The sequence below is a fragment of the Calidris pugnax genome, unplaced genomic scaffold (genome assembly GCF_001431845.1).
Source record: "Calidris pugnax isolate Ruff unplaced genomic scaffold, ASM143184v1 scaffold34, whole genome shotgun sequence".
In the NCBI taxonomy this organism is placed as follows: Eukaryota; Metazoa; Chordata; class Aves; order Charadriiformes; family Scolopacidae; genus Calidris; species Calidris pugnax.
Genome location: NW_015090771.1, coordinates 3,845,557 through 3,906,504, shown reverse-complemented (window position 1 = coordinate 3,906,504; position 60,948 = coordinate 3,845,557). Strand labels below are relative to the sequence as shown.

Here is a 60,948-nt window from a genome sequence, read left to right as displayed (position 1 = left end):
TGAAAAATTTCACTCCCACAAGTCCAGTTGAGGAGGTTACCCCTGAAAACCTTGCATTTGGTGAACTCAGTGAAGAAAGACATCAACTCCTCTGGTGAAATGCCAACTACTATTCTGCAGCTTCTGCGGAGGTGGACAATGGGTCTGCAAAAATGGCCTCTCTGTTCTCCTGGAGATAAGTCTGTTGTAACAGATACAGCAAGCAATGGCACAAATCAGAGGAGTCATGGCTTTGGTTTTTTGTCCCCAGAGCCTTCATTGTCATGGAGAATCCACACACTAGAATCCAGCTCCCATCAAGATCCAGAGCAGCAACTACCAACATTTCAGAAGACCACCTGGAGGAACAGTGACTGCAGCCATCACAAAAATCTCCCACTGGTGTAAAATAATGCTGGGTCCTTACTGCACACACCAAACGGACAATCCTGGCGCTTTTGAAGCCTGATCTACCAAAGAGTAGAGGGGAAAAATAAAAGGAAGAAGTTGTTGTTTAAATCTGATGGAAGAGATTGACTTAGCCTTTCTGCTGCAAATAAATCATTCCCAGTAACCTTTAAAATAGTGTATAAAATAATCAGGGTAATATGGAGTTACCCGGCAGAAATCTTTCAGGGTAATTCAGATCAGAGTTAAAACTCGAAGCTAAAATTCACCACCTCTAGAGGTGAATACACAAGATGATTGGCTTGGGATTTAAGAGTGACGACAGCAACCAAAGTTGTTCTGCCTCAGTTTCTCCAGCAATGAAATGCAAACTGTGGTATCTGCCCCTTTTGGGGAATTTTTGAAAGATCCACGAATAAGAAGCACTACTCCAAGAACTGCCCCCTGTACTGACAGATGAAATTAATTTGAAATTGTCTTCAAGGATCAAGAAAAAGAGAATTCAAGGGAATCAGATCATATGGAGGGGTAATAAACTGTAAAACCAGCACAATGTGAATACGGATGAGAATCCAAATTAAGTATCAGCGGGATTCAACATAAAAACACATCTACCATTGGGAATGCAGGCAAACAGCCCACCTATAAGCAGTGCAGACAGACTGGCTTGGGGGACATAAAACTGCGTGCCAAGAAGAAGTGAACACTTTCCTCTGTAGGGAGCAGCAGGGCAGGGTCTTCACACCCCCCTCGGCCTCAGGTAAGAAAACCACCCTGTCACTATCACCCCAAATTTTGCCTCCACGCTTTTTGGCAGTGCTGGTGGCCTGAATGCACCTCAGCGTGGGTACAGCCGGGCCACCACCTGCCCAGGCTGGCCTGGCTCCCTCTGGGGGGGGGCCACACACCTGCCACCTCAAGTGGGCTTTATTTCCGTTATTTCCAATATGCCTATTTCCCTACAGCCTCCATATTCCTCCCAGGTGCTCGCCCTGGCCTCAGCAGTGGCGAGCAGCCACCTCCCGGGCCTCGCGGGGAAAACGGGGCAGCACCCAGGCCGGGCAGCGGCCATCCCCTCAGGGAAAACCTCCTCCAGGCCCCCGCGGGCCCGCACCGCCATGTTGGGCCTTCAGGGGGTAACGGTCGCGTGCTCCCTCAGGCAGCAGCCGCGGCGGGCGGCGAGGTTGCTGCTCCCCTTTCCGCCTCACCGGCGAGGAGGGGGACAAAGGAGCAGCTCCCGGCGGCCGGTAGCGCCATTCGCCGCCCTGCCGGAGGTTTGCTAGGCGCGGCTAGGGGGCCGGCACGGCACGGCACGGCGCGGCGCAGGAAGGGGGAGGGAAGGCGGCGACGGCCGCCGCCATCATGCGTGCGCCGGCGGGGCTGGTGCGGCTGCTGGCGGCGCGGGGAGGGGGGCGGCCGCCGCGCCGCTGCCTCGGCGCCATGGCCCGCTACGGCACGGAGCAGCGGGGGCGGCCCAACTCTCCCGATTACCGCCTCTACTTTAGTAAGTAGCAGCCCCCGGGTTCCATAAAAACCTTTCCTCCCCCCGCGCCTGGCGGGGGTGCACTGTTGGGGAGACGCGGCGGCGGTGGTTCCCCGCTCCCGCTGAGGCCCCTCCGGCTGGCTGATGTCTCTGTGTCTTCCCCCCGACTCCAAGGGAGTTTTTTTGTGGAAAATGAGAGGGTTTTCTGGCAGATAAGGTTGTGGAGGAGATGCTGGGCCTGCTAATTTCTGGGGGCTGGTGTCTCTTCACCTTGGAGGGTGAAGAGGTTGTTGGGGGCTGGTGGGGGGTGCAGTGTTGGGGCAGCCTGGCTGCTCTGGGACCCTAAAGACAGCCTTGACCATGGGAGCCTTACCTCACCTCACCTCTGCAGTATGACAGCTCCAGTGGGAGCATGGCCTGTCCCCTGTGGCCAGGCCAGCCCTCCCTCCAGAAACGTCATGCCGAGGGGAGGCTGGCAGCCCAAACATGGGGCTCCAGCCCCGAGGGGCCTGTGGGGCCAGCAGCGGCAAGTGGCACTAGGAGGGCATGGGCAGCGCTCCAGGAGGCTTCCCAAAACCCAGTGAGAGCTGGGGTTGCGCAGTCTTGAGTATTACGCATTTTAGTAACAGTGTTTTCTATTTGTATGCCACATCTCCAGCAGCAGCTTTGTACGGTTTTGGTGACTTCCAGGCAGTTAATGCTGACGTCCACTGGTGTGAGAGAAGCGGTGGCGTCATATACCCCGTCGGCAGTACCCTGCCAAGGCTCCCTTGTGCTCCGTCCCCAGGGGGCTGCCAGCGCAGGAGCTCATCTAGAGAAAGTCACTTCAGTCAGTGGGAATAGGCAGCTTACCACTAACCTTTGTTTCATTTGGGAGGAGTATCTGGGAGGCTTCCAGGAGTTGCAAAAAAGAACGACCATTTACTACTCTTTACTGAGGTGGTCAAAGTACAGACCAAAGCTAAATGGAAGTCCCTTGTCTGCTTTTCCCTTTACTGTGAATAGGGGTGCTAGCAGAGAAGAAATTCTCTGGGATTTGTGTGTTGGCACCTTATACTGTTGTTGATGTTTCTGTTTTAATGCAATACTTGGGCTTTTAGTCTGTTGAAAAAGTTCTGAGTAGTTTGAAAAGCTTAAGCATCCGCTCCAGTGAATTTTGTCCCTTTCTACAGTGGGAGCAATGCAATGCTGAGGTGCAGATTGTGCACCCGTTAGTTCAATGTCAATTTCTGCTGATTTTAAGGCATGGTGTCTCATGTCTAGGGCCAGAGCAATTATCCCATCCCTCACTTATTCTTTTGGTCAGACTTTAGCCTACTATGTTGGGAGATTTTCTGTTTGTGGTCATGAACTAATTTTATTGGAAATACAGTGAAATCACAAGGGCAGCATTGCTAGAAACCCAGATGAATTCACTGGTAGCTCGTGGAAGTGAGCTTCCCTTGGTATTATTTTCTCTATTAATGGTTATATATTTCCAGATGAATTCACTGGTAGCTCGTGGAAGTGATCTTCCCTTGGTATTATTTTCTGTTAATGGTTATATATTTCTGGGGAGGAGGAGAAAACAGAATGTAAGGATCCATCTCATCTTTACATGGCTTGTGTTCCCAGGTAGACAGAAGATAAATGGTGAATACTAAAGCAATTAAATTCCTTGTCCTGTGTGTAGGTTAATTTTTAGTCCTTGGAATTAAACTCCAGAAAAAGTTTAGCTTATCCATAGTTGTAGCATATCATGCGTTTCTGTAATGCATAATAGCAATACCAACTTATGGCATACTTATGGCATATCTTTAGATTTTTAATGCTACATCTTGTTTTGTTTTGCAGAGAATGCAGATGGTAAATATATTTCCCCATTTCATGACATTCCACTCTTTGCTGGATCTAAAGAGGTATGTCTTTATGCCTTGAAACACAATTAATTTCAAAATGCTACGAGTTTTGTTGGTGCTCTGTAGGTGAAAGTGCAGTTCTTAAAATAGGGTGGTTGGTTTGTTTGTTTTTTAGCAATTAAAAGATAAATACATAGCACCAGAAAGGACCACTTTAACCCAGGCTCGTTCCTTATGTAATACAGGCACGATAACTCCACCAAATTTTCTCTGCTAGAGTTCAATAGCTTTCAGTGAAACATAATGATTACTGTGTAGACGAGCCTAGGTGTGTCTTTAAGTCTCCAGGTGACTGAGGGTGGGGGGAACCCTCTCTGAATCTTGTGTTAATTCTCTTCAGTGTTTAGCATTTGTGTTTGTGTGCACTTGAATTAATTGCTCTTTTTAAATTGGTATTTTTCTACATCTGCAATTAAAAGTGTACGTTTCCTTGCAGTAGGAGATGTAAAGCACACGCTTACATAACTTAGGGTGTATTTCTTTAATTCCCAAAAGGAGTATTATAATTGGAAGCAAACAATAATGCCCAAGAGAGAAGTGGTAATCGCACCTTTGGAGAATTACAAGGCGTGAGGTGCAGCTGAGCACTTTCACGTCTTGTTAGCCACACTCCCTGGAGTTTCATTATAGCCATAATGAAACGCCTCTTTTATGTGTCACTGGTGGGAACTGCCAGTCTTTGGTTTAGACTTAACGTTTGCTTGTTATGGTATGCTTGTTACACAAACAGGTTGGGAGGGTTTGGGCCGTTTTCTTGATTTGTTGCTGGGTCTCTATGGATTATACGAATGGTGAGAAAGGTCAGCAGTTGTAACGTGTTCAGATTGAGACTTCTGAACTAATGAGCCAATCTCTTTAATTATTTAAACTGGAAGATTAAAAATATGCATGAAGCTTTTTTGATCAGCAGACCCTAAGCGTGCTAGTCAATGGAAGAGGTAAGTCTCCTTTAGAGAGTCATCACTAAGATGCTGTTTGGTGGGTGCTATTGCTGGAAAAGCAGTGGGCGTTCTCATCACACGTTCCCTGGGAGCCTTGCTGTCCCTACATCTAGAGTTCAGGTTTTGGAGGGGTGGATTGTAGTCTGTGATTTTTCTGTGGGTTAAGTTATAGTACAGCGAATGTCTGATCAATGTAGAGAGGCTTTCATTTTGGTATGTGAGCGAGGAAAGGGTCTTCCATAGGATATAGACACCTGAGGGGGTAGCAAGAAAGGGAGTCACTGTGAAGATCTCTGTTAATTTTGCCTTCTTTGCAAGAGGAGGATGTAAGGAGTTGTATGTTATGTTTTTTCCCCTCTCCTGGTCTAAGATTTGTGGACTTTGTTATATGATGGATAACTCCAGTCTTATTTTCCATTCTGGCTTAGTTTATTTATTTTGTTTTTAATCTTTTAAAACTAAACAGAAGGATGACTATGTTTTTAATTAGTTGACGACAGGCCTAAAATTGCTGCTTAAATCTTTTAGTAGCTGGGAGAAAGTGGAAGTGTCCTTGTACATTTTTATCTTCCTCTGTTAACATCTGGAAGGTTATAATTTCAGAATGAAACAGAACTGAGTAGTTACGTTTAAATGTTAAGTTCAGGTCTTTGTGAACATAAAGGTGTGTTTCAATTGCATTGAAAACTACTGTAGCCTGTATTTATGTGAATACGGTATTGTGCTTTAATGTTCTTTATACACTTTTTTACTTCACTCTTTCCCTATAGGAGAAAGAGATTCCTGCAAAGAGGTCAAAGACTACTGGAACTGAGGTACTGCTAAGCTGCTTTTGGGGTTTTTTTTGTTTGTTTTTTTTTTTAACTGTTCCTATTTCCTTTCCAAAGTCACTTCACTATTCTGCTCTCACTGAATATAGTTGACATATCTTTAAATGCAAGTCTTTTAGGAGGAGAAGGCTTAAAGGGATTTAATATTCTCTTCTTTGAATGGGCCAGAAATGTCACCATTCTTTTATTCATCAAGATGTTCTCAAAGGCAAACACTTTTATACCACTCTGAAAGGTTCATTACGACTGTTGCAGCGTAGATATGTTACCTTTTTTGCTATTGCATTCAGAAACATTTGCAATAAAACCTCCATTAATGAAATATTCATTATGCTCTGACTGTGGGTAATCTTTGGTGTGTATACAAAACTTAAGAAATCCTAAGTGCGCTAGGGCAGAAATTAGACTTAGCATCTGCTTTTTAGAACTGAGGATCTGTTGTTTTCTATACTCCTCTGGGAAGTCCAAAGAGAGAAAAATCACATCTGCTCATGGTCTGCATTAACCAGCACTAAAGTTAAGCCTAACAGAAAGCCCAAAAACAGAAGCCCAAAAAAACATGGAAGGTCTGCTCAGGCTTTTTTCTGTGAAACAGGATTTGTTTATGCAGGTGCCTTTTCCAAAATGTAGCATTTTTTGCAGTGCTTTCTCTGGCATTGGAGTAACTAAAACTTAGTAAAAGAAAGTGAAAGAAAAAAATGAAATACATCATGGCCTTAAAGCATAGTTTATTGTGGTAGGAGGGGTGTGTGTGTGTTCCTCCGTGCGTCCCCTAATCTTTATCTTATTGCATCTGTTTGGCCAGTAATATTCCAAAACTGTAACTACCCATCTGATGTGGAAGAACTGCCCTAACTTTCATAGTTTTGCAACTAGTGGGTGTTGCACTGGTTCTACTGTACAACAGTCCCCACACAATCCTGCACTGTATATTTCATCTCCCTTTGCCCTTTGATTCATTCAAGCTGCAATGCCCAGGTAATGCTTTTTAGATCTCCTGTTGCTTGGTGCCCATTTAGCTACTATTTAGTAGATGTAGAATCACGCCTGAGAGATGAATTGTTGAGGAGAAAGGCTAATGGCACATATTCTTTCTCAAGAATTGTTGTCTTGCAATGTGGATTCTTAATTACTCTTCTGGCTGGAAGTCAGATGTTCTGTTTCTTACCTGCTTATGAATATTGTGATAATACCTGCTGGTTGCAAAGATGCAAAGCCTTTTTCATGCAGTGTCTAAAACTGTTCAAAACTGCATTTAGCTGTGTAGTGGGAAGCATGATAGTTTGTTGAAACCCACCTTTCTCCTACCCTTTTTCTGATGTCTGGATCAGCCTATGGAGCAGGGGAAAAGAATGCCATTGAGGCTGGGCAGCTCTTGCTTCCTGAGCCATAGACTCCAGAGCTGCTTCACGTTAACTCCTGCTATGAGAGAGCTCTGGACTGTGGTTTAATAGAACTACAGAAAATGAGCAAATGTACATTCCAGTCGTTGTGGGCTTGTGATGCAAGTAAGCAAACAAACATGCAGGCTGTAGGCTTTCCAGACATGCTTGGGCTTTATTTAGATGGTGAAATGCGAGAATGCAAATGATTTAGAAGACCATTTTTCATCACTATCTTTGGGAGTTGGAGAGAAGGGAGAAAATAGAGAGATCTTTGTGTTCAAGAAAGCGGTTTCTTCTTATGGCGGACTCTTCAGCAGCTCTCCTTACCTTGGCCTGATGAGAAATGCATCTGTGTGTACTTGTATGCAAGGAAAGCATAGCTTAATCAGAGGATAAAGGGAAAATGAGGAATTTAATGCAAAGTACTGATTTCTGGAGACCTTTGAAGCAGTGTACTCCTTATTCTTGTCTAGGGATGCAAAAGCTGCTATTGATACCTGGTGTTTGGTTGATCCTTGAAATGAATTTGGCCAGAATTCAAAGCTGATGGTTCCTCTTGCCCTGGAAACACAGTGGCATCTTTGAAACTTGTGTATTTAGGGTGGCAGTTACTTGTTATTCTTGACAGGGGCAGGTCCTCTTAAGAGTGTGTGTTAAATTATGCTGAATTGGTGTTCATCAGATGGCAGTTTAGCTATGGAAAATGAAGATTATTCTGCATGAGTCTCTTCAGTCTGTCTAATCTACTTTAAATTGTTCTTGGCATTCCTGGTACCAGAAAAGAGGGTCTCAAAATAGAGGAGTTTCAGCTTTCAACATTCATGGCATAGGGGAACGCACATCGTACAAGTCTCGGTTAGCTCTTTTGCAGTCTCAGCTTGGAGTTCTAAGGGAAATGCTGTGGTGTTTCCATATGAACTGTTCTCACTAGTGCAGCCATTTCTTGCAACATTTTAGACCTTCACAAATCTCAATTAAATTTAGCTTTGCAGCCACTGTTGACAACTGATCTTTTTGCTTTCACAGATATTTTTTTGGCTGTTTGAAGACTAGAGAGAAGTTATTTTGAGGGAGAAACTATGCTGAAAGAAATAATATTCAGCTCCAGTCTCAAAATTATTACCAGCTTGCAATCTGAACCTCTGCTTTGTCTTAAGCATTGCAAGCTCTCAAAATTCACTCCTGCCCAAGTAAATCTCTATGAAAGGTATCAAAAGTTTCACAGCTCTGTCTGGTAGAGTGGATTTTACCACTGTGGTTACAGTCGGAACTGTCAGAGGCTGATCGTTGAATATGGTCTACCATGTCTAGCGGGAAGAAGGTTTGAAGAGGTCATCGTTTTCTTTTCAAGACAAATGTGACATGTTGCTTCCCTGCTGTAGTGGAAGGGTTTCTAATCTACTTGTCATTGTATGTCTTTGGTAAAGTATTCACATGTCATCTCATTCAGAGGACCCAGGTGTTCTGGAATACAGTTTTGTTTAAAACGTTTGCCTTGGTAAGGAACCTGTTCAAGCATTTGGAGATTATAGTCCTCTAACTTGCAGGTACCTACAAGAACATTTGAAAAAAAAATAGAAAGAAACAAGACAGCTGGTCTTTTTGTTGTTGTATCCTGTGGGTTGCATAGTACTGGAATGCCCTTGTGGGCTTCAGTTCAATTGCTTCTGTCAGGGCCAAAACTTCTGATAAATTAACTAGTCAGGTGAGACATAAGGGGTCATCAGAATGGTCATGCAGTCTGAACAGGTGATCTGATACAGGGCCTCATGCCATATTCTATCCATGTGTCCAATAGCTGCAAGCCTTGCTATGTGTTCTTGTAGATTAACAAATGCTGAGACTAGAAGTGATCTTCACTCAGCAGTCCAGTTAAAATCTATGAGACTAGAGTTGGTTTACTGAGAAAGTTGTGTCAGTGATTTGATCAAGGTTAACTTCAAATAAATGGTTCTTTAAACTTGACAAAGTTAGTGTTTTGTTTTCATTCATGTCATGGTTATACGCTGAGTAGTTTTGCAGGTGTATGTGTCCAGTAACTAGTTTATCAGAAAATATACCTGACACCACTTTTGGGATACCTGTGGGTAAAAACTTATATAGTTCATGATTCCCTTTTTACTGTAACATGAGGGAAGTACACTGAAGAAGCTGTAGGCACTTTTTGCTTTTGCTGGGCACTGCATTCCTTTTTTGTTACGTGGCATGTTAATTTATATTGGAAAACATCCATTGACTTCTCATTTGGATACAGTATATTTGGTCTCCAGATGTTGCTGGCATCTGGTTTGTTGTTTTCATTGGCACATACCTTGTAGCAAGTGTTACATTGGGAATGCTTCTAACATGGATGTGCAAGCCCCTCTCCATTTATTTCTGGGTGTGTTTAATGACAATCCTTATTTTTCTTCTCTTTTTTTCCTCCCTCCCCCCCCTTTTTTTTTTCTTTCAAACAGCGTCCTTTGTTCACACTGCTGCTGGACTGCAGTTCATCTTTTTCATTCTCATTAGTGCTCAGGTGCAGACTGCCACATTGAGTTGTTGGTTGATGAAAATCCCTGCAAGACTGCAAATAAGCAGACAGAAAAGAAATGGAAATGATAGCTGCTTTTCCTTCGTGCTGTCTCGTGAGCCCAGAGCTTCTCAGTGAGGAAGGGTCAGCAGCCCCCAAATGCTGCTTCTAATGCTTTCAGATTTTTTTTTTTTAAGCACTCTACTATAAAAATGACTAATGTAACTGCAAGGTTTAGCATATCTCTTCTCCCTGTCATGCAAGGTTGATGGTGAATGGCAATCAGGCCTCAAAAAGTGGTGATGTTTGTCATTTAATGAAATTATACTGAGTTTCTGTTCCTCTCTTACCTCTTTTGTTTTGTTACTTTCCTCACTCTGCATAGGTTGCTCCACTTCTGCTTCAAATTAGCTGAACCTTCAGAGTTGAGCATTAGATGTTGCAAACCTTGGGCAAAATCATACATATTCAAAACCCTCCCCTCAAATGCATGAGCTAAGGAACTTGGGAAAGGAAATAGATGGACAAGAAAGGGAAAGTTAGGTAAGGAAAAATTGTTTTTGAAAAGGGTGTGCGGGAGTCCAGAAGGGCAGGTTGTAAAAATGGTGTCAGAAATGTTCTTTTTTTTTTTTTTTGTGATATTCAGGTTTGTAATAATAAGCCCTGATGAAAATGAGTTATCTGCTATAAGAATCTGTACAGCCAGAGCTAGCAGTTATTTTTGGCCATCAGTCTTAGTGGAGAGAATGCTGACTCACAGTTTACCTGGGTAAAACAGTCTGTATTTTCCTTGCTTTTCTCAACACTTGCTGTGTGAATATGTTGAAGATATTTGTATATCTTTTTATCTTCCTGTGGTTTTCTAATTCCAAAAAGCCCCAAACCTGTTCCTGTTCTCTGTGTGAGAGAGACATTTTTGCTTGTCTCGGCAAAAATGATATCATGGTACATTAAAAAGGATGTTTAACTGAAATGGAATGCAGGATGTTGCCAAGCAGCATTAAAGAAAACACCCCAATAAAGCAAACACTTATTTATGTCCTACGTGAGTTCCCATGTAATGTACTTACTGTGTAGTTCTTAGGAAATCAAGGCTATCATTTAGACATATTGTTTGTTCCTTCTGATGTCATTTTCTGCTGATTTTCATATTCAGTTTTAGGAATTAGAAAATGCACTTTTGACTTCCGTTTGTTGAGCAAACGGATTTATTTTTTTTCCCCATCACCTCTTCAAGCTGTAATAGAGCATAAGTACAAATGGTTGTCTTGTGTTCACACTCACCCAAAGTCAAACAAGCTACGTAATACTCTAGGTTGAAAGCCCCTTGGGGCTCTGTCAAGTCACTTCCCCTAGCAGATGGTTTTTTGTCCCTTTTTTGGAATCTAGGAAACTATTTCCTCCTCTTTTCTTGCATGCTCCAAGAGACTGTCCTTCTGAAGAAACCATCAGCCAGTAGAGTTGGCATGAGGCTAGCCTGTAGGAACTACTCCATCTGCTCTGCTGTCATGAAGTGGAGTCCCTTCTACATTAGGCGCTTGCAAACTTGGATTAAATCTGGACTGCAGCAAGCAGGGATCTCATAGGCAGAGCAGTTGGCTGCTGTCAGACTAAGACAGTTAAATGCTAAACTTTCTACAGCAAGAGTTTTCATGAGATACCTTTTTGTCTATCACTGGAAGGTGTGTCAAAGGGGCTGTTAAACAGTCTCATCATTGCTTGAGGGGGTGGAAGTGCTCACTTGGGGGTTCGGCGAGGTGAAATTTTTTGTTTTACTGATTTAAAATAAAGATAAAAATATAAATTACCAGATGCATTCACCATCCCAAACTAACCACTGAATGGCACATGCAGGTGGCAATCTGTGAAGACAGGTGGTGTCTGACACTTGCATTTCTGTTTGCAGCTGAGGCAGGGATGGTTTTGCAGCAGGGGATGGGAGGGAACTTTCAAGTGGTCAGGAGTAGGTGCTTGATCTGGGAAAATAAGACTGATGGAAAAATTCCTGGGTGATATTTAAGCAAGGAGAGAAATGACAGGAAAGAGAAGAAAAAAAAGCCTAAAAACCAGAGGAGTGTACTTCTCTCTTTCTATCTGTCAGACTATCTAGGATGTGCTCTCCTTTCCACACCAGTGAATCCTGTCTCATCACTGTGAAAATGTGATTGCCCTATAAATAAAACTTTTTATTTTTAAATGTAAGCACTGCATGAAGTTATTAATCTCTTGTAAATGCTTGTGGCAGCTTAGCATTAGAGAGTGTACTTTCGGGGATTTTTTTGCATACAAATTAATCTGTCAGGCTGTCACATTTAAGACTCTTGACAATTCACATTTGACTGATACCACAAACGAGGAAGGCCTGGTCTTTGAGTTGAATCCAAGTAGGTTTTTTGGTTTTTTATTTTTTTGAGAGCAGCATTGTATGCGTTTCAGTCCAGTTTTGTCCAGCCATGACAGCTGTTTTGGCGAAGACCTGGAATAACTCTTGACCAATTAAATATCCAAGTCAAGATTTACAGGCTGCTGAAGCCATTGTATTAGACACGGTCAGGAAAATGTACAGTGGCATCTAAACAACAGAAGTATAGGATTGTGGTGGAGGGGAAGACATTGTATATAATTCCAGGAGGAGTATGTAAGTTTTCTGCCTGTAGCTACCAGTCAGAACAATTCTTTGACCTGCTTGGCAGTTCCCTAAGAGTTTCTTGTCAGCACTGGCTTTCATGCTGTACATTTCTTTTTTTTCCCCAAGTGTTTCCCAGATGGATGTGCAGACTTTATTTGGCTCTCTTCCAACCCTTCCCGTACCTGCTGCTGCACGTACCTTGCTTTGTTCTGTCTGCTTCCTTAGTGTTGACATCTTTGAACTCCTTCAGATGACTTCTCTGTTTCAACCATTCTTATATACATGATGTGTACTTTATGAAGCTGATCTGAAACACCCTTTTTTCAAAATTTTTTTTTTCTTGTTTTATTTGGTTATGACCTGATCAGGACAAGTGATTCCAGCTGACATGCCACTGACTGCAGAATGGGCCCAGTACTTACGGATGGAGAATGTAATTTAAATTTACTGGGAATTTGCTGTCAGGATTGTGGATAGATTGTGGTCTCATGGGAGAAATGCTGAGTGACAGCTGGGATTTTCCCTTGCTTTCTTGCTGCATTCCAAGTTTGTTTGTGAGGAGAAGATCATAGAACCATTGGAATTACTTTAATCAGACTGTGGCATTGACCCTGGTAATGATATTTATTTGTTGCAGCTGCAGTATACAAGGAGCAAAAATACAAATATTTAAGAGTGTGCTGGAGCCTTAATTGCAGTGTAGTTAAAGAGTCAGTGCAAGTCCTTAATTGGTTTAACTTTTTTTTTTTCCTATGAGTTTCTGCAAAAACATTTTTTTGTCCTTCATGAACTGTTGTGATTTTTAATACCAATGCAAGTTTTCTTCGGCTATGAAGAGATGTCCCAGGCAATGTGAACTTTTGGCATTATTTCAGTAACTAGGAGAAAATAGGTCAGACAGTGCTAGGTGGTTTGGTCTAGTTACCCATTTTGATTAATACTGTACTCCTTGGTAGTGTAGAAGAAACCTTACAGCAGTTACACAGAGTTTTTCTCTTAGGAAAATGTCACTTTAATCCCCTCAGTAAGAAGGGGATTACCTGTTTTTCTTCTAAAAGTTTTAGGTTTATTCCCCCCAGATTCCCTTTCTTAAAACAACTTTTACTTTGTTTCTATTACTAAGAAGGCTAGCACAAACATGAGGTGTCTGTGTCCTTGGCCTTGCTTTGCGATCATTTTTGAATTCTTTTTGCCTCACTTCAACCAGATTTGACTGAGAATCAGAAATGCTTGTAATTGTTGCATTTGCATGTTTTTTATTTTATGAAAATGAATCAGGCAAAAGAGGAGGGCCTGAAGAAATAAATCATCAGGGGAAAGTACCCAAATATTGTCCTTTCCAGTGCTTCAGGGCATCTAGCTCTATCCTATAGAAACATCCAATCCTCTTTGACTAGTAGACTGAACCCCTGCCTTATGGCAAACCATTCCATGGACATTCTGAACACTTTGTGAAGAGTAATATTGATACAGGAATAAGAAACACTGTGTGAATTTCCATGACTTATAGTTGTTCATATTCTCAAACGGGTGGGGAAAGGATGAACCAAGGAGGTTGAATGTCATGGTGCAGAACCAAACAAATTGTACACTGTGTAAAAGCAGCTGGAACAGAGAGATGTGACGTATGTTGCTGCTGATACAGGGGAGACAATTTGTCTTATTGTAAAATACTAATTGCCAAGTGGATTTTATTTTTAGTTCTGTTATTGTTTTTTGTTCTAGGTCCTGTTTAATATGATTGTAGAAGTGCCTCGTTGGACAAATGCAAAAATGGAGGTAATTAAGAAAAATACTTGGATTATATAGGTATCTATGATAGTTATGACAATGAAGTGGTTTCCAATAGTCAGAGTTTAAACAGAGTGTGGGTTACTCTTTACACATAGAATGTTCTGTTAAAAAATGAAGTTGAAGTTGTACCTACAGACACTTTTGTTGTGATTATAAAGTGATGAGGGTCTAGTTTTCTTTCCCTTCCACAGATGAATACAGCTTCTTGACAGCCCTCTGACTGCAGAGTGCAGCATACCTGCAACAGAGTCTGGCTTGCAGGGCATTGTCCGCCATTTATTTTTATGCTTGCTCATACAGCATTCCACTCAGAGGATTTAATTCCTCTCATTTCCACTGCATAGTGTCCTAGGCCAAATCCTGACAAATGGAGCTGCGAATCAAAAAGCATTTCCTTGTGACAAAAAAATACCTGCCGACCTCACAGACTGAAAGTATCCAGCCCTGCAGGATGATATTTGAAAAGTAGAGCCTAGTAGGTTGTTCCTCTGCAGTTACAATATAGAAGCTGAGTAGTGCTTCATCTGCACTGTTTGTGAAACAGCAGATATATCCTATCTTCCTGAATATTTATATTAATTTTAGGAATGCTTCTTGGCTGCTTTTTGTGGAAATTTTTGCTTGAGTTGTTGACTATTTTTATTATTAAAAATAACACCAAAGAACGTCACCAGGGTGTTATTTCAGAATTCTGTTTTCTCCCTGATGCTGGAAGATCATTTGAACTGTATTTACCACCGCAGTGGTTACTCTGTAAGCAGGGTTATATACCTGGGATATTTACCTTCCATTTTAAGATGATGATTTATTGTGGAAGCAGAGTTCTCTTTTGCAGAGTTTTCCTTTGACAATACTATTTGAACTGTTTGCATAAAGGTCCCATCCCTTCTCTTGGCATGTTATATCAAGGGTAGAAAAGTTTGCTGTCCTGTTAGGTTCAGAAATCAGTGGGTTTAGACTTCTCAGGCTTGATAGAGGAGACCAGATGTAGTTTTCTAATCTATAACTTTTAACATACTTGAAATACACTGCATTAATCATTAAGGCAGTCCTTCAGTCCAGACTCTGGTCAGGTGCTAATACCAGGGCTTGTCTGCATCTTTGTGCTGAGATTCCCTCAGCTGGAATGGAGACTGTAGGAAATGAAACCTTGCTTTAGGATGAATGTTTCCCACTGTTACATCCCCAGTGCCAGATATCCTCGTCAGTTTGTTGCATTTCTGTTGTTCTTCCCTTGATTTTACTGAAGGTGGTTTTCATGAGACCTTTGTCTGCTGTTGTCAGTTACTCCTCTTTGTCCCAGTTTACATCAAGAGAAATCATTGCTGAGCTCTGCATCTGTCAAAGTCCCAGGTGGCATATTTGAGGTCTTCACTCAATGAAGTTATGACCATAAGCAGGTAGAATCAATGTGAAACCAGAAATCTGTGAACCTTGATCTCAGCTCTTTGGGATGGTTTACTTGTGGAATAAGTGCATGCTGTTGACAGTTTGGTGTGGTTTAAAAAGGTGGAATTCATTTGGGATGGTTTGGGTGGTCATGCTTTAGGTAAATTACAGGGATGTTGTGAAATGAATATGGACTAAGGGCTGTGTGCTTCTGCATGAGAGCTAGGTACCACCTGAGCCAGGGTAACCATCTGAGCCTGTAACAAATGTCATGCCCTTTGGGTGAGTGTTCATAAGCAAGAGCCAAGCCAACATGGATTGGGTTGTGGTGTGGAGTGTCAAAAGGATGGTTACAGTGAATTAGCTGATGTATGGCAGGTAACTCATGGCAGAGAGTTTGTATTTGAGGTTTTGGGGAGGATGATGATGCTTTAATTAGTTCAGTCCTGTGTTTCTTTGGGAACCAGAATGCTGCCTTCTAACACTAGCTTAACTTGTTCCAAATCCACGTTAAGTTGGCGTTAGGTTGGTGTCTGTTGAACCTGTACTATAAAGTGCAAGAGCTTCTAACTTAAGTTCCTTTCAGTATTTATGTTTGACCGTGATAGTCTCCCTAGAAATTTATGACTTCTAGATTCATTTTTTCCTTGCATACTTCACAACATTATTTAAAACCTTAATAAGCTGCTTTTTGAACATGACCCTTGAGATTTAGAGTGAGGCCATCATACTTTTAATACTTCTCAAACCACAAGCACATGCTCCCAGATGGATCTTTCTAACTGGTTGGATACAGAATGAATTGCTTTCCGTTTTACCATTCTCTCTTTCTCTTGCTTTCTCTCTCTTTTTTTCATGGTCTGCTTAGATTGCCACCGAGGAGCCATTGAATCCCATTAAACAAGATATAAAGAAAGGCAAGCTTCGATATGTGGCAAATATCTTTCCTCACAAGGGTTATATATGGAATTACGGTGCCCTCCCACAGGTAATATTTTTGTTATAATGGTGAAAGTTTTCTGTCTTCTGTGTAAATTGCCTTGTAAATCTTGGGTAGTGCCTGAATGCAAATCAGTTGCAAGAGGGGTGCTTCTCTTTGATACATTTGTAAATTAGGATTTTTTTATGTTGAGCTTTATTATGTCTATAAATTTTGATCAGAATTTGGGTGTGGGAGTAAATATGTGCCGTGTTTCAGGAAGGAGTTAAATGATGAAGAAATCACAAATTTTTAGTCTGTTTCTCTGTACTTTAGTGACAGAATTAAGCTGTCATCGTATGCCATTCAAGAATACTTTGTCAAGTAGCCCTTTTCTGCTTAAACAAGGCATTTTAAAAAAAACTAATTTAAAGTTTTCATTTATTGGAGCATAAATTTTAATTGGCATTTCTTAATATTTTTAACAAAGAGGAACACAGGGGCTGTTCTTTTTTAGATTAAACCTCAACTGCCTTAGTTAACTTTTCTCTGAACTACGAGACTTTACTGATCGTGACACATTCCAGATTTTGAGCCTTGAAAAGGCCCAAGTTGTGGTTGAAATTTTGAGCGTAATGAAAAGTTTAAACTTTTTTAATTTCTGTGAATAACACATAGGACTTAAATTAGTACTGAAGAACATGCTGGAGCTAGAAGAGTAATTTATTTTCTCTACACTAAACTGCATAAGCAATGAAAGTTTGCTCCTGAAAATCTGCTTATGTATTTGATCCCTGAAGAGGAGATACCAGGCAGATGCTGGAGTATAGCAATGAAGTTCTTATTCAGTCAGCACTCTCAGTAGACAAAGTTTCTGAGTAGGTATAGTTGGGAACCAGCCATTCCATTTAATGTTTTGAAATTCATGTACAAAGCCAAAATGAAACATTTGAATGTTTTCCTGGACAAAGTGCATTATTTTGGACTGATGACACTTTCCCCAGGAGACATGTTCAGCTCCCCTTGTTACCTTGCGCGTCAGAGAGGGTTGGAGATAATTGCCACTTTTATTTTCTGTAATAACTTTAAAATACCAGTTGGATCATTACCTCTCCAATTGTTGAAGTCCAGATACCTACTAGGCAGCTGTAACAAACAAAATCCAATTCAGTGTCTCCCTTATCACAAGAGGGCTTTTCATCAGGATCAGCAGTTGCCAGAAGTTCAACCCTGGTACTTGTGATTGCTGTTCAATGCTGTGCAACAGAGAATTAAAAAAACGATGGTAGAACTATCATTATTGCAGGAGTTGCTGTACTGTCCAGAGAAAAATACCATTCCTAGCCATCTTTGCTTCTAATCTACAGATGCAGGGGTGCAGCTGGGCAGGAGAATAGTACTGGTATAATGCAGCCTTAAATAAAAAACTCTTTGAGAGAATATTGGAAAAATAAGTTTGAAGTTGAAATTCTCTCTTGACTCCACTTCAGCAATTTCTTGGTAATGATTCTGCTGCATAAACACCTGAGCATTTGCTTTTCACCGTTTTGCCTTTTAGTATCAGTCAGGTTCTCAAGAACACATTTGAGGTGGAGGTTTGATGCCGTAATCACTGCAATTTGATAAAGTGTGTCTGTTGAGTCATGGATGCAGTTAATATTTTTGTTACTGTGTCCTCAGTAATCCTCATGTTACTTGTCCTGAGTATGAGGACGAGTTACTCAACGTCAATCCATTGGCTGTTTATGTGTTTGTTTTTTCTTTTCCCATTGAGCAAGCCTGTTCTGAGAAACCTGATGTTTTTATTGGTGTGTTTATCAATCTTAGTAATTTAGTTGTTAGAGAAATTGTAATTGCAGATCAGCTGGTAACTGATAATTCTCTTTCCTTTAACAGACCTGGGAAGATCCAAAACATAGAGATAACAATACAGGATGTTGTGGGGATAATGATCCTATTGATGTTTGTGAAATAGGCTCAAAGGTATGTCTTTATCAGGATTAATTGAATTTATCAGGGTTAATTTAATAATTTAGTAATAACTTTTGGAAGAGAAGGGCAGATGGAAAACGAGAAATGATGGTAATAGTCTCAGGGGATTACAAAAGTATGAATAGAGGATCTGAGGAGGGAATAGGTAAGGAAATGGTGGATTTTTAAAAAAGGAGGATTTGGAAAAGTTTGTGTACTGGATAAAAGGGAAAATAAGAGAGCACCGCCCTGAAGTTCTGTTGCTGGACAGCGAGTTTTGAGTGAAGGAAGAAGGAGGTTAAGATTTTGGGGGAAGGAAAAGATTTCTTTCTTTTTCCCCCTGTTAGTAGTACTGGAGCTAGGAACAGGATTCTGAAAGACAAAGTATGGTGATATCATGCACATGAAATTACAAGGTCAGACCCACAAAGGAGGTGGGTAGGTTTGTGCTTTCTCATGGATGCAGACAGAAGTAGATCCCTCTTCTCCAGAGGAGAAGAGAGGAGCCTGTTGCAGAGTTACGAGATACGGAGTGAGTGTATGAAAAAGAGGTACAGCAAACACTGTTAGTAGGTATAGGGGAAAGGCTTAGCTCTGTGGTATCAAAGGTGGGGTTGTGAAAGCAATGAGTTTTGAAAAGGGATCTCTTGGGATATTTTGGGTAAAGGAAAATTTAATTGGTGACCTCAGCAAAGGTGGCTTTATTTGAGGAAAGGAACTTAAAGCTGAATTTCAAGGGAACCAGAAAGTTATAAAGGGAATAATGGCTGCTTGGGCAAAGGTTTCCAATAAAATGCAAAAAAGAGTTGTGCTCATATTTCTGGGGAAAGGATCTATGTTTATATGTGTATATCAGAGTCTAGAGGAAGGAACAGCAAGAGATAGATATTAAGTCCAAGAGTAGAAGAAGTAGAGAGCCAAGAGGCAGAAAGGAGTTTAAAAATGAGCCTGAGATATTTTTGATCGAGTTTGGGGTGAAGATCAAGAAAGTGTGGGGGAAGCAGGGTAGAAGAGAAGGAAAGATTTTCTAGCTTGTGTTGTCTACTTAAATAAAGCTGATTGGAGAACTGAAGGTTGAAGAATAGCAATGGTTGGAGAAAGGCAGTAATCTTAAATAGATGTATATTAGGATTACAGATCTATCTTGCAATTCAGTTAGATGCTGGTCAAAAATATACTATAACTATTTTGTTTGTAAGTTAAACAGGAAATTCTATGTAATGTTTTTCCAAACCTTTGTAAGATGATGTTCTGTTTCAGATTCGTTCTTCTGGTGAGATTGTTCAGGTGAAGGTCTTGGGCGTTTTAGCTCTTGTTGATGAAGGAGAGACAGATTGGAAGATAATTGCTATCGGTGTGGATGACCCAGAAGCTCAGAAAATCCATGGCAAGTATTTTTATCTTTTTCAAAGCAAGTTATGTCAGCAAATGCACAGTCGAATGATACTGAGTTTAGGCTGTCCAGGACAAGAAGAGGCAGATAGGAGAAAGGCAAGACTTTTTTTATTTTGTTTTGTTATGTTTAAATCAGGTGCTTCCTTCTAGGAGGGCATATGTGCTTTCACACTAAGCTTTTGAAAAGGTTCACTTGGATTTTCAAGAGGAGCTGTCATGCAGAAAGTCTTTTGACTTCTGAAACACAACTGCCTTAGAAAGCAACTTCCTAATATTACAGGCTTATGTCCTTTGTAATAGTGCATATTTACCCACTCAGATTATGTAGCACACTACTGTTTTCCTTGTTGAAAGTGTTTGTTCCTTTTATATTTGCAGGCATTGTCTTGCATTCTGAAAAGAACTGTACATTTCCAATGTTTTGTCACTTGTAACTGTGTTACTTCCAGGGTTCGTTGCCGAGTACGAACGACTAGGTTTCACCTTTTAGCTTGAAAATTTGCAAAGTAAACTGCTAGTGCAGCTCACCCTCAATCAGCCTTGCAGGGGGAAATATCCTCTCCAGACTTGTCCTCCCTGTGATCATGCTTCTAATATCCAAATAGAATTAAAGTAATAAAATGTGCTTATGAGAGTAGCACAAGGTGTAATTCTGCTTGCCAACTGTTTCTTAAGAAGATGATACAGATGTATTAAAACTGCAGGGTTTTTACAGTACAGATAAAGTACAGCTTTTCTCTGGGTAAATGGAGGTTCACTTACTCAAATGCAGTGTCACTGGGAATCGTGAGGAGGTTTGTCTAAAAGTCAGTGATTGTTATGAGACCAAAAACCATATATCCCATTGGGTACGTATGATCAGAACCTGCTCTTTCTTGGTAGGGAGTACCAAGGCTCAGAGAGGCTTTTACGTAGGAATAGGGCTATCCAGTAGATTTTTAAGGAATTTTGTTTCTTGGCCATTGAGGCTTTTTCCTGGTTTCTGAATATAAAGTAAGTGTATCACTAGACTGGCCCTTCATTCTCAGTTTTCTTGCAGGTTGCTTAGACATGGAGAATACTTGGCCTGTGGGGAAAGAAGGGGAGAAGAGGAAATGAGGAAAAGGAGACTCCTGGGTTGATGCTGATTAAAATAATGGGCAGATGAATTACTACATAGTGTTTATGACTCTTTAACTACTTTGACAGTTAGAGATTAAGTTCAGCTTAAGGAAATAGTAAGTAATAGTTTGCTGTTAACGTTAGTATCAATTTAAACCTCTATAATGTGCAGTGAAATGTAATGTAAGTATTAGTTAAAAGACAAGTAATTAGCACTTTATATCTATACATTGTTCTGTTTAATTTTTGCCTTTTATTCCCTAACAATTTCTGAGAGAGCTTAATCAGAAGAGTGGATGAGAGAATTTAAAAGGAGCCCACTAAGAAGGGGTAAAACAGGCACAGTTTATGCCACCTGGTTAAGTAGCTCTATTGGAAAGCTCTCTGTTTTGTTTTGTTTTTTTTCAGGTAATGACTGATTTGTCAGCTGTTATGTTTTGTTTTGTTTTTTTTCAGGTAATGACTTGTCAGCTGTGTTACAGCTTTAGTTTGTTTGGGAGGGGAGTAAGAGTTTTAGTCTTGTTAATTAAAAAAAAAACCCAAAACACAACAAAAACCAACACAAAAAAAAAAAACCCAACAAAAAAACTTCCAAAAAATCCCAAAATGGGCAAACCATTGCCTGTAATTGATTCCTGTGTGCAGGAGAATAGATGCAAAACTTCAAGAAGAGAACTGTCCCTCCTTCTGAAGTTCAGAGAACTGCAGGAATAGTTATCCAGTTTATTATGATTTCTCTTTGGGATTGGAGTTGCAGTTCAGGATTTACAAAAGCAAAGAAAAAGGGGGGAAGAAAAAAAAAGCCCCCATCTGCTTTCACAAAACGTGACTGGCTTGCAGTGTTTAACAGCAATCCTTCTTCAGTCTGAAAACAAACAAATCTGTTGGAGTAGGCAGTACAATATGTCCTTTTATACTTGTTTTCCCCCCTTCCCAAAGATGTTAATTATTTCAGTATAAAAGGAGAGCAGCTACAGATAAAACGGGTATCTCCCTCAATAATTGACGTGCTGCTGTGTTACGGCGGTGGCCTCCTAGGGAAAGATGAGGCTAAGTGTTGCCTTCTAAGTCTGTCCAGTCACTTTTGCATCATTTACTAAACATTTAGAATTGGACTGAGAATCATCACATTTGCTTTCAGCTCAGTATGTGCACAGCCCCCAGTGAACACTTGGAAAAGCTAATTCCGAGCCACCAGAGCGGTGATTACTTGCAAACCCCATCCTGAGCCCGCGCAGTGTGTTAACTCCTCTTGCTGCTTTAAGCACACCCCAGGTACTCTGTATATTCTCCTTCTGGGATTGTGATCGTTCTCATAAGTGCAATTGATTTTTCTGAGATGTCACAGAACTTAAAACTGAGCAGTCCCAGCTTCTGAGCAGTCCTCATTGTTTATTCATAGCACTCCACTGTACTGTGTCCTGCAGGCATTTATTGATAAATACTGGTTCAAATTGGAAACCCTAACTAGAACTCTCACACAGAACAGTGAGAAACTCTAGTTTATAGTGACAATACCCAGGAATGATAAGCAATGCTTAACACGTATTCAAGCAGGAACTGTGTCATCAGTGGGAATAGCAGGGGTTTAGGGTCTTTTTTGGACTAATTTTGGAAGGTAATCTGTTTGAAGTTACAGCACTTAACACTGGTGGGCATGGGGACAATCTCACTCCAAATAAAAGCTGTATGTCAGATGCAGGTGTCTGTATGAGAGTTTTTTAGACTAAAACTGGACATCTTCAGATTTGTTTCAATAAGATCTGTCTATGTGGCTATCTGAAAACTAGTTTTTATTCAGGCAGTTGATAGGCATTATCTGGCATTAGCTATGCCTATATAGGCATTAGCTGACCAGTAGAGCAACTTCAGACCCAAACAGGTCTAGGAAAGGGCCTTAAAGCTCCTTGCACACTGAAACACTAAATCTTGGTGGTGTAATAGACCTGGCTGCATTTTGTGTGTGTGTGTGTGTGTGGTGGTGGTGTTTTTTGTTTGTTGTTTGTAAAATACTAGCTTGCACACTGAAACACTAAATCTTGGTGGTGCAATAGACCTGGCTGCATTTTTTTGTGTGTGTGTGTGTGTGTGTGTGTGGTGGTGGTGGCTTTTTTTGTTTGTTGTTTGTGAAATACTAGTTAGGAAAAGCAGCAAATTCTTGGAGTGGAAATGCTGTTTATCTCATCATTTGGATTGAATTTAACATCTTGGAATTCACATACATATCTGATGTGGTTTGCAAGGTTGGGCTCAGAAAGCATGAGTGATATTTTCGTGCTCTAACTTGGTCTAAATGTATATGGCATCTTCATGTTGGACAAGAGGTTTTGTAAATCACTGGCACTTGAAGCAGGAAGTGATTTTAAAGCAGCTTATGAGAAGTCTGACTCTGAAAAGGTCATTTTACCCTCCCTGAGCAAATTGGACAAATCTTGTGTGCTGGATGGCATTTTGGAGGTGATTTACCGGCCTGGAATCTTAGCAGCCCTTTTTTTGCTCTCTGGAAGGATGTCTGGATATAATCAACAGCAGTTGGTGATGTCTGCTGGCTTTGTTGTCCTACCTTTTGCTGGCACTGGTGTAGTTAACTGTGCCGTGTTGCGATGCTGCTTTTCCAATGTGCAACTCAAGACTGACTTTTTGAGTTAAGTGATCAAACCCTAAATGGCAAAACCAAAACATATTGCCTACTTTGTACCATATATTGTTATAGCCCCTTGCGTGTGAGTGTATTTATATGCAGAGCAGCAGCAGAGGCCCTGAAAACCTTTGTTGTGGATTTGTGTAAGCATTCAATATAAAGAAATTAATTATCTGTACTGAGGCTCCCCTCCTACCCCCTCGCACCATGCTGCACAAAATACACCAAATGCCTTTATATGGAATGTAGCTGCTGCTTCCTGTAAATGTTTATAAGATGTTATTAAAAACATATGTCCTCTCTTCCCACAGACCTTGTTTAGAAAGCTTGCTGCAAGCATGTTGTTTTAGCTTTGCTTGCAAGAAGCAGCATCTGTTGTACTAAAAATGGTAGTTTTGTACAAATGCTTTTGTTGCTCTCTTTTGTAAAGCCAGATAGAATTGGGATCGGCGTTTGCATTGGCTCCCTCCCTCCACAGAGAGCTAGCAGCAGTTGTTTGTGCCAACCTCTGGAGATTTTCCTTATTGAGACTAGACTGTAACCCTTAATGTGATTAGCCATCTCTTTTTAACCCGTGGTGCCCAGAAAAATGGGACCTATGGTTGTGTGTTGGCAAGTATACAGAAATTGCCACCTAGAGCCCAGTTGCTGATAACGTTCCTGCAGGAGTTTAACCTTTCTGCTCTGCCCCTCTGTGCAGGGCTTGCTTGCAGAGGTGAGACTGCAATGGGCCTGGTAGGTACTTGCTACTCCTGTACTTGCTTGGCCCCTTCTGGCATCAGTGTGAGTACGCTGCTCCCAGGGGAGGTAGGCAGTCAGGGTCAGAAAGAAGAACCTACTAGCATCTGTTGCAGAAAAGACATCTAACTATAATTTTTGTTTTTAATCATAGCATGTAGCTAGCTTCTATAGCTACTACTGCCGTAACTCAGTGTGCTGCTGATGGTGATCTTTCCTTGTACCTTTCTTTGCTTACTCTTTTATGAGTGTGTTTTTCTGCCCCTGATAATGCCAGAGATGCTGTTTGGATTTCAAAGTGGAGAGGACGAGCTTTCTTTCAAGCTTTTCTATGGCACTTTGTAACTGAAGAGGCAGCTCCTGCTTTCCGTATCCTTAGTGCTATGTGCTGACTCCACAGCAACGGGGTTGATATATATATTATTTTTTTTTTTTTTTGGTTGCACTGTTGCACTTTTTCCTGCTGACTGCCACCAACTCCCATAATAAAGAACAGTGAAGTGAAGCGTGAGGCTGAAGGAGAATAACTTGCAAGGAACCAAGTAGATAAAAGCAACCACTGCCCCCCCCCCGCCCCTTTTTATTCTCAAAACCAGAATATACAATACTATAGGGTACATATAATGCTGTAGCCTGATTCTGTGTAGTCATTTTACCCAGACAAGGTATTTTCCAGTAGAGAGAGTGTGAAATTCAGAGAGATGATTCTATCCATGAAGATAGTCATTGCTATCTTAAGGAGGTAATGAAAGCCTGCTCCAAAGCCTATTCTAATATTGGAGTTCTTTAAATAAATATAAACAAAGCCTATAGGTAAGGAACAACAGATGGGTAAGGGCCCAAGTGTCAGTAGACAATAAAGCACTTTTGATGAACGGGTTTTTATGGGAATAGGAGGCAAATAACCAAGTAGGAGGAATGGAGAAGCAGCATTAGGAGAGACATTTGCTGGAACAGGACCCAGAAAAAAGGATCATCAGTCTGAGAAAGTGTCCCTGAATTTAAGTAATGTTAGGAGATAGAGACCTGGAGTTCATCCACTGTTGGGAGCCAAGGAAATTGTTGCAGCAGCCTGGTTTGCTTTCCAGACTTGAGGAGATAGTGTCTTTTCAACAAGTACTGGAAATTTTGAGTTCAAAACCTCACAGGAGAGGACATGACAAGGATTCAAGATGGGAGGAGGGACATTCCCCTGCTTGGAGAGAACAGGATGATACACTGGAGCCCTGTAACCGATTTGGATTGGAGCTGCAGTTTTATTAGTGCCCAGATGAAGCATCCTGCCTCCGCCCTTTTCTAAATCATTCCTTCTTGGTTGGTCTCACCCACCCCAGTGAAAGGCTTCTGGTACTCTTAAACATGTATTCCAGCTAGAAGACCTGCCTCTAGCACAGCCTTCCATGCCCTTGCTTTTTTTCTGGGATTCTGCCAATGAAACTCTCTAATCTTCTACAGGCAGATGGCCAGCAGCCAAGTTCAAAATGCGTTGTGCTTCGAGTCCATAAACACGTAGCCCTATTAAGTGCGTGCGGAAGCGAAAATTTACATGGGGTTCTTCAAAGTTTTATGTTTTATTCTTTGGGTACTGTGTGATCCAGTGGAATTTTGGAAGTGGCATCTGCCAGATATCTATGAACACTCAGCATACCTTCTCACGTAGGTTTGGTCTCACAGTTCAGTTCATGTCATCTCTCTCGGTGGTCTATTGAGAATCGAGTGGTCTGCAGCGCAAGGCTTTTTCCCTTCTCTTACTGTTCTCTTTTTGAAATACTTGAATGTCTTTGTTCAGGTTCACAGACTAGATTTTGAAGAGACGTGTAGGCACTTAGGGATGGAAAGCACATGACTAGGTGTCAATCCTGTGGGCTAAGAAACGCTGAAAATCAGTTTTATAGAACTGGATAGACAGAAGAGTATCCATCAGGAATTAACTGCTAACCAGGAGGCATCAGTGAGAGTGGCATATCTATGAGAGAAGAGAATGCAGTAGCCAAGCAGTGTGGAGAGGGAGCAAGAGAGGGGATGAGATGACAGGGAATCAGGAAGGGAGAGATGAGCAAGTGATTTGCAGAACACTAGAGAAGGAGAATAACACCATGGAAAGTGGCCTGGGCAGAGTGAGGTTATGAAATAGCTGGAAGACTGCATGCACTGCCCAGCAATAAAAAGTAATCTCCCATTTCCATCAGAAGTGACTGTAGAAAGAAAATAGATGGAAAGAGAAGGATTACACTGGCTACAAAAGATACTTGGCTTCCAGAAAGGACTAAATTCTTCATTGTAGCAAAATTAATTACAATTGAAATGAAGGCTTTTTCATGTAAACATATTGCCAAAGAGTTAATTTACCAGGGGGCTGATAGGACTACCTTATTGCAAGTGATAGGAGTGATGGTAGTCTCACAGGACAACCCAGTAAAATCTGATGTGCACAGCAGAAGTAAATGTTTAAGCTCACGAACAGCATCTTTGCTATAGCAGTATGGTCCTCGAGCAGGATTCCTGAGTAACTGTTTAATCTCTCTGTACCCACTGGGCAATGTTGATCTCTGCCTCCCAAGGGTGTCCTGCGAATGGCACGCGTTCCTCTTTGTGTCCTGTTCCATTTCTGCACGGTAGGATTACAGAGGTAAAGGTAGAATTAGCTTATCACTGCAAGTATGCAGGTATCACAGGGTTATCAGCAGAGTTAGTGTTTAGTGCTCCTGGCGCGTATCTGTCTTGTATCTAATGGGTGGAATTTGGAAATAATGTGACAGAGGGATGCCTTTAATACAACTTTGAGAAGTCAAGCATGTACTTTGTTTTCAAGTGCTGGTTTAAAAATCCGTGTGTTGAAATTCTTTTTACTAGCTATCCTTCCATTATCAAAAAATGCCTGTAGTCCCTGCAGTTGCTGAGCAAAAAAAATTACCTCACTGAATAAGTATTGCGAGAGGTACCTACTGAGATGAAAGCCTATAAATATGGAATTCTCTTCCTCTCCTGTCACAAGTATGGTCCTTTTATTCATTGTCCCGTTGGGCCTTAATTAATGAAGGGCAGGAGGCAACTGGTTTACCTGTTTAGTGTGGTTGTGAAATCATAAGATATCAACTATGGGCAGCTAATGTAATAAAGTGAAGTTCCCCAATGACTTTGAAAGTTCTCAGTGAAATCAAATTGCTTGCAGATCCTTTATGAGACTTTAAAAAACAAGTGTTACAAAAATTGTGAGTACAAAAAAAAAAAGTAAAAATGACCATTCCTTTCTTTTTTTTTTTTTTTTTTTTTAATTTCATAAGGGAGCTGACTGCAGATATTATCAACTGATTATCAACTGATAATTCACTGACTCTGTGAGCCCCAATGCAGCACTGGAGCACCCTGGACCCACATTACAATCCCCAGCTTCGCCGTGATCTTTTTTTTTTTTTTTTTTTTTTTTAAATCTACAGATATTGATGATGTCAAGAAGCACAAACCAGGTTACCTTGAGGCGACGGTTGATTGGTTCCGATTATATAAAGTTCCTGATGGAAAACCAGAAAATCAGTTTGCTTTTAATGGAGAATTTAAAAACAAGGTGAAGATAATCCAAAATTAAAAATGCATTTTTCTGTCATGTGGCCTCTCTATACATCCTAGAATTTTTGGAATTATAAAGGAGGAGGTTTAGCAAAAAGAAGTTTTATACAAGGGATCTTTGAATCCAGTTTATTAAGCTATAAATAAATAATGTTTGCTGCCTTCTATTTTATTCAGGAAAAATGCATTGATTATTAAAGGAAGTTGCAGAACTAATCCTGGTGAGACTTACACACACATCTGTATGTTCATAGATCTTTTTTTCACAGCATTTTCATTTTCCCTGTCAGGAATGAACAAAGTGTCTTTTCAAGTAATTTTTCAGTCCTGATTGATAATTTTTCCTGACTTTTTTTTAAGGCTGTGCAGTTTGAGACAGACAATAGGTTCTGGACTTTTTTGTATTCAGTATTTGCTCAAGTGTGTAAAAACATTTGAGCTGGTTTTGGCTTAAAGGCTGAAAAAATATTTTTCCCTTTCTTAGAAAAAATGAATGATGTTTTAAACCATCTCCAGTAAAAATGGCAAGTGTTTGAAAGGAGAGTGGACCTGGGAATAGACCTCGCTGAAGAAAATACCTGGATTTTTTCCAGAGGAAATTGGGGGTGATTTGAGTAAAAGTGATTCGCAAATCTTGTATTGCACACTCTCTTTAGATTATTTTTGGCAAAGAATCACAGGTTTTTAGTGAGTGGTGTCCATGTGTCAGCTAGTTCAGCCTTGCAGTGTGCTATCAAAAGTTATAAAATGCCTTCTAACCAGCACAGCCAATTTTACATGTTTTGTCTGGTCAAAGAGATGCCCTGACTTCCCTCTGCACTAAAACTGTCCTTTAAATCAATCAAATGTAGGGTTGTAACGCTTGATAACCTGATCTCTCCCCTGTTCTCCCAGGAACTGCTCTGAGAGATTTTCCTGCTCTGTAAAGCAGTGTTGCTCCGTAGTGACAATGTAACGGTGTATCCCTGTCAGGCCGTTGGAGGCACTCAGTGCCCCGAGATAACTGGGTTGGGAGCACTTGAATAATTCTCAAGTATTTCTAGAGACCCAGGATGTGGCCAGGCGACTGTGGCTGCGCTCCAGCAGCTCTGGTGAAGTTCACTGTGTTCCAGTGGCGTTTTGCCAAGTCACTCCTTGTTAGGAAATGTGAATGTTCTGTTGGCAGCTTTTTTGCAAACCAGTCCAGATCCCATCATCTGGACACTGAGGGATTATTTTACATTTTTTTTTTTTTTTTGAAGCTTTCTCATCCGTCCCCCCACCCCCAATATTACTTTTGTTTTAAACAAACAAAAACTGTTAAGCAGCTGACGTGTTGCATTAAGTATATGATTGGGCAATTAATGAAGTAAATGCAAATTTTGCCACTAGAGGGGAAACCTTAACTCTGACCCTGATGTGTACGCGTAACAGAGGAGTCATAGCTCACACACTTTGTCCCATTTAGGACCCAGTACAGTTTTCTACAGCTGTAGGTGTCTGCGTAGCATCTAGTGCTGATTTCACTTTTTTTTGTGCAGCCTTTGTGTTTTCTGGCTGTGGACTGAGGGAAGGTCCTGAATGTGTTGCCAATGTATTTGACAGATAGTGAAGTTTGTTTCTTTTCATGAAAAAGGGTGTTATATTTTCCAGAAATTTAATGAGGCCTCAAAGGAGGCCCCTTAAAAAACGCATGAAACAGTATGTTTTAATGAACTAGTTCTGTGGCTTTTTTTCCTGTTTAATAACATTTTAAATCATAAAACTTTTCCTTGATGTAAACTAGGATTTTGCTGTTGAAATTATTAAATCCACCCATGAATGCTGGAAAGCTTTGCTTCATAAAAAAGCTGATGGAGGTAATATTAAGTGGTAAGTATGCAGTGATGTCTTTTCCTCTTTGTATTGTGCTAGTACTGGTGGTATTCAACATGTGGCAGCTGTGCATGAACTGCTTAGTTCTTTTATTTTGAGATGACAGGAGTACTCATGGTTTTGATTCATAATTAATTGATAACAGACTATGATTGACTAATCGCACCTTGTATGACAATGGAACTACTTAACAGTAAATCAAAAATATACTGATTATAGAAAACATAGATTACTTCAGCTTTTGAGAAATGGCCTCAGAGTGTTTGTTTGGGATGATTTTGGAAGAATCTCAGTATCTCATGCAAATCCTCTTGTCAGTGTTTATTCCATCCTTCCATGCTCCATTGCTGTGATGCATAATTCTTTTGCAGCTTAGCATTCTGGATTTTTTGGTTCTCTGGAATGAGAGAACCAAATTCTCTCAGTAATGTAGTAAATTCTTTACTAGCCTTGGGCCTGATCTAAATTAAAATGGACTTTATTAAGCTCTCTGAACTGATTTGCGTTGGCAGTTCTGGCACCAGAGGCCCAGAAGAGCAGGCAGGTGTCTTTCCTTTGTGCTTTCCATGGGATATAGATTGCCATTAGCAAAACCAGAGGGCAAAGGTTGTGGGGAAAGCTGTGCTCAGACACTCACTGTTGCCTTCTACTTTACTGGGAGAACATGACTTTCTCTGTCTTTCTTGAAGCAGCTTGAACACCTTAGCAGTTGGACAGGTTCTACTTCAGCATGGCAAGAGTAATGTACTATAACATTACAATTTTGGTCTTGATTTCAGAGACACTTTGAGCTTCATGTTTATGAAATTAAAAAAATAATCAAAATTGCAACCTTGGTTTGAGGAATTGAACTTCTTGCCATTTACTGTGTAGGACCTTAAAAACTCACAATCAAACTCGCTTTTGGTGTGGAAGGATATATATTTGTTGGGAAATATTTCTGCAAAGTATGACAGCAGAGATTTCCTTTTTGCTAGATACTGCAGTCAATTTACTGCAAACCAAGGGTGTCTTGCCACAGAATCTGGCCAACCTTCAAGGCACAAGAGATGGAGGGATAGTCATACCATCTGTCCTAGCCATCTAGGTGTTCTTCAACTCCCTCAGGAAGTGCCAGTTTATCTCTGCTGACTTTTTTTTTGGGGGGGTTAGTTTCTTGACTGTGGTCCTCTGAACTGTACTCAAGTTAGCTGCCAGAAGCACTGAGTGTGCATTAATCTAGAGCATATAGCCCAAACTCCCCTTCAAACCCAAAGAAACAAAGAATATCCCTCCAACCCCTTCCAGCATCACTGGTTACATTTGTGGTTTTGACTTCCTCATTTCTCGCAGATACACATTTCTGAGCTCTGTAAGTGAAGGTGTTTTTTTCCATAGGTACTTAATTGTGTGTGTCTTTTCCACCAATTGATAAAACATGTTTTTAATTTTACTTTTCAGTACCAATGTTCTGGTGAGTGGCAGCCCATTTTGTTGCAGTGAGGAGGACGCCCGATCGATTGTGCAGTCGGTAAGTTAGATAATATTTAATTTTTTCAGCCACCCTTTTTTTTTAAGGTGATTAATATGAAATGAAGATTCGGAGCTCCAAAACTGAAATGAAGTAGCTAGAATGAAATTGCCCTTAAACAAAAATTTAAGACAAAGTAAAAGGAAGAGCATAAAGGTTGTGGGGGAAATGTAAGCGCTATAATATAAACCTTTCATTGCAGTGGTCCAATTGTGCTTTCTGGCAGCTTCATTAATGTTCTGGTGGGTTTTCTTTGTTGTTTAGTTTTATTTTTTTCCTCGCTCTGCAGTGCTGTTTCTTCTGATCCTGAATAGCAAGATGGACTGCTATTTGTGTCTTGCCTGCTGTCTTCTCTGTCTCCCCTGTTGCCATGAGTTACCACCCAGTGTTAGAACTCATTGACTAGATGACTGGAGTCCCTAATCACTAAAGGGATCCTTTGTTTGTCTACTTGCATAATTAAATGCATTGCTGTAAGAGAGGGGGATGCTTTTCTGAATGTTTCTTAAAGAATGCCTGTCATATTCTGAAAATTAACATAAAATTAAAGCATGCAGGTTTCCTGTTCAGGCAAGAAAAATGTCCTGCAGTTCTGACGCTTTCAAGTGCGGATGCTAGTGGAGGAGAATTTCTTCCATTTAAAAATAAGCTAGTTTGGGTGCTAGAAATTAAGCAAAGTTACCAGAAATTATATGGAAGAAAGTACCCCCAAGTATTACTTTTTTTTTTTTTTTTTAACATATGCTATGATTGAGCCTGTGCTCATGGCCACATGGGCATGGCAGGTATTATGTACGTGTGTAGGCAACCAGTGTTTTGCCCTAGTAGTCACAGTAGTTAAGCAAGTTCAGGTGTCAGAGGAGGTGCCATCCACTGTCTGTGCAGTTAACAGTCCAACAGAGCTTCTCCTCAGAATGTGTCGTCCTGAGTGATGTTTTGTCACAAGCAAAGAAGACTGTTGCAAAGAAATGTTGGTTTAATTCATAAGTGTCAAACCTAACTGGTTTTCCTAGTCAAGTCTCTTGCTTTCAGCATTTGTTTAAGAGTACCTTTATGGTTGCTCTTGTGAATGTTGATTAATGAGACTGTAAGTTTTAAGTGAAAGAAAAATGCAAATATGTTTTTAGACAGGTCAGTCACATCTGTAAGCAAATCTTTACCTCCTCTGTACTTTCAGATTTACAATAACTTTTAGGGAGTGTTTAAATGCAACTAAAATTTCAAGTTCAACCGTAGTTCGATGGTGACAAACCTGCCAATGTTTGAACCTTTTGCGTTCAGTGCTCTTTGTACTTTTTGAAGCATGTAGAGTAAGTAATTTTCTGTTTAAATCAGCAGTATCCATTATTTTGTATCTTAATAACAAATCAATTTTTTTTTTCTTTTTGGGGTGGAGGTTAGTAAAACCAGTTTATAAAATAGGTACCTTGTCTAAAACTCTAATGTCTTTTTTATTATGAGTGTTTGCCACCTTATCAAGTAATATCACTTACTGGCTTTTTTGTGCCTTACATTATTTTCTTTAAGTGATACTGTTTTTGTCAAGTTGTCATCACATGTTCCTTTCCATCATTCTCTTTCAGTTCAGTCTAAGTATTCTAATTGTGTCTCAGTAAGCTACTGTCTCTTGGTACTTTTCTGACAGGGGAAAGATGCAATACTGTTTTCAATACTGTTCATACAGTGCAATTTCCAATCTACAATAACTAAAAAAGTAAAAGGCTCTTGAAATATGAATGGTGGACAGTCAAACTCTAAATATAAGCAGGGAAGTTGACTTGCACATTTTAAGCAGGTATCTTTTTGTCTAGTACACTACACTGCTCACTTTGGTCGTCAGGCATTCATCTCTTTCAAACTGAAGTGAAAGTACGTGAGTGTTGGCAGCAGAATTTTAATGGCTGTGGTAATTTTAAATGAAAGCTGCCTGTGTCTGTCAGTCTGGGGCTTTTTTTTTTGGTGGTGGGTTTTTTTGTTTTGTTTTTTTTAAGCTAAAAGCAGACACATTTTCTTTATGTTTATGTCCATCTAGTAACTTCTGGATAAAACCAGGAGAATGAAAGCTGAGGTAGAGATTTTGTATGCAAATACAGTGAGAAACATATTTCAGCTACTGTAAAATTTCTGAGCTACTTGGGCAGTGAGAGCTGGTTCCCTACAATTCTGTTTATTGGGTCAGACTCCAATTATGGAATTTTTGAGTGGGTGATAATTGTCTTAAATCAGGTATATCGAGTTTTCAAGAAAAAAAACAAAACAAACCAAAATGAGCAATCCCCAAACAAACAAACAAAAAAGAATACCCCAAAAGACAATGTTCAGTATTGTTATGAACCAATTTTTATGGTGGGAGAACTATAACTAAGGACCAAATGGAAAACAAACAAATCCTTACCAAATGCTTGCCAAATTGTGCACTAATGAGAATTTCATATAGATTTTGATTGGGTAGTTCTGAATCAACCCCGTTGATTTCAGTAGGATTTATTGTGCTATTATTTGACCTTTCATTATTGTACAGATGTGGGGCTAGAATGGCTTGTCTGTGTTGGGGAATTTCCACTCCACTGAAGTAGCTTCTAGACAGGGGGCATGTGTTCTGTCATCTCTATTGGTTGCAAAATAGGAATGATTCTACAGTTGGTGAAGTTGCCATGTCCAGTCAATTTCAAAGAGATAGAAGTTAATCTGTGCATGTGGGAATGCATACTGAACATTGGAACCAGCCAAAATTATACAGGCCCCCTGCAACTACAAATTCAGTTGAGTTTTAACACTAGATGGTGAAAATTTCTAGTGTTCTCTAGCCTCTGAAAATTGTTTCATCTCTTTCTCAGCTCCAGTGAAGACTAAACCCAGGAGTAATACAGCTTTGTAGACGAATGTGTTAGTGCTAAGATGTACTGTTTATTTCAGGCTTTTAAGTGTTGCCATCTGTAAAACTGACCAGGACAGCCAAACCTTTGTTTAACATTAATCCTGAGCACTGCTTGCTCATTTGCTCTGTGAAGAAGCTGCTGAGGACTTTGCAAGTTGGAAAATCTCCAATACGATCTATATTTAGTTAGTAGAGCAGTGTTTCTCGGATTTATCATGTAATTCTTCCCTTATAATACTAGAAAGTGAACTTGAAAAGCTTTGCTAGATGAGATCTCTTTTGATAAAATGCAGAACAGTATCTAACAGAGGAAAATACGTGTCTTTTCCTGATAATTTTTAAAATCCCCAACAAAATTTGAATCTGTATACTTAATAATGCGTTTCAAATTAATTCAGATCTAAGCAGGAAAGTCTGTTACCTGCCTTTCTCCCACCATGTTTTCTGTGAGGACATTTCCATTTGGGACTTAGTAGAAGCAGAATTTTCTGTTCAGTGGCCAGTTGTGAAACAAAAGATGGGTGGGGTTTTTGCTCTGGCTTTTTCTTTTGGTTTTTTGTTTGTTTGTTTGCTTGGGGTTTGGTTTTTTTGGGGCAATGTGTGCGTGTTGGTTTTTAAAATTATTTAGTTAGTTTTTTTTAAACAGTGTTCCAAATGAAAGTATTTTGTAGTGAAGAGATTCCTAGTTCAGTGGGATGAGTTTTTGATCTGTTCCTGGTGGGAAGGTGCCGAGTCCTTACCTTGGACTTTCTGAGCAGTTATCCCAGAAGTGGCAGGCACCATAGAGTGCAAGAGCTCTCAATCCCCAGGTGTAAGAAATCGGGAAAGCACGGCAAGAGACTGGCACGGATGAGTCAAGACCTGCTGGTCAAGCTAAAGGGCAAAAAGGAAATTCACAGGCAGTGGAAGCAGGGCAGGTGTCCTGGGAAAAGTATAGGGATGGGGTCTGGAAGGCCAAGGCATGGCTGGAACTGAACCTGGCAAGGGACACAAAGAATAATAATAATAAGGGCTTTTATAGGTATCTCAGCTGCAAAAGGAAGGTAAAAGATACTGTACCCCCTCTGATGAACATGACTGGCAAATTGGTAACAACAGACAAAGAGAAGGCTGGAGTACTCAACAACTTTTTTGCCCCAGTCTTCACTGGCAATCTCTCTTCCCACACTGCTCGAGTAGATGGACTGCAAGGCAGGGACTCGGGGAGCTAAGCCCTTCACGTTGTAAAGGATCAGCTTCATGACTGCCTGAGGAACTTGGACATAAAGAAGTCTGTGGGACCTGAGAAGATGCATCCCAGAGTCCTGGGGGAATTGGCTGATGTTAACTTCCAAGCCAGTCTCTATATTTGAAAATTCCTGGCAGTCAGGTGAAGTCCCTGGTGACTGGAGAAAGGGAAACATTGCACCCACTTTGAAAAAGGGTAGAAAGGAGGACCCTGGGAACTACTGACATGTCAGCCTCACCTCTGTGCCTGGGAAGATCATAGAACAGATCCTCCTAGAAGTTATGCTAAGGCACGTGGAAGACAGGGAGATGATTCAAGGCATCCAGCATGGCTGCACCAAGGGCAAGTCTTGCCTAATCAATCTAGTGGCCTTCTATGATGGAGTGACTAAATCGGTGGACAAGGGAAGAGCTAGGAATGCCATCTATCTGGACTTCTGTAAGGCTTTTCACATGGTCTCTCACAACATCCTTCTCTCTAAATTGAAGAGATAGGGATTTGATGAGTGGACTGTTCAGTGGATGGGGAACTGGTTGGGTGCTTGCTTCCAGAGGATAGTGGTCAACAGCTCAGTGTCCAAATGGAGATTGGTGGCAACTGGTGTCCCTCAGGAGTCTGTATTGGGACCAGTACTGTTTAATCTCTTTGTCAATGACATAGACAGTGGCATCAAGTGCACCCTTAGCAGATCTGCAGAGGAATCCAAGCTGAGTGGTGTGGTTAGACACCTGAAGGACAGGATGCCATGGACAAGCTTGAGAAGTGAGCCCATGTGAAGCTCATGAGGTTCAAAAAGGCTACGTGCAGGGTCCTGCACCTGGGTTGGGGCAACACCTGTTATCAATACAGGCTGGGGGATGAAGAGATTGAGAGCAGCCCTGCTGAAAAAGTCTTGGGGGTACTTAAAGGGGGCCTATAAGAAAGACGGGGACAAACATTTTAGTAGGGCAAAAAAGCGTGGAGTCAGACTAGGTAAAAGGGAAGAAATTTTCATGATATGGGTGGTAAAACACTGGAGCAGGTTGCCCAGAGATGTGGTAGATGTGCTATCCCTGGAAACATTCAAGGTCAGGTTGAAGGGGGCTCTGAGCAGCATGATCTAGTTGAAGGTTGTTTGCAGAGGGGTTGGACTAGTTGACCTTTGAAGGTCCCTTCCAACCCAAACCATTCTATGATTCTAAGACCTGGATTACATTTGTCATACTGGCACATCCTTCCAGACCAGTCATATAATCCCACCGTGCAGGTAATTATCCTGGATAAAGTGAGAAAAAGATTACTGCTTCTCCCTTCCCTCCTCACTGGTTTTGACCTGGTCTTCAGTGGATTGAGCTCCATGTCTGCTTGGAGCATTCTCGTGAGGGAATTTCAGACCAGTATAGTTCAGTCTGAGTGCTGCTCTGGGGGGGTTCTGGGTCAATTTGCCTGCCTGCAGGATACTGCAAAGTTTTCATGAATGTAGTGGTAGGAAGTTCCACCTGTTGATGTGGAAGACATGGGTGGTCACTGTGCACATTTGTTCTCCTGAAGCTTCAGGCAGCTGTAAGCCCTGCTTTTGAGGTTGTTTCTTTTTTGCATGGTTCATCTAAGCAATTTTAAGTGTAATTAGGGTGGGTTTGTGTCATGGCAAAGGGCAATATCCACATGGTTTTCTGTGCTTGATTTGTGTGTGTGTGAGTGAGTGGGGTAGGATTCTTTGTGCTGAGATGTTCTCTGCTTCTTTCCCGTCAGTTGGAAAACTTGCCTGTGTATGAGGAGCTGACAGAAGTGGAGGATTGTTGCTATGCAGTTAACGAGCATCTTTGTTGTGAGGCAGGTTGCTTCCAGCTGGTGTTAAAATTGGCTATAATTTTTGTCCTTTAAGTAATAGGACAGGTTATGCTGTGTAACACTGCAATTGAATTGTGGGGTGTTTGACACGGACCTGGACTTACAGACCTACATTTTAATATGATTTGTTACTGTCCACAGAACTGAATCCTACTCTGTGAAAATGTGGTTGTAAAAGAGTTTATTTACATATTTTTTTAAAATATTTATTTATATGTTTGCATATATGATGTAAATTGTGTGTATATATATATTCATATGCACACCTTTCTACTGAAACATATATAATAATGTAATTGGAAAGGCATTTTTACTCTTCCACATGTAAACAGCAAATCCTGTTAACCTCAAAGACAATACAGTAGGCAAATACCCTTCTCGTTAGGTAAGATGTTAATCTGTCACTCATTATTAGTGTGTTTATTTTGTCATTTATGAGCAACCAAGAAATTTGTACAGTAGTTATAGAGGGGGGGAAGAAAAGTTGGGGGTAAAAAAAAAAAAAGGGAAAGTCTTTAAGGTAGAGCATTGTCCTCTAGGGTCAACAGAAGGTTCTGGTTTATTAATACCTCTTGACTTCAGCAGTAAAATAGCTTTGAGGTTGGGTGCTACTTGTGAAACTTTAACTAAACACTGATATGTTGGTTTGGTGCTTTGTTTGTTTTCTTTTTAGGCACCAGTGCCTGTGAATGGAGATTCTGTTTCCTCAGAAGGTACGTTTTTCCCCAAATGCCATATGATTTCTTTAATCTTTGAAATTGATATAAAAACTGCCTTGTTGAAAAAAGGTGTTTTTGTGCACATGTGAATGGTAATAGTTACATTCTGTCAGACTGTAATGCCTGTCCCCTGTTAAATAGAACACAGGCAGAAATTCATGGATGGTTTGTGGGAGGAGATGACTTTTGAATGTGAGTGAAAGTGTAGTCCACATAAAAAGCTGAGGAGAGTAAGGTTTTCTGTCACTGATCATGGAATACAAATGCATGATATTTTTGCTATTTAAAGGAGAAAGGTTGCTTTGCCTTAGTGTTTGTTACTCCTCACAGTAGCTAACTAATCAAATAAACAGCTCCTTTTCCTAAAAGTGACATAAGCATACTTAATTTTCAACTAAAGACAAGTTCTAAAGACAAAATTCTCTCTTTCGCTGTTATGACTGTTTTTCATGTTCACAGAACATGTGTTTTTCATCTAGAAATAAGAATGCATCCTACATTTCTGTTTTTGTTAACTAATTTAAAAAAAATAGATTTTTCTGCTGGCAGGGACTATAGAGAAGATATACGTGCTTTTTGAGATGCAGGGAGTTACAGAAACTCAAAGAGAAACTTAGTCACGAGTCGAGTTCCAGATTGTTTGCAATGTAACATCTGTGTAGTCCATGTCATGGGAAAGCAAGCTGAATTCCATTTGCCCTTATATGGCATGCCAATAAATAGCATTTATTTACTGAAATATTGCATCTCGGACCTCTGACAGACAACTGAACATAATCTGCCTGATCTTTGATGTTTTCCAGGGATGGTCATGTCAGCGTTGTAACTTGTTGCAGGATTGTTTTAGCCAAGCTGTTAAAGGGAACAGATACTATTTTGAGGCTGTGCTGGGGATAGAGCTCACTCAGAAGAAGGGGAGATAGTTGAAAGGGCAGTGTTGTTTTTTTCAAGTGTTTGTGCCTGGCTTGTTGTATAGAACTAATGTCCTTCTTGATGTGTGTGTGCTTTTTGTTTTAGTTGACTCCTGGCATTTTTTTCCCAAGTGATCATCAAAAACCTTCCGAAGCTGCGTCATCGAATCTTAGTGTCATCCCTTTCTTGAAGATGGGCAACAGCAGTAATTGTTGGGTTCCTGTTGAAACAACTTTTCAACTTGTGTAAACTTTCTCTCATGTAAATAAATGCTGACATTGTGAAATTAATGTTTCCTTTCTGTATCTGTCTTTGTGCAGGGTGGAGCAAAGGGAAGAAGGCTTGCTTGCTTGTTTGTTTCTGAATGTCAGAACTCCAGAGTTGCTCTTATCTGTTCATGAAGTGTAGTATGAAATGAGACGGGAGATAAGGTGGCTTCAACCCTATTCACCATATTTTGGAATAATCCAGCCATCAGGTGCATAGAAGACTGTGTTAATATGTATCTTAGGGCTTTTCTGGCCACCCCGACTGTAATCCTTTTCAAGCAGATGATAATCTACTGTAATAGGCTTAGCAGTTTACCATGTTCTTTAATATGTGACCGCACACCGTTTCCTGACTTGTAGTCACTTTTGTGCCTGGTTGTCTTTGCACCCTTCATAGAGTTACAAGCAGAGCTACTTGCTCTAAAAAAACAAATACGACTTCACTCCAAAGAGTAATTCAACTAGGAAGGGCTAATTCCATAACAATTGAAGTAAGGATGCACATGTGCTCCCTGTACTACATCCTGTTTTGATAACTTGTGTGTTTTATCACACAGGAAGGACTTTCCTTATGGAAAACTTCCATTTTTAGAATTGTATATGCCTGAAGGCTTTTGATAGTTCCTCATTCAGTAAGACAAGATTAATAGAATGTAAAGAACTGAGTTTTGTGCTTTCATGGTAAAAAATATGCCACTTTTTCTACTGCAGGATTATGTCTGACCTGTCTGTACCTAGAGTATTCATTTAAAACAAAACCCAAAAAAAGCCAGCTGTTAGGTACGGAGATAATGATAATATAGATGGCTTTATACAGCTTGTTAATGAGCCAAAAGGTGAGTTGTTTCCTTCGTATGATGACTGCAACAAAAGGTAAGTATTGCTGACACATGATGGGAATGGAAGATAACTGAAAAAGTTAAGCAGTGACTTGCTATAGAGGACTAACTTTTCCTTACAAAGAATAAGCTATTAGTAAGAAAGTCTTCACCTTTGGGAATGTCTCCTGGATTTTAGGAGATAATCTTCCTGGTTTGGAGACTTTTCTCTAGAATAATACTAGAATAAGCACCAGTCACTTGGGAAATCTCAGTTTGGGCCTCAGCACTTATGAGTAGATGGAATTCTCCTGTCTGCATAGAGTTTTGCATTGTTTTATACACAGAGTTCAGGTATGGTATGAAAAATGCCACAGAAACCTCAGATACTAAGGAGTACTTTTTTTTTTTAAACTCAAGAGATACGTTATATCCAACATACATTTACAGTACTGATTTTCCATACTTTATTTTACACTTTAGAATCCTAAGTAGATGCAGCATTATACCTACAGAGATAATAGGCTTTTTTTTTTTAAACAGAGTAAATGTTTCCCTGGTGTCTTGAGTTCATGTGCAGCTCCTCGCTATGAGATTACTCTGGTTTGAGGTGAGCTCTTTTAGAGTGGAGAACAACTGCTTTATTTGCCCATGTGGTGAGATATCTAGGAGGCTCACTGTTTTGTAAAGTGCTTAGGGGCAGCTGGACAATGAAGGGCACTGTATAAAAATCAAATTATCTTCCCTGTACAGGGGTCACTGCTGTCTTTTTTTGTTTGTTTGCTTGAGCCACAGAATGACAAGTTGGGCACGTATGGAAACCAAGTATTGATTATAAACATATTCATGCTGAACTATCAAGAGCAGGTCAGAATTTACTTCATTTTTACTTCAGATAATTTTAGTAGTGTTTTTTAATTTATAACTATTGAAAGCACTTGGTTAGGAATTCAGAAGGAGAAATGAATTTCTAGATCAGATTAGACTTTGTGCAAGAAAATAACAAATAGTAATTGGGAAATCTGAAAATTGAAGCGATCAGAAGTGCCCAATACTGTCATAAATTTGAAAATGTTAAAATATTTCTTACATGTAGAGTATACAAATAGATGTTCCTCTTGTCTTCAGACTACTTTCAACATGTGCGTATGTACATTTTTAAAGGTTTTTCCCAAGTGGGACATCTTACCTTTGCTACTAAAATGTACTGGATGCCACTGATGTGGATTTCAGAAATGAAGCGTGATGAAATAGCTTTGGAGAGAATGGCTGCTAATAAGAGGATTAGGGGGATAGGACGGAGAAACCAGAATATATTTTTTTCAGATCTCCTCAGGAAAAAAAAAATCTGTGCAATAAACACATTATTTTATTTTATTTTGGCTTTTTTTGCAGGCTAGGTCATCTGTTTGTCTGCATTGAGATGCCTGTATTTTTATATTTAAAATTGCTTTTATTGTAGTTTGAAGCTCAGTGTAGCAGTGTTGGATTCTTGATAGTTTTATGGAAAGAACTTTTTCATATCTGATACTAATACCTCCTGGAAAGATGTCTTGAAGAGACATTTTTTTTTTTTTTAATCCCCCCAGGAAATAAACACAGCTTAACTGTATTTTCTGTGTTGAATATATAATACATATATGTATGTATTTCTTTCAAGGATAACTTTGCATCTCCATTTTCTCTTTTTGTCTGTTTTGGAGAGAAAGGAGAGGTTACTCTATATTTTTTTTTTTTGCCCCCCTCGCTATGTGGTGGTGAAGGTTCTTTTTATGAATGTAAACCAGTAGCTGCTGCTTAAAATAGTACTTTTTAATGACATGAAGTCTACACTTCAGTTCCCCCTGTCAAAAATGGGGTTACAGTTTTACTTACGTGGAAGTAATGTTCATTATTCATTATTCTTTAAAGTGTGAAAACAGAAGGATTGTGAAAATAGTATGCTATTGTCACTGTTAGGATGTTATTTTCACGCTGTGGGTAACAGCAGACATCCCCTGACGAACCCTAAAAGAACAGAAGGTAATTCTGAAGTGTATTTGGGAGAACTGTTCATGGATGTCATGGAAGGAGAGTAACCATAACTTGCCTGTGGTTGTCACTTGCATTAACAGGAGAGCTATGGCATGAAGCAGTCCTAAACTGATTGAAGTACTATTTCATGCTTTTCCTTGCTTTTACTGGCATTGAATCTTTTCAACAGGTTAAAGGCAAAGACAATGTTAAGTCAGTAGAGTGCAAAATAATTTTTTTTTTTTTTTATCTATCCTTGCTGTAAAGCTTAAGGTGGTTTCTTACCAGGGTTGCTACCCTGGCTTCCACCTGGTGGGGACAAGAGATCTGGGATTTAGAGAACAAAGAGGTGACAAGGTGGCTGGAAGAGAACAGGAGGAGTGATATACACATCTAGGAGGTTCAGACAAATAAAAGTAATAACTAGAACATTAATTAGGAGTGACTAAAATGCTTTAAAACAGTTTTGCCTAAATACTGAAACAGTGCATAACAATGCTGATGATGTCATGGAAGGAGAGTAACCATAACTTGCCTGTGGTTGTCACTTGCATTAACAGGAGAGCTATGGCATGAAGCAGTCCTAAACTGATTGAAGTACTATTTCATGCTTTTCCTTGCTTTTACTGGCATTGAATCTTTTCAACAGGTTAAAGGCAAAGACAATGTTAAGTCAGTAGAGTGCAAAATAATTTTTTTTTTTTTTATCTATCCTTGCTGTAAAGCTTAAGGTGGTTTCTTACCAGGGTTGCTACCCTGGCTTCCACCTGGTGGGGACAAGAGATCTGGGATTTAGAGAACAAAGAGGTGACAAGGTGGCTGGAAGAGAACAGGAGGAGTGATATACACATCTAGGAGGTTCAGACAAATAAAAGTAATAACTAGAACATTAATTAGGAGTGACTAAAATGCTTTAAAACAGTTTTGCCTAAATACTGAAACAGTGCCTAACAATGCTGATTTCATGTGACTGGGGAGGTCTGTAAGATGGATGCCTGTAAGATGGATGTCTGCTGCCAAGGAAGAAGATTTGCCTACCACACAGAGATTTCATGTGACTGGGGAGGTCTGTAAGATGCATTTGCCAAGGAAGAATATTTGCCTACCACACAGAAGTTGGAATTGCATCCCATAAGTGGCAGGAAGCAGTACATTAACCTTTGGTCTCCTCGCTGGGGATAACAATGGAAAGCAACAATTGTATTTATTGTTGAGTTGACTTTTTGGGAGTCTTTCTGAGCTGTGCAGAGATGACGAGGGTGCTCAGCAGTGTTGGCTGATTGATCCACACACAGCCTGTGCTTTCTCACAGCTTACCTCCCTGTGCAGTGGGATGCTGGATGTGTGCAGTGCTTCTTCCTGAATCTACAGGTGGGGTCTAGAGGGTAGACCAAAAAAAAATATCCAAGCTCACTGCAGTAGGTTGTCACTTTGTGATTATTTGTTGGCTTTGGCTAATTAGTTCGTTGCTAATTCTTGTGGCAGAAACTGAAGTGTTGTGGAGCCATGGGCAGAATTCAGGTACTGCTGCGTGCTTTTTTCTCATTCTTAATCTGGTAAATTACTGAATCATTCTTATTAGTGATTCAGTGTGCTAAGTCAGGAGTAAGATTTTTGTTGATCGTTTGATCTACTGTAAGGAACAAGAAAGGTTTCCCTTTTCAAGGAAAAATGCAGAAGCCACAAAGAATTGCAGTACTGTGTGCATGAAGAATATGTCTTCTGTGCCACAACACTGCTGGCCATTAGCTTTTTCCCTTAGAACATCCTCATAAAGTTTTTTAAGAGTCTTCACAGGTATCACCAAGTTTAATACTAACTTTTTTGTCTATTACCTTTTGGAGAATAGTACTTTCATTACCCAGGTATTACAGCACATATGCAAATTTATGTATTCTGTTGCCCTCCTTGTGGTTTGCTCCTGTATCTGTATTAACACTTGCCTGGAAATTAAGGTGGGGTTTTTTCAGATCTGAAGATCTGGTTTTGTGTGCAGTGTTCAGTGCTGGTCCTGTGAGCTGCTCTTTCAGGATGAAGAGAGTAAGTGTAGTCACTGAAATGGCTGCGCTTTGTAGCTGTTAGTAGCTTTATGCTCCTTTATTGGTGGATGTATCAGGACAGGGATATTGGAATGTTATGAAACTGGTTTGTCCACTCTGTGTATCTGCTGTCTGCTGCTATTAGACCAACTACAGGTTTTTCTTAAGCATTTTGTATTCCACATTTAAATACACTGAAGACTAAACATCTACCTGGTGTCAAAAGCCCTGGACTGGAATATGAAAAATTAAATTTTAATTTAATTTCCATTTTAATTTAATTCTGTTAAATTCTGTTTTCCATAGGGTACGTTGTGGTCTTGGGCAAACCATGCAATCTTTATGCTACTTGTAAAATGGGTAGAAAAGTTCCTTCTGTGAGTGGTCTGATTCTTACCAAACAAACCTGATGCATCCCCAACAACGAGAGGGGAACTCCTTCCAATGTCTGGGAAAACACAGGATCCATTCAGCTTTGTTTACAGTTAGCTATACTGACAGGCTTCCTGAAGGACTTGACTGAAGATGCAGGCTTTGCTATTCAGACTGATCTGCCCAAGGGTTGTCTGATGGTGTAATTATCTTAAGAGAGTGAAAAGAGCATCGATGGTGGTGAAAGTTCAAGGTGTAAATTGGAGTCTTAGTCCTTGTGAGTTCTGCAGGAGACTAGGCTCAATTCTTAAGCAGGTCTTTAAGTCCCCTAATGGCTGATACGTGGTGTTTCTGCAGTGCAGAAAAGCCAATTTCAAAGAGTAACTCATGACCACCTGGGAGTTCTGAGCATTTTAACTCTAAATCATAGGAGGCCTGGGAACCAAGCTGGTTAAAGAGTCGAAGTGAAAATACCCTGATGGTTCCTGCTATTTAGAAGACCTACTATGTGGTAAAAAAATGATGTCTAGTTGAGCAGCATTTGGCAGCCTGTTCTCCCTGGAGAGCTGGGACGAGAGGGAAGGCATGGTCAGGTGAGGACAAAATTCCACTGACAGCTGTTCACTGGAATTTACTTTTTGCCTCATATTGCCTTGCTTTAACCAGATTATTTAATCCTTGTATGTGATAATTTGGGAATCAAGAGTTTAGGAATTCCTAGGCCTCTAGTTGGGGAGTTTTCTAACTCGGGCAAACCACGTACATTTCTCTCTCTCTTTGTGTGTCTATAAATAGGGACAGTATCTGTTTATATTACAGTAATGTTGTGGGCATTAGTTGCTTAAAAACTTTAAACATCAAGAAAGCCTTATTACTAACAGATGTCTCTTTGACCCTATAGGATGGCAGCACAAAGCTGCTGAGTGTTCAGACAAGAGGAGTTTTTGGAATTCTGTGAAAGAAAGTTACTATAGCTGTATGGGTGGAAGGGAAATCCTGCAAGAGAAAAAGGAGTCAGGGTAAGAGCAGGGCAGCTGAGCAAGGGTTGCTGTAAAGTACATCCAAAAAGAAAGTTGTAGCTTGTCATGCAGTTAACTGGCAGAAGAAGAAGAGAAGGAGGGGACCCAAATGAGGGAAAGGGAAATGGCATTTCCTATCCAAATACGAGAAGAGGTTTGAGATTCATATTCTTGTGGACCCAAGTGTCATCAGAACATCTGTGTTATTACCTACAAATCATGTAGAGGTGTTGCTCCCTGATTATGATAATCTGCTTTGTAAAAGTAGCTCTCTGAGTCATTTAGCTCTCTGTCTTGAGCTGGAATGGTTTGTGGGACCTCCCAACGGAAATGCAAATTAGCCTTAGATGTCTCTCTTCAATTCACGCTTCTTGGAAGAAGTGACACAATTCTTGAAAATATCATAATGATGTTTCTGTGACGTGCAAACTCTTTATTACATATATAGTATAGGTAATCTGAATCATACCAATATGCTCATGGTCTGTCTGAAAGTATAATGTAAAGTTGTACAGCAGGTGATATTTTGCACTGAACGCGTGATCTGCTGATCTCATGTAAAAACAAAAGTTATTTTTTCAGAGAAGGGAGAAAAATGGGGAGGGCTGGGGGGAGTGCCCTTTACTAGGAAGGGACCAAGCAAACTGTAGTATATAATGAACATATGCACACCGGCTCCTAAAACTTTGGTATTTTTTTCTGTTTTCATTTAAAAGCCTGATCCCTTTCTAAATATAAGCTTATTAAAATAAGTGTAGCAAAAACTTTCTTTATGATGATTATTTAAAAGCCTGATCCCTTTCTAAATATAAGTTTATTAAAATAAGTGTAGCAAAAACTGTTTCTTTATGATGATTTGGTGCATAGTGAATGGAGGTAGCTGACTCATTTCAGTTATCTTCTGTAATAATCATTTTTTGCTTTTTGAATGTTCAAATTGTAAATTTTTCTATTTATAAATGCCTGGTTTTTTTAATTCTTCACTTTGAAACAATGTTGCACTGAAGTCTTCTGACCCATCAAATGACACAGAGTATCCATAAAAATGAAATGCTCATTCTGTGTAACAGCTAGGAGGCTATTTTTTCTGATTTAGAAGATGCTATTTTCCAGAGTACAAATAATGAAAAAAAACCCCTCATTTTGCAGCCATAACTATTTTATTCATCTACTAGACTTTGTTGTAATCATGATCAGAGAGCATTGTGATAGGTGTGTTGAAATACACATAGCACCTCACAGAGCTAACAGTCTAAGTAGAAAAAAACAGATAAGTGATGGGAGAAGAATTAAATGCTATTCCTGTTCTGCTATTGATAGACTTTGAGGAGCAGTGAACAATTAGTGGGTTACTCGGGGGCAGTGGCTGATATGTGAAGGAGGTGAACTCTGCACCCTTCCATCTCTATACTGTAATATCATGGTGTTACTCTTTGACAGTTATATGGGGTGATACTGGCTGTTTGTAAAACTAAACAGTCATGTAAACAGGACTACAGTTTGAGTGAAAAATTTAGCATGCCCTAAATAGTATAAATGTAGGATATTGGGATCTTAGATCCATGCTCTTGGTGTCTCTATGGTCTATGTACTGCATGTTACTGACGCCTGGAAAAGAAAGATAAAAAAAGAGGAGATAAAAGTAAACGAAGTGCGACTCACCTTAAGGCAGTACTTTTCCTTGGACTAAAACCTACCTGTTGTGTCTTTTTGCCAGCTGAAGCCTAAAGCTTCCATGAATGGCAGCAGCTAACATGTATGTGCAACCAGACTGTGAAGAGTTACTGCCTTCCAGGAGTTAAGCTAGCATCACTTGAATTGTTTTCACAAACCCTTTGAGCTGGCATTTGGAGAATATTAACCTTCACTCTGTTACTATAAAACACTTATACAGTGTTGACAGAGAACTGTCAACTCACAGCTGGTGCCAGGGATAGAAGATTAAAATCCTTTATTACATGAAGAAACTTCTGCATCTAATACAGACCTGCTGAGGTCTTATCTTTCTGCTTGCTTCCAATCCTGTCATGTTGATGAAACTGTAAACTGGAGGCAGTTCCTTTGGCAGGGTGACTGAAAGTATTTGTGTGATGGGACTGTAGCCATTTAAATCATAGAATAATAGAATACTAGGTTGGAAGGGACCTCAAGGATCATCTGGTCCAACCTTTCTTGGCAAGACCACTGTCTAGACAACATGGCCCAGCATCTTGTCCAGCTGAATCTTAAAAGTGTCCAATGATAGGGAATCCACCACTCCTTGGGGAGATTATTCCAGTGGCTGATTGTTCTCATTATGAAAAATTTTACTCTTGTGTCCAGTTGCAATCTCCCCAGGAGTAACTTGTACCCATTACTCCTCATCTTTTCCCTGTGAATCCTTGTAAAAAGAGTCTCCATCTTCTTTGCAGCTGAACAAGCACAGTTCTCTTGCCCTTTCCTCATACAGCAGGCTTTCCAGTCCTTTGATCATCTCTGCGGCCCTTCTCTGGACCCTCTCCAGCCTGTCCACATCTTTTTTTGTATTGTAGGGACCAAAACTGAACACAGTATTCCAGATGTGGCCTGAAAAACGCTGAGTAGAGTGGGATAATGACTTTGTCTCTGCTTGGTGATGCCCTTGCTGATACAACCCATTGGCTTGCTTTGCTGCAGCAGCCCAATGTTCACTCACATTGAGCTTGTTGTCCTCCAGGACCCTCAGGTCCCTTTCCACAGCCTCCTCCAGGACCCTCAGGTCCCTTTCCACAGGGCTGCTCTCCAGCTGGGTAGATCCCAGCCTGTGCTACACTCCTGGAGTATGTTTTCTCAAGTGCAAGACCTTATGCTTGTCCTTGTTGAACTTCATAAGGTTGTTATTAGCCCACTCTTCCAGCCTATCCTTGTCTTCCTGCAGGGTGGCTCTCCCTCCCAAAGTGTCCACTTCCTCACTCAGTTTGGTGTTATCAGCAAGCTTCAGCAGGGTACAATTGATGCCATCATCCAGCTCACTTACGAAGATATTAAACAGTGTTGGGCCCAGTATTGATCCCTGGGGAATCGATACTGGGCCCTTCGATTTAAGTTGAACTATTCATACAGTCCAAATAATTAAATACATTTGTTAGTAGTTTTCCATCAATAAGGAATTCTGGTGTAGGAGTCTGTGTGTTTGGCTTTTTATACAAGCTGATGATGTTTGTTTCAGTAAAAGTGTGGTGTTTCGACCATATGCTCAAATGTTAACATGTTTAATGCCAGCAACAGAATATTTACATTAAAGGACATGGAGCCAAGCTAAACTCAATTGCAACTTTATTAACTGGATTACAGTACTATCAGCAAAAACCAGCTGTGATAATCAATTGAGTGATCTCTTGCTTTTTTTCCTCTTTAGTTTTCTGAACAGGCTGAGGCAGATCTGCCCTTGTTGGAAGTTGTGCTCTAATTACTATCTTAAACACTACTGCAGCAGGGCAGAGGGGGTTCCAAGAGGTATTCCACTTGGACCTGAAACCCTTGAGAGGGAAGGATAGGAAGGTAGGCATACCCAGGATTTTATTCCATGCTCCCTCCCTCTTGTCAGGGGACTAGAAAACGTTATGTGCTTTCTCTTAACAGTGCAGAATTTAGCTATGTTAAATTAAGCAGTAGTTCTGGAAGAGAGATTTTACAGGTAAGACTGAGGCAGTTGAGTAGATTGTCCCCCAAAGGCGTGGATGCACAGTATCTACTGTAGAAAATGTCTCATGAAGTTTCCACCTCTCAGATCAGGCTTGCAAAGATTTCCAGTTTTGATTGTGTAACTGAACCAAGGGCTTTTTGGTAGAAATGGCTAACAGAGGGATAAACTGAAAAAGTCAGCAGATATGAGGAAGTGGTCACTCTGAGCAAGGCATGTTGTGAAGGGTAAGTGATGGACTTCTCTTCTGCTCTCTTGCAGCCAGGGGAAATGGTCTGTTCATAGATTGTGTCAGAAGTGGGATTGCCATGCAGGAATAAAATCTGTGCTTTGTTTTGAAGAGTACTGAGCAGGTTGGTGCCTAGTGGAGTCACAGCTAGTGGTAGGATGATGTGATCCGGAAGCTCAGAATTTGAAAAAGCAGTCAGCCTTCCAAAAAAATATAATAATCAAACACCAACCCCCTAACAACAACCTCAACCCCTGGATGTTCATCCTGCCAGTTTGGAAAGAGGATGAGAAGTGTCTTTCTTTTTACAGTTCCCCTTTCCATCTGAAAAAGAGAACCATCTGAGGAGTACAGAAAGGAGAAGTTAAACGACAATTTTATGGTCTGTCTGTTGGCAAACACTGTTTTTTCTTCTTTCTTTTTTCCCCGCTCCCTTTCACCTTCCAAAGTTGTTAATTCTAGTTAGGTCCATTCCGGATGATCTCGGAGAGGGCTAACAGGGAGTCAGCTTCATAGTATGATCCTGCCATGGGTGATTTCTGCAGAAGATGGACCTTCAGCATCCCACGTGTATTTTGTATGCAATGTGGCTGCCTTCAGAGGAGTTCTGCCTTTGTGTTGAGACAAGAGGGCAGCAGAAGGGGCACACAGTGAAGAATGAAAAGCTGAGGAACCTACACAGAGGAAAAATGGATCTGCCACGAGGTTAGGCAGCGATAGAGCTGCAGACAACTTCCTCCTTGCTGAGGTGATGTTTCTGAGGCTGGGGAAGGTGGGTGTTCAGGCAAGGCGAGGGCTTGTGCGCTCATTTTTTGGAAAGCACAGATTTGCAAGAGAGAGTGTTGGAACTGGAGTTGTCTGGGTGCTCAAGATGACAGAAGGCAATATGCACTATGGAGGTGGTATATATGGAAATGAGAGAGAGATTAGGGTTCTAAGATGACTGTGGAGAAGAAAGAAAGAAGTGGATTTTTTTGAGGGATCTTTTTTTCCCACCTTGTGTGTTACTGCTCCAGTTTTGTACTCGTGAGTGGGAGCAAATGACAGAGACCCTTTTTTCTCCTTGTTCATTTCTCAGTGCCCATCAGCTTTTCTGTATCACTCAGCAAAACCCTGTGACCCACAGTTTGACCACAGCAGCTTGTTTCTGATTTTGAGAATATGGTCAGACTGTGGTGATGCTTAGAAAGGGGTTATACAGATGGTAGCCTCAACTTCCCCAGTTATTTTAGGCCCCAACCACTTCTAAAAGGAAGATGAGCTTAGGGGGAACAGTTGATTCATTCCCTTCTTAAAGCCATCAAGCTCTCAAGCTGTCTTGTGTTATTTTCCTTGTTACAGTGTCCTCTCAAGAAAAGAGCCTGTATGATGCAGGCACTGACCCAAGAAGGAAGACAGTAGTTGGAAATGTCAGGAGGAACGGAAGGAGAACTTCCATGTTGGCAGAAACTTAAACATTTAGTCATGCATTTACTATGGTTTTCCAAAATTTTTTTAATGGTGGTTTTTTGTTTTTTTTTTTTTTTTTGCCCCTGTATTCAGCAGCTTTGTCCAATTCCTTGTAACAAGTTAGAACAGACAATGTTTTTTTCATTAAGGTGATCACATGTGGAAGTTGGTTCAGTGGTGCAGACAAATGAAAAGAAACTCAAACCTTAAAATATGTTTGGAAGGAGGGAGATGCATAAAGATTAAGTTAATATGAAAATGTTATCCAAAGCAAACAATGGGCTGAAGTCTGAGTTAATTTTTCCTCTTGAAGTAGCTGGAAAATCATCTCTTGCATTCCAGATCTCAAATTTAAAGTGCAGTCATGCTTTGTGAAACTGAAGACGTGTTACAGATGTTGATTTCTATACGTGATTTAGTGGTTATGGCAAGTGGCAGATTTACAGCATCAGGACTCTCAAGTTTTATTGCAGACTGAGTCATTTAGTGACCTTTGGGTGAGTTGGTTAAACACCTATCCACAGAGCTTGATCTTCAGCAGTGAGGAATGGCTGCAGCTTCCCTGGGCCCAACTTCAGCTTGTCCAAGACCGGTGTGGAGGACAGGGATGGCCATCCCATAACGCCCAGTGCCCCGCACTGCTGCCTGCCATCAGCAGGGGTAGCTAAGCTGCTGTCTTCTCCAACAGTCCTCTTCCTTCCTTGTCCTCTCTCTTCCTTGCCTGGCAGAAGGGGCTGAGCACTAACCACAGAGCTTCTCCCCCTCCGCTGCCTGCACTGGGACAGGAACAGGAAAGGGGATGTGATGCAGTGTGTCAGCTCAGAGGGCTGCTTTCCTGGAAGCACGCTGCTTCCTATGGAGGTGTGCGTGGAGATGGGAGTCACTGCCCTTGCTTTTTCTTTCCCCTTCCCCAATGCAAAAGACTTGTGGTTGAATGTCCTGAAGTTTGCTTTCTTGGGGTTGAAATGAGTTTGTGACCAATGTTTCCATACCCTGAGTGGAAAAATGCCGTTTGAATCTCTAGGAGACTTAGGATCTTTAGGAGATGAGGGAAGAGAGAAGGTAAGATGCTTCATACAGATTAGCTTCTGAGTTAATGCCACATGGCAGTCAGATGACAGAGCACAGCTGCATGGCTGTGTGGTCACATTATCCACATCCTCACTGAGTAGTTTTTGGTTACTTCAGAAAGATAAAATAGAGAAGGGGAAGGCAGAAGGACTGCTGGGACCTACTGTGATGTGACACAGGAGGGTCTGTAGTGCTGTGCTTCATGCTGGGACACATGAAAATAGTGAACAGCGAAATACCTTTGTGCACAGAGCCTGATTCTGTAAAAGCACAAGCTTAGAGGGCAAAGCAGCGCAAAGAAATTTTGTGCAGATGAGTAAATGCTCAAAGATTACCAGTTTCCACCTTCAGCATTGACTTTTTTCATACAAAGTGGTGGCAGGTCTGAGGCTATTGGCAGGCCCAGGAAGAAGCATTCAGCTGCATGGGCAGTATTTACTGTCCCTATTTCCTCCAGAAAAACAACTGTGGGCTGGGCTGGTTTTAGCTCGTGTCTCTTCAGACGAGCTTTGCACATCATGCATGGTGTGCATACCACAGTTTGGGAAGTCCTGACCTAGATGAAGGGAAGCCAGTGAATTACTGCTCTCAGCCTGTTTAAAATTACAGTGCCAAAAGTGAATGCTGGTCCTAAAAGGAGTTGTTAACCAGTAAGGTACAGCAAGCCAGTGCTGGTGGTACTTACTTTTGATTATTAGCTGAACTGCTGAACCAGACCCATTATTTGCATTCTCTAAACTTAGTCCAACACTAAACACAAAAATCAGGTAGAGAAGGGAAAGGCAGAGAGGGAGGTGGCCCATTTAGTTCTGTTGCTGTAATCCTTTGGCATCTTGGAACACATCAGAAAGGGATGGGAGAGGCACTCGTGGCTGGATGTGGTGATGGAGCAACTCCTGGAGAAAGTGTGTGAATCTAAACGCCGCGGAATCGTTGAGACATGAGCTTTGCTTCCTGCAATTATGGGGAGAGAGAGAGGAAACTGGAATAAAGAGTCTGACCCTTGCTAAAGGCGAGTCCCATCTTCCACCAGGCAAAGAGTGTCCTAAAGGGACGATGAGACTGGGCGGGATGCTGCCCTACCATGTCAGGGGTGGGCACAACCGCTTTGGTGGTAGGGCAGGAGAAGTCAGAAGCTCTTAGCTACTGGCTACATGATATTTCTGTGCCATTCTGGAAAGACTCCAAGACTTCAGTACTTTATGCCGAATGTATTAAAACAGCCTTGGTCCCTTCATGAGGCTCTTAGGACATGCCTACTCTGCTGTTTTCCATGAAAGACTGTTGTGTTTTGGTAAAAGAGGAGTGGGATTATATGACTTCGATAGATCTTGAACTTTGAGAGATCTTGATTGTGAGCTCTGCATTTTTTTCTTCTTTCTTGAAAAAAACACCCCACCAAACAAACCCCAGAAACACAAAAACCCCTGAAAACAAAGGTTATCTTTTTTCATTGGGGAATTTTGAACTGTTCAAACTAAGCAGCTGTTTTTTCAGCTGTTGCAGGTATTAAACAACAGCAAGAAAATCCTCCGGTATGACCTGTCACAGGAAATAATCCTTTCTGGATCGTGGTGAACAGCTGGGTTCATTGCTTCTGCAATAGCAATCCTCAACTTCTCGACTTGTTACCTGCACAATGGCTCATCAAAATTTTAAGCTAACAGCATAAAAAAATGAAATAATGAAATTGCAGATGTTTAAGTGCATCCTTGGGATTCATAAATTATGGGAGCTACAGTGAATTGCTGTGAGGAATGAATTAGGTGTTTGGAAGTGACCTGCTTTGAAGATATTTTTCCTTTTTAAAAAATGCTAAATGCTTTTGACCTTTCTCCCCATTTCAATGCAAGTGACCACCTAATAACACCACTTCAATTTCGTTGCTTTTTTGTGATAATAAATAACATTTGCTTTTCAATGGTGATACTTGAATTATGCAAATCAAATTCTCACTTATGGCTTTTTTCAGACCCCATAAATCTGCTGCGTAATTTGTTCTTTAGTAAAATAGGTCAGGGGAAATGCAGCACTGACAAGGGTGAGCAGATGCATTTTGGATCCTCTGTTTAACTACATGTATGCTGTGTAGTCACTTAAAACAAAAAACCCCCCAAATTGGTGGTCTGTATAAATGTTAAGAAATGGAAATCATGTTTGGAATTGCCGTGTTTTGTGTTGTTATTGTCAACAAAGGGACTGTTGCCAGTTCATTTCACTTAGCAAATATCAGTGGAACAAGTCCTGAAAAAATCTTGCTCTGAGAATATCCTGTAGGTTTCCTTTACTTGGAAACCAACATGTTTATTTCTGGCTTGAATCTGCTTATTGTTTAGATTAAAATCTGCTTTGCATGGTCAACATAGTTGAAAGTGAGCAGATTGCCTTCTGACATTATCAACACAAGAATAATTGCAATCACAAATAAAAAGGCAGGAAATAACATGCATTACTTGAAAAAGAACACGTAGCTTTCATGTTCACAGATCTTTTTTTTAAGGTAAAGAGTTACTTTCCCCTCTTTTTCTCCTGCTTGCAAATCAAAACAGAACCCTACCCCTGAAAAGCACCAAAACAACTCCAGAACAAGCAAAGTACCCCAGGAGCTGAGAAGCAGGCAGTTGGGATCTGTAATTGATGGGACAAATACAAGTGGACTTCTGCTGTGTCGTTTCTAGAATAATGTTTGAGATTGGTGTTGTGATTGAATTGTTAATTCAAAGCACATTGTTGATAAAAGCACAGGGGAGAGTTGCCAGAACCAGCCAGACCAGAAATCCAGCACTGCAGAGATGTTTAAATTCAGTATGTAGCAATACAAAGTAATTTCTGGATGATGTCTATACTCTCACACGTACACCAGCCAAGGCTGTTTCAGCTGCTGATTGCACAGGATGGGAGTCTACAAGATAATAGGAGAAGTGAAGAAAGCAGAGTTACGAGGAGGAGATTTGGAAGGAGAGTAGTGCTTTGCACCTTCCTGTGTGCAATGAGAGTAGCCTGATATCCATAGCAAAAAAGGTGCATTTTAACAGAGATTGGATGTTCTCCGTGCCATGCTTGTCCCTTCTCTTTACTATCCTTTTGACGTTGTAAGCTTTTATAAAGAAAGTTTGGATGTAAGAGCATTCGACACCTTTAAGAATCAGTAGATGAATACCAGTTCTTTGAAGATAAGCACAGCCTGTCTCAGAGGACTTGTTGATCATCCAGCAGCAATTTGATCTCGTGCTCTGTTGGTTCAGTGATTTGACACACTGTGTTGGCATTGTTATTTAGGGCGTTTTATGTAAACCAGTACGAGCTGGTTTATCCTGTTTAGGGTGTAAGCTAGTTCTCCCATTCCCGAAAGTGAATCGAACAATTTCATTACAGTGAATGCTTTCCTTATTTGGCTCTGAACTTTTTGTGATCACGAACAAAACAGCTCTGACCTCTGTCTTTGATGTGAGGTTCTCAGACTTTTCTTAATGTAAGACAGGTGCTGCTGCCTTGCCTTGCTTTGGATACTTGTTCCCCATTATCTTTGAAAATTAAACCTTTTCTAAAAAAAGGATGGTGGTATCTGAAGAGCCACCGTTAATTAGTGTTTCTCAGGCTGTGGTCCTGGGTTGCTGGTCAGACAGAAAACACGGAATGTTATCCCAAGGAGGATGGAAAGTAAAACACACAAACTGCACCTTGTGTGGGCTCTCACATATGTCACCAGATCAACAAAGTGTGAGGAAATGGGCAAATAAAAATAGCAGAAATACAGAGGTTTAGCCTAATTTTTTGTTGGGAAGTTTTAATAAGTAACAGTGCAACAAGCACGGCTTTGGATATTGTTTGTTTAATTTCCTGAAGGGGCAGGTAGTCCTTTGGTTCCTTTATTCCTCAGTTGTTGAGAACCATTGTGCTTGGGCTCTGTTCTGGTGAGTCTGATTGTCACAGATAAGAGGTACCGTCTCTCGTGAGTCTGATTGTCACAGATAAGAGGTACCATCTCTCCTGCCTCTGATCTGGAGCATTGGTGTCACAGACGTTGCTCTGCAGGGAAGAGCTAGTACATCTCCATCACAGCCAGCTTGTGATCAGCTGAACTTGGAAACGATTTGATCCTAGTTTTTCAGACTTAAATCCTCAGACGTGGACAGTCCTGCTGTTGCTGTTCTCAGAAGCACCTTCCTTTTCTTCAGGGCTGGGTGAGGTGGCCCGTTGGTCTCACCTGAACCATAGAGGGACTGCTTTCGTGTAGCTAAAAACCTACATTAGGGAGCATTAACACCATGATACTCTTGAAGTATGTGCTTGTACAGAGAAAAGGTAGCATTTGGTACTACTTTCTACCCAAACCTTCCTCCCAGCAGTCTGCATGTTAAATATACATTAAGACACCCCCCCGCCCGCCAATAGCTACACAATTCTGACAGCTGAAACAGAATTACAGGAGGTAACATGAACTCAGACCCTGTGTCCCACCTGCACTGCAGGGTGCTCTCAGAGCACCTGTCAGTCAGGATTTGCATCTGCATGACAGTTTCTTTCCTGAAAAAAAAAAAAAGCAAAACAAAAAGCAGGCTTCCTTCCACCCTGCTACTCTGATAAAGCTTATCAGTCGTAGCGACAGCAGCTTATAACGCCTGCATCTCTTTGCTCTTAGGAGTAGAGATGACACAGCACTGAAAATCAGTTCCTTGCATCTCATTGCACTTCTACTGCTGGTGGGACATTTACCACTAGGTACAAACAACATCCAGATATAGCATATGAAAAGCCTGTTCTGATATTTCTGTGGACCTAACAAACGATTTCTTGGTGTCCCAATTTTATATAAAATACATAATAAAAATATTTGTACAGGAAAAAAACCAGTACAATTTCTCTGGAAAGCTCTAAGCTGCCTGGGGTGGTCTAACACCCAAAGTCCTGGTGGTCTACATATTACTGGAATTCAAGAACAGAGGGGATCTTTCTCTTGAATAAGCAGCATCCTTAGCAGGAGAAATAAGAAAAAAGCAGCTTTCCAAATGGCTGGTGTAGTGCATTGGCATTTTCAAAGGTTGTTCTGGACTTTCAGCATTGACTCTCGTAGCCCTGAATTCTGAAATTTCGGTATATTGCGTTAATTGCTTTGGATGGATGCCTTCTTTCTTTCTAAGCTAAGACCAAGCACTGAGGCAACTGTAGTTTAAAGATAATAATGTCTTTAGTTAAATAAACCCAAGACTGCCATTTTTTTAAACGTAGCTCTAACCCATTTGTTGCAAATTATGGCTTTCTGTGTTTGCACTGCTGTGGCTACGCTGGTTCCTTATGTGGGCTCATTAATAGATTATTTCCATGTTAGCTGTAGGTAAAGCTTTGACCTAGAGCTGATTAGGGAAAAGGACTTCTGTGTCTATTATCTTTTCTCTCTCATAATTAGTATAATTATGCTTCTGTGCCCTAGACAGAAATCTCAGACAGTCTGCTGTGGAGCCACAGAAACCGTCTGGACGGCAGGAATGGGAATTTGCAGTTGAGCAAGGGATGGCCGGGTTCTGTAGAGTCAGGGAAAGGCTGAGTGAGGGCATTACACAGAAGGTAACCCAACCAGCAGAGAGAGAGTTCCATTCCTCCCCACCCAGTTAAATTCAATTAACTGGGAGGAATGCAAAAAGCAGGTTCTGCTTTTTTTTTTTTTTTCTCCCACTTTTTTTTTTTTTTTAAGGTAAATTGCCATGCCTATGAGACAGAATCATTTAAGGGCATAGTATTCCAATTTATAGCTGGAAATCACAGGCAGCGTTGAGGAGGAAAGCATCCGAACGAAACCACTCTGGTTTTGACACAATACTACAGGTTTTTAGCAATGCATTCACCTGCTTTTTGGTGACTGGGGCTGATTGGGGGTGTTTGCAGCTGTGCAGAGTGGGTGTGATGGGGACTAATTGAGCACTGGGGTGGGGGCTGCTCTCCACAGGTGTAGGTAGTGTTCCCCTTCCCAGAGTGACCTGCAAAGGCCAGCTGCCTCTGGAGTTAGGTTATAAAGCAAAGGAGGAGAGGGTGCTTTTCATGGTAGATCTCAGCAGCCTTTAAGGAGGAACAAGTTGAGAAGGTGAGTTCAGTTTAGTACTTTTTTTCATAAAGCTTCAAAGTTTTTTGAATGTAGTGCTCTGTTCCTGAGTTGTCAAATCAGCCTAGTTAAAGTTAAGGCTCACTTTAAAAAAGAATGTAAGCTACTGGTACGTCTGGAAAGCACTGAGTGTACAGGAAAGATGGGGATAAATGTTTTATCAGGGCCTGTTGTGACAGGACAACTATTAATGGTTTTAAACTAAAAGAGGGTAGATTTAGACTAGATTTAAGGAAGAAACTTTTTACAATGAGGGTGATGAAACACTGGAGCAGGTTGCCCAGAGAGGTGGGTAGTTGCCCCATCCCTGGAAATGTTCTAGGCCAGGTTGGATGGGGCTCTGAGCAACCTGGTCTAGTTGAAAATATCTCTGCTTGTTGCAGAGGGGTTGGACTACATGACCTTTAAAGGTCCCTTGCAACCTAAACTATTCTATGATCCTATAAGAAATCTTGGAGTTTAAACTTGAATGAGTTTAAGTGTATGTTGGAGAGCACTAACAGCTGTCTTTTTGTTGCCTCACTGTGTTTGTACCTCGGAGTATGTGTTGCTTTTACTTGTAGCACAACTGGACTGACAGGATTTAACAGGGTTATTGTTCTTTACGGCCATCTCAGATATCATCACTGTGGTACTGTGGAAGTATAGTTCTTTTCATAAAATGGCAACTGCATCTTGGCACTTCTCAGTAGGGCTGAGATGCAAAGCTCAATAGAAGGAGGAAGGAAATGATGGCAATAGATAATTGTGAGGGTGCAGCAAGCATAAATATTTCCTTGGACTCAGGGCTTGGAATCCCTGCCTCATGCCCTGTAATGGAGTTCTCTTGTGAGGTGAGAATGGGTTGTTCTTTGGTAGAAGCAGCCTTCATCCATCCTTCTGAATTAATCTTGCAACCTGAAAGAATTGCAACTGAGTGCCTGTATCTGATGTGGAGAGGGAGGTTCTAGTGTTTCATGCTTTTCTCCATATAATGGTAAATGCATGAGCAGCCCTTGGAAAAGAGGAAGAAGCTCAGGCTCTGGGAGTCTGTTAGCTTAAGTGTCAGGATGTTTTCTTGGGGACTAAGAATTGTAAGTTTGGATCCCTTCCAGAAAGAGAGGAGCTTTAAGGCCTAATTACCACACCTCAACTAAATGCTAAACTAGTTGTGGTCTGAAGACAATTACTCCTGCTCTAAGAGTAGGACTAGAGGTGCTTACTTTTAATCAGAGGGTGTGCATCATGAACCAGTGATACTGCTTCTTAACCCTCGAAGGCCCTGGACAGGCTGTAGGATCTTCTGCCAGGGATCCTGGGTTCTGTCACTTGTCTGCCCCTGCATTTACTTTTGAGGTACTTGATTGTCTCTGGGTTTTGGGTGAGCTCAGTGGTTGTGTTAACACAGTCCCAAGTTCCACTCAAGACCTGATGATCAGTTAGATTCTGTAAAGCTGCCTGCGGAGCTGCTTGAGTCCCACTTTGGGGTAAATTCCTTGCTGTTAGGTGTTGGCCCTGCCACGAAAGAAATCACTGAAATGTGTGAAAATACTTTGTGTGAAGGAGTTTGTGGCAACTGACAGGGTATAGGTGGACTTTTCTTTTTTGTTTGCTTGTTTTCACTGTATCACTTAATGAATTAAGCTTTTTGCTTTTTAAATGAAAAAATAATCCAGTTATAAATGTCAAAAGCACTCTGGGTTGTGCTGCTGCATCCTGTGGTGTAACTACCCACATTCTTTCTGTGTTCTGTATGTGATAAAATAACTTGGGAGAGAGCAGGGTGTCTGTAATCCCGTGTTCCTGGCTCCCTGCCTGGAGGTGTTCCATAAGCAACACCAAGGATGAGCCACCATGTGGGGTGTGTCGTGCCTCCTGGTGTGATGTGGCAGGGGATGAATGTGAGGCTGTGATTAAGGCTCTTGTGATATGCTGTGAGACAGTAAAAAACTCGTGTGTGCTGGTGGTGGAAACAGAAGAGGAATTTTGTGATGCCCGGAGAAATCCGCTCCTGCGTTGAACAGTACTCAGGCTGTGATTAAATGCTCTTAGAGCTAATGATTGTCTGCATTTTTAATACAGCATTAATGTAACTGTTGTGCTAGTGTAATAATTAACACATTTTGGAAGTAAATACGTGGTTGAGCGCAAGAGCTTGTATGCCTAAACTAGTTTAGTGGCTTGGGGCCCAAGAAAACAGGTAAAACCTCTTGTCAAGAGGAATGATACCGTTGAAGCCTGTGTTCCCAAAGAGAAATTTGAGATAGTGAGCAAAGGAGAAACTGCCTGCATCTGGAAAGGTTTCAGGCTTCAGCTAGATTTTTACTAATTTTAAGAGACTTGAGTTCCAGCTAAGAAGTGTAATTGGTTTATTAACTGGCTGTTACTGACCTTTCTCTCTGTTTACCTACGTTGCTAATGCTTTCTGTGCATTACAGCAAGAAATCACAGCTTAGGCTTTCTTCCTGTGGAGCTCACAAGCATTTGCTTTGCAGCACGAAACCTCTCCCTTTGGCTGATAAGGAGCAAGCTGTGCTGGAAGTGTAGCTGTTCCAGCTGAGACACAGCTCCCAGTTGTGCTGGGTGAAGGCTTAAGAGTGCTAATTAGCAATGGGTGAATAGGCCCACGTTTCAGTGGGGACGAGCCCAGTGTGAGCAAGGCTGGCACAGAGCAGGTGGAGCAACTAGATGACTTTAGCTTGTTTAGACAACTCCCTGACAGTTTACCAACCAAATAAATAAACTTGCGTGGCTGACTGTATCCAGAGTGAGTCAGGTCGTTTTACAAGATGTCTATTTTGGTTACAGAAGTGTATGTGTTTTCTTTTTGTGAAAAATATTGAAAAAGAGTGAGACTGACTGTCTTCTGATGCGTGTGGAAGTTCTGTCATTCGCTCCTGAGGTTTCCTTACCTCCTGTTTCCTTGTTATGTAAAGTGTATTACTTTTTTCTAGACTTTCTGAGTATGATTTCTTTTTATTAGTGATCCAGTCATCATGCCATCTTCCAGCCTAAGGGAATTAGTCATTCCCAACTCCATTTTTCCTTTCTCATTTTCAAGGTGCCTTAAAATTAAATATAAACCCCCACAGTTTGGGTGTGGCTCCCATGTGAGAGTACTTGAAGTGATTAGATTCATTTGTTGTTCATTTGACTTTCCTTTGAAAGTATCCAAAGTGAGGGGCTTTAATGTTCATATTTTCGTGCTTCTCTTAAAACGAAGAGATGAAAGGGTCAAAATGCTTATCAATCTTGAGTTCTACATACCATTGCAGTTTAGATCCCATTCTTTGCCATTCTGAGAGAAGCCTTTCTATGAATTTCCTGACTAGTTACAGCTAATAATGTTGGCTTCTATAGGTATGGTAAACTGGTTATTGGTGAACTGGTTATTGAGTTGCTACAAGGGGAGGTAGAGAGG

At 40.9% G+C, this 60,948-nt stretch overlaps 1 protein-coding gene across 2 annotated transcripts; it reads left to right on the top strand.

Annotated features, from left to right (window-relative positions):
- Positions 1-1,734: 1,734 nt before the first annotated feature.
- On the top strand, positions 1,735-38,801 carry PPA2 (pyrophosphatase (inorganic) 2). Of its 2 annotated transcripts, none has more exons than XM_014941141.1 (12): positions 1,735-1,891; positions 3,704-3,768; positions 5,480-5,524; positions 13,791-13,844; positions 16,117-16,236; positions 18,064-18,150; positions 19,399-19,525; positions 27,451-27,578; positions 29,346-29,431; positions 30,875-30,944; positions 37,554-37,593; positions 38,617-38,801. In XM_014941141.1, the coding sequence occupies exons 1-12, from the start codon at positions 1,750-1,752 to the stop codon at positions 38,643-38,645; spliced, it is 993 nt and encodes a 330-aa protein (XP_014796627.1). In that variant the 5' UTR covers positions 1,735-1,749; the 3' UTR covers positions 38,646-38,801. The 2 variants fall into 2 exon arrangements, with proteins under 2 accessions (XP_014796627.1, XP_014796633.1); XM_014941147.1 differs by lacking the exon at positions 1,735-1,891 and adding an exon at positions 4,644-4,706 and having other exon boundaries at positions 3,711-3,768.
- The last annotated feature ends 22,147 nt before the right edge of the window (positions 38,802-60,948 follow it).

What these genes read in the sequence shown, in the direction of transcription:
- PPA2 (XM_014941141.1), top strand. Translation starts at nt 1,750, where the DNA reads ATGCGTGCGCCGGCGGGGCTGGTGCGGCTGCTGGCGGCGCGGGGAGGG. An exon ending in ATTACGGTGCCCTCCCACAG is followed by an intron (nt 16,237 to 18,063) that starts GTAATATTTTTG and finishes TTCCTTTAACAG; the next exon opens with ACCTGGGAAGATCCAAAACA. An exon ending in TTTGTGAAATAGGCTCAAAG is followed by an intron (nt 18,151 to 19,398) that starts GTATGTCTTTAT and finishes GTTCTGTTTCAG; the next exon opens with ATTCGTTCTTCTGGTGAGAT.